Consider the following 72,089-nt stretch of genomic DNA (forward strand, 5'->3'; position numbering starts at 1 on the left):
AGCTAGATGGTGTCAAATCTCCTGACCTGGTATAAGGTAGATTTCTTTGTGCCAAAAAGAGGAAAGAGACCCAAGGGCTACAGTTACTCAGAAACTTATTTATGTATTTTATTTATAACATTTATATACTGCTTTATTGTAAAAAGAACCTCAAAGGGGTTTACAGATGGAACAATAGAATTACTGGCAAAACCAGTTAAAGACAGGTATTTAAAAACATTCAAAATAATGAAACCAACAATGAGTTAAAAACAGATAAAAAACATAATAGCTACTACATGCCTAGGTAGGCTTGCCTAAACAAACATGCTTTTAGCAGGTGCCAAACTGAGTACAATGAAGCGCCAGCCTAATGTAGGTAGGCAGGGAGTTCCAAAGCGTAGGTACTGCCACACTAAAGGATCGATTTCTTATCAGAGCAGAACAAGTACTATGTGGCACCCATAACATGGAAAGCACACCTTGAACTTGGCCAGGTAGCAAATCGGCAATCAGTGCAGATTTCAGAGCAGAGGTATTATGTGCTGACAGCGTCTCACTCATGTCAGCAATCGTGCTGCAGCATTCTGAACTAACTACAGTCCCTGGGTCAGGTTGTGCTGCATGGGGATTTCTGTGACCTTGGCTGACTGGCTGCCAGGATTTTTTTAGTTTTGTTTAGGAATCCTGACTGGTTGTGGGATCCTGAGTTTTCTGTCTTACTCATAGGAATCTTGTTGTGGTTGGTATGGTATTGCATTTAGGAAATCATCACTGTCTTTAGTTTTTGTTTTTCTATTTGCATTTCATTTACCTCTAACATCACTCCCTTAACATCCATAGAAGCAACAACACTGGTTCCATATGGTCAGCTTAACCTCCTTAAACCCACTGATGATACACCTTGCTATTTGCATGATGGTTTGTTTCTTGCCCAATAGTGGTAAAAGAGAATTCACTTACTGGGAAGTATGGCTTCAATTGCTGTTGTTCCCAATCTACTGCCTGTGAAACTAGACCAAACCATGTGTGTTTTCTCTCTGTCAATTATTACTCACTGGAATTGGGTTGGCTGTCAAAGGGAGTTTATAGCAGCTCATAGGGTAGGTAGGAAGAGAAGAGAATCTTCTTAACTCTTACTCGTTTCTCAAACCTCTCTCTGCAGTGAAAGGTCAAGTCTATAAAAGGCAGGCAGGGCATTCCAGGCACGGGGTTGCCCATCCCTGCTTTGATATGGATTTCATTGCAGAGGATTCCTAGTCAAGCCTTACCAACAGCACAATCCTAAAAATATCTGCTAAGAAGTAAGTCCTGTTGAGTTTTATGGGGCTTAGTCCCTTATTAAGTGTGTTTAGAATTGAAGCCTTCAGGGGCATCCACCTTACCCCTGAGTGTTCCCATCTAACATCTCCACAACACTACGGTTTCTTCCTACAATGGCCTTCTGGTGACTGTTCTGACCTGAGGGCACTTAAACCCTTCTTGTCAGGAGCAAGTAGACTAGATTAAATGTTCCTTATCCAGGCTCTCTAAGCAGGTGAGAAGGAATGAACCCATTACTTCAGCTGGACCTGGAAACACCCTCATTCAGCTAAGATTTCTATCTTAATTTCCAACGAGATAATTTTTTTTCTTTGAATGGTATGCTCTAAGCATCTGTGGTTGATGCTTAATGTATCATGCTTAATGACATCACTAGGGCCCAGCCCACAACATCACCAGGCCTGCCCCCTATGATATAAATAGGGTTCACTCCCTAAGACATCACTAGGGCATGCCCCCATAACATCACTAAGGCCCACCCCTGAAATGTCAGGGTTTGGGATGCTTCTGACCTAGCAACTCTACTTCAGACTGGCTTTTTAATATTTCAATTTTACCAAGTAAGAGATAGTGGGAAATAGTGATTGCACAAGGCCACTCAACAGGTTCACAACTCAGCCAGAATATGAATCTATATTTCCAAAAGTCCAGGCTTGATATTGTGTCCAGTGGGTCATATGAAGAGAGGGTGTTTAGTACTTCAGTAAAGCATGTGTTATTTGTAACACTGAGATTCTGAAAGGAGCCATAACATCCCAAGTTAGCATGATTGTCTGGTTTCCAGTAAAAAAAGAGGGGAAGACACAGAAAATACTGTATGTTTTGAAAGACAGCCTTGTCTGTCCATGCATGGCAATTTTCTGCACTCTAAAGTCTGGCATGCATTCAGCTAGCACCAGGACATTCTGACCTCCATTTCACACAAGGGAATTGCAAATGGAATTGCTTAGTCATCACACAGCAGTCAGTAGTTCTGTGGGAGGAGTATATCATAGTCCTCTTGAATGACTGAATGGCAATTCTAGAATTGTTTCTTCTCTCTTTGCTGAAAACAAGTCCCTAATACATTCAATAAATGCCAGTATCTTTCCTGATAACAGTAAGGCAGATGATGTCTCAAAACACTTTTTCTAGACTCTCAGTTCATATATTGCATCAGTTATTGGATTGTCCCTAGAGTGGCCGCTTCCCCATGCATTTGGAGTATAACACAATTTCTGGGGTATATTTGGATCCCAGTGATAGTTTGTTTTCAGAAGGAAATTGGTAAGTGGCTGAAATTTGGGGATGTTGTGTGGGTGACAGTTTGTAACAATGTCCTAGAAGGACAACCCTATAGCTCTACTCATGTGTAAACTACACAATAAACATGCACCTGAGGCAGAAACCTGCCTCCGGGGCTTTTTGCTGGGGTATATCTGGACTCCAGGTGTTTTTTGTTTCCAAAAGAAAAGTAGTAACTGGCTGAAATGTGGGGATATTGGGAAGGTTAAAATTTGCGACATCTCTGACATCTCTGTAAGTATACTTATGTGTAAATTACACAATGAAAAGTTCACTTGAGGTCCAAATGTATCCCAGAAGTCTGCATAAAGAAGCAATTCTTCAGAATCAGGATGGGATTTTGTTAACAGGTTGTTTTCCTGAACTAAAGTTTATCTTAATATAATGCACAGCAATCATATTCTGAAAGACATGATTATGTTCATTTCCACAGTCTAAATTATTTGCAGAAAATCAAGAAATAGTTCCGATTCTATTCCAGAAACAACAGCTACAAGTTAAAGGTTATTTTGCTCAGAAACATTTAAATAAAGGTCTAATTGTCATGATGGTGCTAAAAATGGGACGCTTTACTATCTTTGGGAACTGTAAACTCAACACATTTTTTTAAATTTACCAGTGCTGTCCTTTAGCCAACATTTTCTCCTCCCCCCCTTTTTTGCCTGAGATTGCTATGTCCACATCTTTATCTCCATGCCAGAGAAGCTTTGCCTGCTTAATTTCTGTCTGTCACACAGCTAATAAAGGCACTTTGGTAAAAGAAAAATAAGTTTGCAATACAGTTTTCAAGGTCTCAGGTGGATTTATTCAACAAATGTGGTTCTTGCAAGCCATATGGTCCCTGTGCACACATCAATTACCTGCCTATCTGCATGCCAAACACAGGGAATCATTGGATGAATATTGGTAGCTCAGCAGTTCATATGCAAAATCCATATCACTTTGTTCTTCCTTTTAGCAAGAATCATTTCAAGCCATCTGAGTAGCTGTTGTGCAGATGCCCCCTTAAGGTCATGAGATGGTTACTCCTTCTTTAATAGCACAAGGTTGTATTTGCCATATTTTTTAAAAAAAATCTATAAAAAGACTGTGTGAAATGTGCTTCAGAGGATTGTAACGGGAAGCAAAAAGCAAACTGAAGAAGTTGCTTGCAGTTAAAGAATGTACAAGGTCCCTAGAGTATAGGATGACCTTTAAGTTACGCCAGAAGACTGGTAAGACATATGCTTTCATTTAAAATAAATGTATATCTTGCTCTTTCTTTGTGAAAATACTTGCAAAAAGGTGAAAAATTGTTCAAGAGGCTTGCAACAGTAATATCCAATTTAAACAAGATTGTCATGTGAATATTTGTATCCCTAGCAATGATGATTACATTAAAGTTGTGGATGACTTTTGAGTTTTTATTGTATCTTCAGCATATGTATGTGATATCCAAAAGTAAATGTGTAGTTGTCATAATAATGTGACATCTTAGACATCAGAAAAAGCAATGATCAAAGCATCCTACTGCATGCTATTGATGCTGCAAACAATCTCTTCACATCACAAAGGGACTTTCACCTCTTCACAGTCACATTTTCATGCAACCAATCAGGAGGCCATACCTGTTGTGCCTACCCTGCCTTAGGCACAGGATTGGACTGTGAGTTTTATTTCTCATGGAGCAGGCTACTGAAAAGGGCAAGAAATTCCCATCATAGTGGAGAGAAATACGATATGGAGTTTGTGTTAGGTATAGAGATGACTTCCTATGTTCATCTTCTGAAGCCAATATTGTTAAGTGCTGCTACTGCGTGCAAGGATCTCTTAGCTGATGGTTGTTCGTTGGATTGGGGGAACAGTAAATTTAGCAGAACCCTGAATTCCAAAAGTATGAGAAACAGTGGCTTAGGTGATTTTTGAAAACTAGGGCTGTGAGCACACTAGTCGCCTACAGCTAAGTGTTTCCATTGGCCACACCTAGAGGGGGAACGGGTTGATCTGCCTATCAGTTGTGAAATTTGTTTGAAGCTGGATTTTTTTAAAAAAGAATTTAAGCTGATCCTACCAGGTTTTACAGTAAAAAAGGTTGGGGTTTGACTAGCATTGTGTGCCTCCATTTTCAGAAAAGAGATGGAGACACACTGGAACAGTAAGTGTGTCTCTACTCTAGGTATGGGGATAAAAATTCAATTCAGTTTGCATTTAAATCTGAATCTATAAAATTTACACTTTCCAAAACAATATGAGAACTGAAACACACCCATCCGTTGAAATTTGCACTTATCCAAATTTTGTGATGCCGTTTTCCAACTAAACAATATTACAAACATGCATATAATGGAGAAAGTGGGCACAAAAATGAATATATTAGTGAAAATAATATACAAAATGCATTATATTAGAAGGTGTTGCTTGCAAAAACATGTATATTAGTCAAAACTGCATACAAAAATGTTTTTAGGAGAAATTTCCACTCTAATGCTGAACATTTTCATGATGATTTTTTTTAAAAATAACAAAACTCTGCAGAAATGTGAAGGACTGAATTTAAGATAGGAAAAATTTATAACTGAGAGAGCCAAAATTGACAGATCCTTCCATCCCTATTGAAAATGGAATTGTTAACACAATTGTGCTTCAGTCATACCCATAAACTGTTTATGTTATAGTCCAAAATTACCATTGCTTTGTTTGTGGGTGGGAAGTAAGGAAGTAGATTTTGAATAGTCTGTTTTGTTGCTCCTCTAAAGGTAATCATTTCATGTACAGCTAAGAGCTTTGAAAATAATTAAAATCCTGCAGCAAGTGACATTAGAGGGTGAAAAAATCCTTCAACAACAACAATTATGCTTCACGACCTTCAAACTCCTTTCCACAATTCTTAAAAGCAATTAAAATTAAGATGCAAGTCTGGATTGTTCATCCTTTTCACAGCTGCAAACTGAATGGTACTCATTAAGGTGTAATCTAGTTCGAATTTGCAGCTGTCTGCTTCTTTAGTTCCGTTCATTTTTTAAAGTAGCTATACCATTAAGCAACTATAATAAAGAAAAGCAAGAAACAAAATAGCAATGATTTCCCTTTGGCATTTCCAAGACCCATTCATATGAATTATTATAGCTTTGCTTTTATCCCAGGCTTTATGCAGTAGTATTCTCAACAGGATCCTTAACTATATATAGTCTGTGGGTTCCATCTTCATACTTCACACAAATGATTGGGGTGCTCCTGGATTCATTACTAAAAGTGTAGGTGTCATCGGTGCCCAGGAGGGTCTTTTTAGCAGCTTTGGTTGGAATGCCATCTATGGCCCTCTTTGTGGTTGGACCTGGCTTCAGTTACTCATGCAGTAGTGGCTTCCAAACATGACTACTGTAATGCACTCTGTATGGAACTGCCTTTGAGGGTGACTCAGAAATTTCAGTTGGTGTAGAATGTAACTGCCTGGATGCTCTGGGAAGCCAACCAGAAAGTCTACACTCATAACACTAAGTTTGCAGCAGTTGCACTGGTTAACAGAACATTCCCAGGCAGAATTAAAAGTGTGGTGTTAACCTTTAAATTACTAAATTGGTTTGGACCAGGTTATCTAAAGGAGCATTTCCATTCATGTAATCCTGGCCACATGTTAAGATCTGCTATGAAGGTCCTGCTCATATCCTGCCAGTGAAATGTATGAAAGATAGATCTTCTTGAAATGGGAGACTGACCTAGGCACTGAAATTCAACCCAAGGACTGGAATAAATTATGGGAATGGCACCCTTTTAGATCTGTGTCCAGTTATAAAAGGGAAAGTTCTTTAAAGGTTGTTCATCATTGGTACCGAACACCAGTCCAACATTCTCCAGTGTTTTTTACAGTTTCCCTCTTTGCTGGAGAGGTTGTGGCAAACTGGGGACCTATTTTCATTTATGGTGGGACTGTGATAAATTGAAAGACTTTTTGTGATTGATTTACAATGAGATGTTGCATACATCCCAAGAACAAATGTCATTTTCACCAAAATTGCTCGTTACATATCTTTGACAAGGAACATTCTAAATAATTATCCAAAGTATTGATTGGTTATATGGATTTAGCGGCAAAATTGGTAATTGCCTCAAACTGGAAAACTGCCTGCAACCTCTCCCTGGAACATTGGTTTAATTCCCTTTGGAATATAGCTATAATGGAAAAACTCACACATGAACTGAAGCTTAGACAAGGACAAGGAGACGCTGATTCATTTCATCTGGCTTGGCAGGCATTTATTGATTACACTTCACAGGTCACATTTACAAATCATCCATCTTCAGAGGCATGGCCGATCTGGAAACATTTGTAAAAGCATTATTATCTTTGCAGGATACCAGACCCAATTAAAACTTTGGATTCCATGCCTTTATGTCAAACTTTGTAGCATATGCCTTAAGTTCTATGTTATGGTTTTGTTTTGTATTGACAATAATTCTTTATGATTTCTCCTGGTGTATGACTGATACTTAATGCTGTTTTCTTTTTGTGAGACATCTGTAAGAAAAGAAAGGAAAATGATATCAATAATAAGTGTATACGAAAAAGAAGATAGATCTTCTTGGTGGTGCCTCCATGGTTATAGAACTCCCATCTTATTGAACTATGCATGGCTTCTACAGCCCATGGCCCTTAACAATTAACTGTTCCAGGTTGCCTTTCCTTAAACAGTGCTTTTGTGCTGTTGGTTCTTGAGACTTTGAGGTACCTTACAAGAAAGTATTCTTGTGATTTGACATTTCTAATGTATCTTAATGTTTTGCATCTCATTGTGCACAACTCCTTGTGAGCAGACTATAAATACTTTAAATAATGGTCCTAACCAAATAGTTGACTACCATATATTTTATTATGCATGTATTTACTAAACACATGGTGATAGTTTTATCTGGCTGGTGAGAGGCAGTGTGGTGTAGTGGTTAGAGTGTTGGACTATGACCTGGGAGACCAGGGTTCGAATCCACACACAGCCATGAAGTTCACTGGGTAACATTGGGCCAGTCACTGCCTCTCAGCCTCAGAGAAGGCAATGGTAAACCATCTCTGAATACCGCTTACCATGAAAACCCTATTCATAGGATTGCCATAAGTCAGGATCAACTTGAAGGCAGTCCATTACCCCCCCCAAAGAGTTTTATACAAAAATGTGAAGCAAAGAATCGTAACAATACTTTGCAATCATTTTAATAAATATTCACCTTTCAAAATATTTCCCTTTGATAGCTTTTTCCCTGACTAAGCCAACCTTCTTTCCAGGCTTTGCGATTTTGTGGTTTTTAATCTCTATAATATAAAACACCTGGCTCCCTCTCTAATGACTACTTAAGCCTTTAAAGACGGCATAAGCTGTTTCTGGGATATAGATTGCCCAGTGTTACACATGGAAATTCAAACTACATCTAACTTTCAGAAAGTCAATAGTCCCTTAGCAAAAGTGACCATTGGAAGTGGAGTAAGATGAACTACAGTTCCCAGGATATTCCCAGTACAGACAAGTGAAGGTCAGATCAAATACATGCAGTAAAAACCTAATGCTGAAAAATCCTCACAGGACTGGAGCTTACAGAACCTTTGGATTTCTCTCACCCAACTGCAATTAATGTAAGCAGAAATCTTGGCTGTGCTTCTAAAAACACATGCTTGGAGCAGTCTCACTGGAATCAGAGTAACATGTTCATTGTAATTAATTTCAAGACTTCAGGCTATTATTGCCTAGAGGGGCTTTGACCAAGTATCAGAGAAAGGGGTCTGGCAGACCCCCAAAAATGCTGAGTTTGATTTGTATTCCCCACTCCACTTTCTCACACCTGCATCTGCAAGATTGTCAGTGACTTCAGTGAAACCCAGTCTGATTTCTACTAGGTTCAAGAGTATTGGTTTCTCTGTTTTTACTGGTGGCAGCCCACTTAATTAATGCAAGTTCTGTGCTTGCTTCCTTTGTAGCCATATCACACTGATGGTTCATATGGATGTGATGTCTGACTCCATTAAGTGGGCTGGAATCTGATTAAAAGCCAACGTAGACAAGCCAGCTTTGGGAGAGGAGACTGGACATGGCAATTGCTTTACTCTAATTTGTGTAGTAATTCCCAGCTTGCAGTAAGCCCTTTATGTGCTGTTTTATATGCTGCTGAAATCTACACTAAAGTGGGTTTTCTCTGCCATATAAACAGCCTAGTTCTGCACAGGGCAGGTGCTCCACACAAATGTTTTGCCAAGTTGCATTATGAATAACCTGCTTCATTCCCACTTTCTCTGTATCCGCACTGTTAGAAAAAAGGGGACATTCTACTCTGACAGAGAGTACTGGACTTTCTACTTGCTGGGGGTTTTGCTTCAAATCAGAAAAGCATACATTTGTTTAAGTGTAATATCACAAATGCAAACAAGAAAAGGTTTGTTCGTAGGTTTCAAGCCTGCTCCAGAAAGCTTTGTCAATTTCATTCTCATGGGAAGGAAAGGGAGAAGGGGTGTGTGACAGTTTCTTGCTTTTTTGGAATAGCCAGCATGTGTATCTCCTTAAATATCAATAAAGGCAGAACAGCATACATTCATTTAAGCATAATATCGCAAATACAAACAAGGCAGGCATGAAACCGACCAGCAGCCTTTCCTTCCCAGGCGAGAACTCCTTTACAGCCATATTTATTTATTTATTTATTTATTTTATTTATTATTTCAATTTATATACCGCCCTTAGCGAAATAGCTCTCAGGGCGGTGAACAAACAAAATAAAATACAATATATCATAATAAAAATACAAAAACATATACAAACAAACAACGAAAAGCACAGCAAAAACAAAATAAATACTACAAAAATTAAAATACAGATTAAAAGATTAAAAAAGTTAAGAAGATTAAAATGCCTGGGAGCATAAAAAGGTCTTTACCTGGCGCCGAAAAGATGGAAGTGTAGGCGCCAGGCGTACCTCTTCGGGGAGGCTGTTCCACAACTCAGGGGCCACCACAGAAAAGGCCCTAGATCTCGGAACCACCCTCTGGGCTTCCCGATGGGTTGGTACCCGGAGGAGGGCCTTAGATTCTGAACGAAGTGAACGGGTAGGTTCATAGCGAGAGAGGCGTTCCACAAGGTATTGAGGTCCCACGCCGTGTAAGGCTTTATAGGTCAAAACCAGCACCTTGAATCTCGCCCGGAAGTAAATAGGAAGCCAGTGCAGACGCGCCAGGACAGGTGTTATATGCGAAGACCGACTGGTCCTCGTCAATAATCTGGCAGCTGCGTTCTGCACCAGCTGAAGCTTCCGAACTGTCTTCAAGGGCAGCCCTACGTAGAGCGCATTACAGTAATCCAATCTTGAAGTTACCAGAACGTGGACAACGGAGGCGAGGTTGTCCCTGTCCAGATAGGGGCGTAGTTGGGCTACCAGACGAAGATGGTAAAACGCATTCCGTGCCACCGAGGCCACTTGGGCCTCGAGAGACAAGGAAGAGTCGAGAAGAACCCCCAAACTACGTACCTGTTCTTTCAGGGGGAGTGTAACCCCATCCAGAACAGGGTAAGCATGCACCATCTGAGCAGGGAAGGCGTTCACCAACAATGTCTTGGTCTTGTCTGGATTGAGTCTCAGTTTATTAGCTCTCATCCAGTCCATTATCGCGGTCAGGCAACGGTTCAGCACATCAACAGACTCACCTGAGGAAGATGAAAAGGAGAAATAGAGCTGCGTGTCATCAGCGTACTGATGGCAACGCACTCCAAAACTCCTGATGACCGCACCCAGCGGCTGCATGTAGATGTTGAAAAGCATGGGGGACAAGACCGATCCCTGGGGGACTCTACAATGGAGAGTCCATGGTGTCGAGTGATGTTCCCAAAGCACTACCTTCTGGTGACGATCCGCGAAGTAGGAGCGGAACCACTGCCAAGCAGTGCCCCAGACACCCAACTCCGCGAGTCTCCCCAGAAGGATACCATGGTTGATTGTATCAAACGCCGCTGAGAGATCAAGGAGAATCAACAGAGTCACACTCCCCCTGTCCCTCTCCCGACAAAGGTCATCATACAGGGCGACCAAGGCTGTTTCGGTGCCAACACCGGGCCTGAAACCGGATTGAAACGGATCTAGATAATCGGTTTCATCCAAGAGCGCCTGGAGTTGGCTGGCAACCACCCGCTCCAAAACCTTGCCCAAAAAAGGGACATTCGCCACCGGTCTATAGTTATTCAGATTATCTGGGTCCAAGGAGGGTTTCTTTAAAAGAGGTCTCACTACTGCCTCCTTGAGGCTACCAGGGACTACTCCCTCCCTCAAGGAGGCGTTAACCACTTCCTTGGCCCAACCGGTGGTCCTAGCCCTGCTAGCTTTCACTAGCCAAGATGGGCAAGGATCCAGAACAGACGTGGTTGCCCGAACCATTCCAAGCACCTTGTCCACTTCCTCGAGCTGCACCAACTGAAACTCATCCAATAAAGAAGGACAAGGCCGTGCTCCGGACACTTCAATGGATTCATCTGTCACAACATCAGAGTCAAGGTCCCTGCGGATACATGCGATCTTATGTTGAAAGTGTCCAGCAATTTCGTTGCAGCGGGTCTCAGATGTTTCCATAGTATCGTGGGGGCCAGAGTGTAAGAGCCCTCGCACGACTTTAAAAAGCTCCGCTGGGCGGCATAAAGATGATCTAATAGAGGCAGCAAAATAGAGCTTCTTTGCTGTCCTTACCGCTTTTGTATACAACTTATTGGTGGCACTTACCAAAGCATAGTTGTATCCACTGGGAGTTTTCCTCCATCTGCACTCCAGCCTCCTCCTCTCTTGTTTCATCGCTCTCAGCTCCGGAGTATACCACGGAGCAGTATGAGCTCTACACCGGAGGGGGCACGCGGGAGCGATCATGTCAATAGCCCGGGTCATTTCCGTATTCCACAGTGCGACCAGGGCCTCGACAGGAGCACCGGTCCTATCAGCCGGAAAATCTCCCAGAGCCCTCTGAAAACGTACGGGATCCATCCGGCTCCGGGAGCGGATCAACTTAATAGATCCTCCACCTTTGCAGAGGGAAAGAGCCACTGTGAGTCTAAATCTCAACAAGCGGTGATCTGTCCATGACAATGGGGTAGATGAAAAACACCCCACCACCAGATCACCATCTCCATGTCCAGTGGCGAAGATCAGATCAAGAGTATGTCCCGACACATGCATTGGGCCAGTAGAAAATTGAGACAGCCCCATTGTTGTCATGGAGGCAATGAAGTCCTGAGCTGCGCCAGATAAGACAGCCTCGGCATGGACGTTGAAATCCCCCAGTACCAAAAGTCTAGGGGATCTCAACAGCACCTCCGAGACTATCTCTGTCAGCTCAGCTAAGGAAGCTGTTGGGCAGCAAGGTGGACGGTACACCAACAGTATTCCTAGTCTGTCTCCCTGGCCCAATACAAGGTGGAGACATTCCAGACCAGTTGCCGTCTGGACAGGGTGCTTGGTGAGAGGAAAAGAACTCCTATAGACCACGGCGACCCCCCCTCCCCGGCCCTCAGATCTACCACAGTGCTGAACCAAATACCCGGGTGGACAAAGCTGGGAAAGAGCAACTCCTCCCTGATCAGCCACCCAGGTCTCGGTTATACATGCCAGGTCGGCACCCTCCTCCAGGATTAAATCATGGACAAGTGAGGATTTATTATGTACCGACCTGGCATTCAAAAGCAGCACTTGGAGATCCGAGAGCATTAGTGAATGCAAGTCTTGGACACACACCACTGAAGTGGTTTATGGTTTATGTAGCCCTTTAATACATTCAGGTTTCTGTGAACCCAGTCCTCCATTGTAATGGCATTGTCCTGGATACATCAGTTTGCATAGATACCCTGGCTCTTTTTTATGGTGACAGAGTAGTGGGGGTGTTAGAAGTATGGTGGGTGAGCAAGAAAGAAGGTGGCTGAGCCCCAGATCCTCCATGTGATGCAACAGATTTGTGATTGTGCAAGGTGGCGGTGGATTACTGCTGTATTAATCCCTTGGCCCTTCCATTCCTTGCTTGCTACAAAGTCTTCTGGTTGTCAATGACCAGGTGCAGTATTGACTTTTCCCTACCTCATGCCTGGCCAGCGCAGCATCATGTGAAATTCAGTATCATTATTTTTAAATTCAAACTTTTCTTTGTTTTGACAATTTGTTTTCATTATTTTTTTAGGTCTGCTCAAAGTCAAACTAACACACTGGTGGCAAACAACTGCTTACTCAGAGTTATGGAAAGACTTTTCATTTACATAAACATGTTTTTGATTTGCTGCTACATGATCTTCCCCTTTGACTTTTTCTTGAAAGGAATCTGCAATTTGTGTTGCCTTTCCCATATGCAGAAATTTAGATGAATCAAGTTTCACAGAACCCCTTCCAAACTGGACCATTCCCCCACCCACTCTCCTACTCATCCCACTTTCTTCCAAATCAAACATTTCTAAGAATCAGTGCTTCCTACTGTGGGCAATTTTTAAAAATCAAATTGATACTATAAAGTCTAACCTACACTGTGCTAATATTTATGGTCCGTTATCTGGTTTTTATTTTAACCATATGATCTGTCATCTAGTGGTTGAATGCTACGGCTCCAGCTCTCATAATCCTCCCATATGTGCTTTGCTTTGGAAGGGTAAAGGTCAGTAATTATGAATCATTTCCTCCTTCATCTCCGGAGGGTGGTTTACACAATGAATCCTCAAAAAGCAGTTCATACCTGCAATCTGCTCCAAAGGCAAGCCCCCAAGCCTGAGGCTTAGGTGACATAAACAAAGACACCCTTTAATCTTCTAGTTATCTGAAGTACCCTCCTGCACTATAGGATGCTATATAAGAATGCTAAGGTATCTAAATGAATTGACTTGAACAAAATTCAGCAAATATATACCCCAAAGTGACTGCAACTAATGATGATAGTCGTTATGCAGATCTCTACTTCCATTTTGTCAGCCCCATTGGGACTGGTAGGGCAGAAGGCAGAGAATCCAAGCAGTAGGTGGAGCCAGAGCCAATGACAGGAAGAACCAACTGATTCCAGTTTTGTCCCCTTTCACCTTTCTGCTGGGGTCTACAAAGTCAATACTGAAACTAAGCAGGAGGAAGCTGATAGCCAGTAGCATCCCCTGTCTGGTTCTTAAGTAGGAAGGCAGGCTTGTGGGGGCTGACTGAGAGCCTCCACTGCATTTTGTACACAGCCCAATAGTGTGACTGATTGCTGTACACAACTGACACAATCCTTGCACAGAGGGTTTATAATCTACCACGCAACATACAAGGAAAGATCAAGGTTGAAAAGGATCACTTATTGATCCTGTTCCTGTTTTTCTTGCAAAAACTGGAATATACCAAGTGCTTTGGAATCCAAAGTATGCATTGTATGTTTTTTGGAAAAGCATAAACAATTTTTTAAAAAGTGATAATGCCAGAAAAAGAAAAGAAAAGGAACAGTTATAATGGAGTAAAGGAGAATACTGATACTGATGACATCTTGCCCCAAATCTCCTAATGACTGCTCCCAACGGCTTCTTGTAGATGTTAAATAGCATTGGGAACAGGATAGTACCCTGCGGCACCCCACAGCATAACTGCCAGGGGGATGAGAGATAATCATCCAATGCTGTTCTCTGAAAGCAACTCTGGAGATAGGACTGGAACCACTGTAAAACAGTGACCCCAATAGCCATCTCATAGAGGTGGTTCAGGAGTATGCCATGATCAATTGTATCAAAAGTTACTGAGAGATCAATTAAGAATAACAGGGCTGCCCTCCCACTGTCTTTTAAATAAAGTTATCCATTAGGGTAGCCAAGACTGATTCGGTCCCTTAACCAAGCCTGACCCCAGACTAAAATGGGTCAAGATAATCTGTTTTATCCAAGAATATTTGCAACTGGGGAACAGCCACAGCACTAGGGGGGCTGAAAAAGACCTGCCCTGGGAGTAAGTATGTGAGCATCTGGGTGCTTGCTTCTTGGGGTTGCTGTCTTTTGAGAGAGCTGAAGTCCTTGGTAAGTGCTGCAAAGATTGGGACCCCCTGCCCGACCCTGGCTCCAGAGAGAGGCCGCAGTTAATCACGCAGCCTCTTGCATCTGCTCCTGACTGGGTCAGGAGGCATAAAAGCCCAGCTGCTCTTGGCCAGCAGGGTTGCCACCGAAGGGGAGACACCAAAGGGAGTTGCCCCTTGGGGAGTCCTGAGGACAAGGGTGCTACTCTCTTCTATTTCTTTCTTTTGTTTTTCTAACCAATCTGGAGGAGATTGGGTAGTGGGGAGGGCGTGTGTAGTTCCTGTGCAGGGTGAGAGCCTGTGCAGTGAACTAAATGATAGGAGAAAGTCGCCAGATGCCTTCAGAGTGAGAGTCTGTAACTGGCAGAAGGCTGGCCCTCCCTGGGTGTGAGGGGGGGGAGTAGATGTGCTCTGTGTGAAAGATATTGAGTGGGTCTGATTGTTCCCAATTCCCTCAGAGGCTTAGTGAGATAATTGGCTCAGGTAGGTTTTGTTGGTGGGCTCTTGTTGGGTCCATACCAGGTGTTTAGGAGGAGTCTTATTAAGGAGGGACATGGGTGATGCCACCCAAATTTCAGCGATCATGGGTAGAGGGATGTATAGCCATGGAGAGGTGGTGAATTACCATAGAAAATGAGGGCAAGGCTATCTATGCCTTGTTCCTTGCTGCCACTCCTCTCACAGATGGGTTCCTCGTTGCTCATCTGCTGTGCCCACAGGCCTGTGTGTGTTGTTGTTTAACGCCAAATCGGTACACAATAAGACCACACTCATCCATGATTTGATCATGGATGAAGGTGCCGATTTGGTGTGCATTACCGAGACCTGGGTGGGTGAGCTGGGAGGAGTTGATCTGACCCAGCTTTACTCACCTGGATACTCAGTGCAACACCAGCACAGGCTGCAGGGACGGGGGGGGGGGGAAGAGGAGTTGCTGTGGTCTACAGAACTTCCATCTCTGTCACCAGGAAACCACTCTGACTTGGAGCTGGCTGTGAGGGCTTGCACCTGGTGTCGGACCAAGGAGACAGTATGCTGGGGTTGCTGCTGGTGTACTGTCTACCCTGCTGCCTGGCAGCTTCTCTAACTGAGCTTGCAGAGACCATCTCAGCTGTGGTATTGGAGGAGCCCAGAATGATAGTCCTGGGTGATTTTAATGTCCATGCTGAGGCTGCCTCTAGTGTTCCGGCTTGGGACTTCATGGCCTCCATGACGACCATGGGGCTGTCTCAAGTTGTCACTGGCCCAACACATAGGGCAGGGCACACCCTCAACTTGGTTTTTGCTTCAGATGGAGGAAGGGGTGGTCTGGAGTTGGGGTGGTGGTGGATGTCACCCCATTGTCATGATCAGACCACTTCCTAGTGAAGTTTAGACTTGTGGCTCCAATCCTTCCCTGCAGGGGTAGTGAACAGATTAAGATGGTCCGCCCCCGGAGACTAATGGAATCCACTGGATTCCTGAATGCCCTGGGTGAGTTCCCAGTAGATAGAGCAGGTGACCCTGTTGAAGCCCTTGTCATGCTGTGAACAGTGAGGTGCGTCAGGTTCTTGACATGGTTGCCCCTGAGAGCCCTCTCCGGCATTGTGGAGTCCAGTTTGCACCTTGGTACACCAGTGAGTTAAAGGTAATGGAACAAGCTGGATGATGGCTGGAGCGCACGTGGTGAAAGACGTGCTGTTAGGCTGATCAGGCACGAGTAAAACATCATAGCCGTGCCTACTGTGTGGCAGTGAGGGCAACGAAGCTTCTCTGCCTCCGTCACAGCTTCAAGTAGCAGTTTAGTGGAGCTTTTCCGTACTGTCAGGAGTCTGTTGACATCAACTCCAGGAAATGGAGTTTTAGACCCTTTGGAGGCCCACTGTGAATTGTTTGCAAGGCACTTTGAGCGTAAAGTTGCTCACCTCTTTAGCAGTCTTGATGCCCCATCCATATCTACTATAGTCCTCAATGAGGTGTTCAGTGCAACGTCTGCTGCAACTTCTTGGGAATAGTTTCAGCTGATGTGGCCTGATAACATAGACAAGGTGCTTGCAATGATGCGGCCAGCAACGTGTCCTCTAGACCCTTGCCCTTCTTGGCTTATTAAAGCTTGCCGAGGGGGTTTGACCAAGTGGATCCAGGGTGTGGTCAACAGATCATTGTGGGAGGGAGTGGTTCCAGCCACCCTGAAAGAGGCGGTGATCTGACCGCTCCTGAAAAAGCCTATCCTGGACCCATTGGTCTGCAACAGTTACTGACCAGTCGCAAATACCCCCTTCTTAGGGAAGGTGATTGAGACAGTTGTGGCGCAGCAATTGCAAATATTCTTGGATGAAATAGATTATCTTGACCCATCCCAGTCTGGGTTCAGGCATCATTATGGGACATAAGATCATAAGAAGAGCCTACTGGATCAGGCCAGTGGCCCATCTAGTCCAGCATCCTGTTCTCACAGTGGCCAACCAGGTGCCTGGGGGAAGCCCGCAAGCAGGACCCGAGTGCAAGAACACTCTCCCCTCCTGAGGTTTCCGGCAACTGGTTTTCAGAAGCATGCTGCCTCTGACTAGGGTGGCAGAGCACAGCCATCACGGCTAGTAGCCACTGATAGCCCTGTCCTCCATGAATTTGTCTAATCTTCTTTTAAAGCCATCCAAGCTGGTGGCCATTACTGCATCTTGTGGGAGCAAATTCCATAGTTTAACTATGTGCTGAGTAAAGAAGTACTTCCTTTTGTCTGTCCTGAATCTTCCAACATTCAGCTTCTTTGAATATCCACGAGTTCTAGTATTATGAGAGAGGGAGAAAAACGTTTCTCTATCCACTTTCTCAAAGCCATGCATAATTTTATACACTTCTATCATGTCTCCTCTGACCCGCCTTTTCTCTAAACTAAAAAGCCCCAAATGCTGCAACCTTTCCTCGTAAGGGAGTCGCTCCATCCCCTTGATCATTCTGGTTGCCCTCTTCTGAACCTTTTCCAACTCTATAATATCCTTTTTGAGATGAGGCGACCAGAACTGTACACAGTATTCCAAATGCGGCTGCACCATAGATTTATACAATGGCATTATGATATCGGCTGTTTTCTTTTCAATACCTTTCCTAATTATCGCTAGCATGGAATTTGCCTTTTTCACAGCTGCTGCACACTGGGTTGACATTTTCATCATGCTGTCCACTACAACCCGAGGTCTCTCTCCTGGTCGGTCACCGCCAGTTCAGACCCCATGAGCGTATATGTGAAATTCACATTTTTTGCTCCAATATGCATAATTTTACACTTGTTTATATTGAATTGCATTTGCCATTTTTCCGCCCATTCACTCAGTCTGGAGAGGTCTTTTTGGAGCTCTTCGCAATCCCTTTTTGTTTTAACAACCCTGAACAATTTAGTGTCATCAGCAAACTTGGCCACTTGACTGCTCACTCCTAATTCTAGGTCATTAATGAACAAGTTGAAAAGTACAGGTCCCAATACCGATCCTTGAGGGACTCTACTTTCTACAGCCCTCCATTGGGAGAACCGTCCGTTTATTCCTACTCTCTGCTTTCTGCTTCTTAACCAATTTCTTATCCACAAGAGAACCTCTCCTCTTATTCCATGACTGCTAAGCTTCCTCCGAAGTCTTTGGTGAGGTACCTTGTCAAACGCTTTTTGAAAGTCTAAGTACACTATGTTCACTGGATCACCTCTATCTATATGCTTGTTGAATCGGCCTTGGTCACCCTAATGGACGACCTTATCAGGAGAAGGACAGTGGGAGTGCAACCCTGTTACTCTTACTTGATCTCTCAGCGGCTTTTGATATAATTGACCATGGTATCCTTCTGGGCCAACTTCATGAGATGAGTATTGGAGGCACTGTTTTGGAGTGGTTCCGATCCTATCTCCAGGGTTGTTTTCAGAGAATATCACTGGGTGATTGTTTTTTGGCCCCCTGGCAGTTGTGCTATGGGGTGCCACAGGGTACCATCTTGTCCCCCATGCTGTTTAACATCTACAGTATATGAAGCCCTTGGGAGCGGCCATCAGGAGATTTGGGGTGAGGTGTCAGCAGTACACTGATGATACCCAGCTCTGTTTCTGTGTAACATCTGAATCGGGAGAGGCTGTGCAAGCCCTGGACTCCTGCCTGGACTCGGTGGTGGGCTGGATGAGGGCCAATAAACTGAGTCTGAATCCTAGCAAGATGGAGGTGCTGTGGGTTGGTGGTTCCCAAGTTCGGATAATTGGTCAGTTGCCTGCTTTAGATGGGGTCGTACTCCCTCTGAAAGAGCAGGTCTGTAGTCTAGGGGTGCTCCTGGATCCATCTTTGACGCTAGAGGCCCAGGTGACCTCTGTGGCTAGGAGTGCCTTTTACCAGCTTTGGCTGGTAAGACAGTTGTGGCTGTTTCTGGACCAGGATAGTCTGACCACTGTTGTCCATGCCCTGGTAGCCTCCAAGCTGGATTACTGTAATGTGCTCTGCATGGGCTGCCCTTGAAGTTGGTCCGGAAGCTGCAGCTGGTGCAAAGTGCGGCAGTGAGACTGCTACTGGGGCAGGGTATCACCAACATGTCACCTCACTGCTGAAAGAATTGCACTGGCTGCCCATTTGCTACTTAGCCAAGTTCAAGATTCAAGTCTTGGTGTACAAAGCCCTATGCAGCTTGGGACCAGGATACCTGAAAGACTGTCTTATCCCTTATATACCCAGTCGATCACTGCACTCTACAGGTGAGGGCCTCCTGCAGATATCATCTTATCAGGAGGTCCGTTCTGCACAACATAGGAAACGGACCTTCAGTGTTGCAGCACCTACCCTGTGGAATTCCCTCCCCTTAAATATTAGACAGGTGCCATCTCTGTTATCTTTTCGGTGCCTATTGAAGACCTTCCTCTTTCAGCAAGCCTTTTAGGTTGAGACCTTATTCCAGTCGGCATCTGTGTTGGAATTGCTTTTTAATATGTTTTTAAACTTTTTAAAATAAAAAAACAGCAATGTTTTTAACCTTTTTAAAAAGTTGTCTTGGAAGCTTTTAAAAAAATGTTTTTAAAGATGTTTTGTTTTGATGTATTTTGGAGTCTGTTTTCATGATGTTTTGAAGTGTTTTTGGTGCTTTTGTTTGCCACTCTTGGCTCCACTGGGAGGAAGGGCGGGATATAAATCAAATAATAAATAAATAAAAATAAATAAGAAACTGTTGCACCACAACCCTCTCTATAACCTTCCGCAGAAAAGAGGATATTTGCAACCAGGTGGTAATTATGACAAACAAGTGGGTCCTGGGCGGGCTTTTTCAGAAGTGGTAGAACCACCACTTCTTTCAAGATATCCAGGACTGCTCCTGCTCATAAAGATGTGTTGACCACACAGTGGATTCACCTGGTCATACTCCCTCATATTTACATTTATTTATTTTATTTATTATTTGATTTATATCCCACCCTTCCTCCCAGGAGGAGCCCAGGGCGGCAAACAGAAACACTAAAAACACTTTAAAACATCATAAAAATACTTTAAAATACATTAAAACAAAACATTAAAAACATTTTTAAAAAAAGCTTTAAAAACATCTTTTTAAAAAAGGGTTAAAAACATATTATTAAAGAAAACATATTAAATGCAATTCTAACACAGACACAGACTGGGATAGGTCTCAAAGGCTTGTTGAAAGAGGAAAGTGATTGAAAGGGTTTGTGGCGCAGCAATTGCAAGTACTCTTGGATGAAACAGATTATCTTGACCCATCCCAGTCTGCCTAATATTTAAGGGGAGGGAATTTCACATGTATTTACAAATATACAGGTTAAACCTGGGTGGAGGATCACAGCTTGAAAATCCCACCAAACACCCCAGAAAACTTCCAGAGCTCCAACTCAGCTCTCTGAGCCTCAGTCTGATCTTCTTGCCTTGAAACTAACAAAACTGATTGCATTTTACACAGACCTCTGCATTAGTGCATTGCACAGTGCAGAGATAAACCCTGTTCCAGAATATTCCATCGAAAAGGCCAGGGATGGAAGGCCATCAAGCTTAAACACTAGAATGAAAGGGGATCTGTCAGAATAAACTTGTCCAGTTGGTTTTGGCTTCCTTAAGCAATTTCCTCCTGTTCTAAACCCCACAACTAATCCTGAATCTTTTACAGTCTGTGACTATGCTAGGAAGGATCCCGGAGAGGTCATCTTGACCAACCCACCAACTTATGACAGTAGAACAGGAGAGGCATAAATCCAGAGCCAAAGGATTGTGCAATGTTTCTGCATATACAGTGGTTACAAGTATAGATTTTTTTTCTATAAGCAGACCCACTCACAGACAGACAAGCCATCTTAACACTTGAGAGTTCATCAGAAGTAGCTTCTGAGGGAGCATGAGCACTTCTTGTTGGGGGGGACATGGAGAAATCTTGTTGTTCGATCATTCACACATATAAGAAGCCATCTGGATTGTAGCCATAAAAAAGCAATATAGGAGAAGGCACAGACCCAATTTTCCCATCCTCTAATTCATTTTCTGCATTGTCACTTAACAAGGCAGCATAAAATTTAACCATTCAATTGTAAATACAGCCCATAGAGGCCCGTAAAAATAAATGTTTACAAAGCACACCTTTGTATCTCAAATGTGTCTTGTAATAATTTTATTATTAAAAAGTATGCTGCTATGGTGCAAGCATAGGATTTATTAAAACTGTGAAGGTTTTTAGGAGGTTAAGAAGTATTCTTCAGGTATGGAACTAGTTGCAGCAAAGCTAGTGTAGACAATCGCTATGCCCTTCAACTTTGCAGCATTATTCATCTCTTCATATTTCTTTAATCTGCCTGTGCAATATATTGTTTTCTTGTGGTGGGGAAGCTGCAATGAATTGGGCTGGCAGAACACCTGTTGGGTAGATCTTTGTGGTTCTTTATCATATGTAGTCCTATTGACAGAGACAGCTGTGTCTCATAGTTAAAATGGAGCGCCTGAGGTTTTAGAGGTGAAGTGACAAAAAGAGCTATGAAAACAGTGGGACAGGAAAGTGTCACCAGGAGTTCAAAAATTCTCATATATCTTTGAGAATTAAGGGTTTATGTACAGATACAATCTTTACATACACAAATAAATAAGAGTTCAAAGTTGCTTTGCTCAATGGGACACTGCTTGGGCAGCAACCAGTTCTACCATTAGGCAGAGTGCGGCAGCTGCCTCAGACAAGGGGGGAGGATGGCAGCAAATCGTTGGTGGACAGAGCTATTTATGCCATATGATCTGTCCTGTGCCCACAAAGGTAGCCTGCTGCCCTCAGATGTGGCAGAGAATGTTCTCCCATCAGGAGTATTGAAGCAAGATTCACCTACCAGTCCAGCAAGAGCATGAAACCTTGTGTAGTTTGCCATTTGAATTAAACTTCAGTTACACTGCCTTTCCTCACCAGTAGCAGCACTTATTCTAGCAATGGGCAGACAGTCTTCCTTCTCTCTTCCTGAAGCCTCTTTCAGGCCTTTCCTGTTCCCTCCACACCTGTGCCCTGTGACCCTGCTCTTGGCATTATGGTGTTCCGCTGGTTCCACCCCCAACACCAGTGCATTCAGCAGGCAATCTGAAGAGAGACCCTTATGTGTGTACAGCCCTATGCACTCCATGCAACTGGGAACTTTGCACAATTGGAGTTACCAGTTTGTTTGAAGTGCCACGCAGCTCTATGAGCGTGAAGATACCCCTTTTCAGACATGCTGATGAATGTGTAGATAGCAGGGCACAGAAACAGCAAGGTTGGGAACAGGATAGTCTGCTGTAGGGAACCTTAAGCCCAGAGTCTGAAAGTGGCCCTCCAAGCCTTTCTGTCTGGCCCTTGGGACTTTCCCAAGGCCCTACCTCCTTCCTTTCAGCAACCCTACTGGTCCTACTTTGCACCCCTCCTTGACTGGAACATGTCCTTGAATTCTGATAGTGCTTCTTGCTTCCCTGGATAGAGAGGGGTGTGTCAGTGTGTGTGGAAACTAGCCTACTGTACAAAGGTAAAATTTACATTAATTGCTCTGCCTGCTTTTACCTCTGGCCCTTCCCAGCACTAACATATGGCCCCCAGAAGGAAGTGCAGCCCTCAGGCAGAAAAAATATTCCTCAGCCCTGGTCTATTGCACAGAATAAATGTGTGAACGGAACACCCCAAAAAGGTTTTTGTGTGGTATGTATGGGGATGCTTTCCTTCTACTACAGTTGAAAAGGTCTACACACAAAAAATTAGAATGTTGAAACTCTGATCATTTGGCAACACCATGCTTGAATCTCTTGTATTTACATGCTGAAATGAATAGTTGTTCATTGGATAGTAAGGTAATATATGTTTTGCCTCTCAAAGACAAACTAGGCTGCCTTGTAAGGTTTCCCATGGGATCTCAGATTTCTGAAATGGACAGCTGGCCTGTTCAATCTGGAACATGATAATTAACCTATCTGTTATGTTACAATTTGAGGATATTTAACGAGCTGGGACCATAGAAATTGCAGAGGAATTCTGGCACAATGGACAAGGATTTCCTTGTGCACAGTCAAATCCTTCCCACCTGCTACCCAAGCACGAGACTACTACTGGTCTCAGTAGAATCATTAGCTTGGCAAGCCAACATTAGGCATTCGGCCCCAAATATAAATAAATTTATGGGACTGCATTTATTTTCAAATTTACAATAATTTAACTTCTCTCAATCCCTCTCTCATTGATTTAATTTCATGCATAAAAACTGAGCTCCAGCAAATATGGTGGAAATATGAAGATAATGAAGAAAATATAGAAGATAATGTTGTGCCCTACCCCAATCTCTGAGTGATGTGAGACTTCTGGGGGTTTCTGTGCTTACCCAGGGTTTGGTTTCTTTGGAAATAAGGTCAGCGGAGACTATGGTGTTTTATAGGATATATGGTTTTTATATATACTCATTCCAACCCGAGCTTAAGATGGAGGGGTTCACAGCATTGTCACTCCATCAGATCTTGCTCTCCATTGCCCATAGCTTTGGGGTTACAGAGAGCAAGCAGCCTAGAAATAAAAAACACACACGCCTCTCCAGTAAGGGGGGTCCACCCAGGTGATGGGGAGGAGGGCCTTTCCCCTTAAAAGAGTTCCAATTAGGGTTGCCAGGTTCCTGGTCTGAGACTGATCCTGTATCTTTAGGAGAAGAGAAACTCAGCCAAGTGCAGGTGTTCTTGCAACCCTGTAATGAGAAAAAACACAAAGGGGAATTCTTCCTTCCCCCTGAACAACTTTTAAAGATACAGAAGACCTCTTGGTTGCCAGGCCTGGTCTCCAAGAGGTCTTCTGTATCTTTAAAAGTTGTGCAGGGGGAAGGGAGAATTCCACCTTGTGGTTTTTCTCATTACAGGGTTGCAAGAACACCTTGGCTGCACTTGGCTGACTTTCTCTTCTCCTAAAGATACAGGATCAGTCTCAGGCCAGGAACCTGGCAACCCTAGTTCCAATAGCTCCCTTTGGTTATGTAGATTGATCATTAAATAAGTCCATTAACTCACAGGCTAGCTTAACAAAGGAAATATAGTTCTTGCTTGCATATCCCAACTTCAGATACAAGATTACAGGCTTGAAGGGGACACAAATCTATCTCATCCCACAATCCCATAACAATAATTTTTAATATTATCACTAGAATAAGGTGGGAGAATCTTACCCATCCCAGCCAGTGCTTATGGATGAATGAACATTTGTAAAATTAGACTGATGTTGGTGGCTAACCAAAAATGATTTCTACAACTTTACTTATACATGATTAGGAATGGTAAATCTACATTCCAATCAGATTCATGTCCAACTGGGAAACCTACTGAACTTGGGTCTTATCAGTCCGAGTATGACACTGTAACCATCACAGCACATGCAGCGTTCATGTGGTGTACCCATAAAAAGTTCTTGACAGTCTTTATTCTGTTCATAACAAACCTGTGGGGATGATTGCTAATATTATCTATTAGGACAGAGAGATTTAAGTACAGATTTCTCTGGTCCTGTTGACTAACCCCTGCCAGCTCTATATCATGATGATTGATATCAATGCTGCATTTAATGTAGCTATGAGAAAATGCTTGGGCATATTTCAAGATTATTTGGAATTGGTCCAAATCAGGTACTCTACAGTAATTTGGAACTGATTCTGGAACTGATTGAAAGTACGGCTTATCGTCAACTTGTAGTTAAAATGGGAAACTTATATTGAATTTCCAAACTTGTGAACAACTGAGGGTAGAAATTGTTCAGTATTATAAAAATACCAGAGAGAAATAGGAACTAATTTGGTTGGTCCTATTTCTTAGCAGAGATATAAAAATACAAGCAGCAGAATGAGAATAAACCAGCCCCACCTTTCTCTATATAAACGACACAATCTTTTAGGTAAAAGAAAAGAATGTTTACTTACGACCTCATATGTTAGGAACATAGGCTCTAGCTTAGAAGGAAGAAAATACGAGTTCATTTTAGTTCATTTTAGTGGTTTAGTATTGATGCTCTCAGAGAGAGCATCTGTGCCATGCGGCCTCTCTCAATGGTGGCTAGATCAGCAATGGAGAATATTCAAAAATCCCCCAGGACAAAGCAGGAGGAAGTCAGGTAAGTAACTCCACCCATTAGGAAGTTACATCATGGTAAAACAGGTACATGGGATATTCCCCAAATATCCCTTAAAGGGAACATGCAACATTTGCCTATTTCAACAGAAATGGTGGTGGAGGAGGGATAAGACAGGGTAAGGCTCTGATGGAAAAAGTAACATGCGTGTGTGTGTGTGGATTCAAGCTAAGTTCCCATTCAACCCCCCAAATAGTAGCAGAGCCACAGGAAGCACACACTTTGACCTCTTCAATTTGCTAGGGAACTGATGGCCTCTGGGATGGCAGGCTGTTCCTCTGCCCTTAGGAAGAAAATCACAAGAAGGGGAAGACAGCCTGCTCCCATCCATTGGGCTACAGTAAGAGCAGCTGTAGAGAGCTTGGTTCCCCCCTTCCTATCAGAGAGCATGCTCAGCTCCAACTGCTAGCTGCCCTGGGACTGCAAAAGTGAGGGGAAGCAGACTGTGGTCTCTTGTCACCAGCCAGAGGAACAAGGGCTACTGGGAGTTGTACTTCAACAACATCTGGGGACCTGAGACTGAAGAACTCTGGCAAAACCTATCTCCCTCCTCTATCCCCCCGCTTCCTCTTCCCTTGTATAACTTGTCTACTTAGTTTGTAAGCCTGAAGTGAAGACCTGTTATCTTTTAAAAAATACAGTAATACCTCAGTTAACAAAGTAGATGTGTTCCTGGACATTACTTGTTTGCCAGAAACTTTGGTACCAGAGGTAGGAATAACATGGAAAGAATAGGGATAGGTTCCTACACCAGCTTATAGATGATGGGGGCTGCTTCAACAGAGGCTTTAAAGGGTGCCTAATTGTATTTCTTACTGCTGCTCTGGGTCTGTTTTTATGCTTTTATTCTTAATTAATATTTTTAACAAAGTTACTTCATATTTACTGGTTTGTGATCTTTTAAGTTAAGCCTTGGTAATGAATCCAGCACCTTGCCTAACTTGGCTAACTGCTACTGAGTAACCTGTTAGCTATGACTTCCATTCAGGGCTGGTGCCAGTCTTCAGGGAACCCTATGCCCCCCTGTATACACACACACAGCCAGGACTGTGCTGCATTTTTTTCTGCCTGCTATAGCAGGCACTCACCATTCTCCCAAACTCTTCCCCCCATGAACAGGCCATGCTGCTGCTTTTCAGTATGCTTCCATCTGCTTAATTTACCACTATAGACCTACCCAACCTAAAGATCTATGAAAGCTATGGGGCTTACTCTCAGGGAAGGATGCAATCCTAAATATGTTTATGTGTAAATGAAACAACCACTGATTCAAGTTTGTTCCCATTCCTCAGTTTTCCTTGTGTCAAATTTTAGATTGTTTTCTTTTTGAGGCAGAGACCTTACCTCATATACTCTGTAAAGTGCCATGCATGATGATTGTGCTATAACTCAACAGAGCGTTCTTCTCAATAAACTTGTTTTTGGATTCTTACATGTTTCTTCGTTTTAATAGAACGTACCTCCAAATAAAGCTGTAATCCTATACACACTTTCCTGGTAAGTTCAACAGGACTTATTTTTGGATAAACATGTATAGAATTGCACTGTGTGATTAGGACTGCAGTGTAAGTCCCACTAATTTTAGAACGGTTATTACTACTTTTGGTAGCAAACAAATAGACCTTTTATGATTATCCGTGCTGAGGGATTCAAGTTAATTTCAGAATTGCCCTCTGTAGGAAGTTGGTAATGTACCTTATTATGTTACTGTACACATGGATGGTTATGCATTGTGAATAATTAAGTACTTCATTGAGTTCAGTGTGAATTAAACATCCCTGAAGTTGTTCGTGTGGATTCTAAGTTCTGTATGTACTTTGATACATATGTATAAATGTGTAAGTGTGTATATTAGTCCTATTGAAATTACAGAGAAAACACTGCCAAGTGGGAAAATTTAGCACAAAATTGCTGCACCAATCACCGGTCACTAACTGTGCCCTATCTGGCATAAGCCATTTATCATAGCAAACATACAGAGGTGGCATAAGCAGAGCTTATAAGAAATTTACAATAGTTCCATTCTGTAGGATAAACCTAGTCCAGCCACTGTCCACTAGAGCAGATTGTCCTGATACATGGTCTTTATTTATCTCCAGCATTTTTTAAAATTGTGTATGTGTGCAGGGTTGAGTGTTACCATTGTAACTGCTATGCATCAGATATGAAGTCCAGAATGACAGACATTACTCATTGTATTACCACACTGACTTGAAATAGTATCTTGGGCTTTTTTGAAAACAGTATTACATTCCTTTTCCAGTGCATCATTCTACATTGCTCATGACAATCCATTAAAGCAGTAATTGCTAGTTCCTAGAAATGGTTACACAATATATACATACTTTTTCTTATTGAAAGCACACCCATTTTCAGTATATTAATCTGTTCATACATTAGTGAATATTTTTCAAGCTCCATAGTTGACTAGGTTGACAAGTGAATATGCATCTACTGACAACACTCTATTTGGTTTCTGCTTCACAGAATTTCAAAATATGGCGCAGATTTAGCATCTGTCATATGAAGGTAAGATCCTGGTACTTACCTTTTAAAGGCCTTCGTAGCTTGGAATCTATATGCCTGGGAGACATCTGTTCTCATATGAGCCCCTGGTTACCAAAACTGATTTATGGGGGGGGGGAATTAACTCAGAAAGAAACAGGATATGACGTTGTGTGTACAACATTAAAAACATCCAACACAGAAAGTACACTGAATGTATTTGTACTTCAGCCTGCATGCGTACAAATGAAAGTACATTACCTTTCTTGTGGGAGTGGTTCCCCACCATGGTGACGTTCCAGTGGGTGTGTACCACAGTGGACCATCCCACTTCCTTTCTGTCCCTCAGGATGTCATTTAGCTTCCAACTGTTGATCATCATCATCATCATCAATATTATCTGCCCTTCACCCTGAGATCCCAGGGCAGGTTCCAACAAATTAAAATAAATTCTTCAAAACAATTTAAAAACTTACAATCACAAAAATAGGGTGGATCCTAAAAATAACATCTCTGGTGTCAAAGGCCAGTTTAAGAGATGCATTTTCAGCATTCCTTGAAAACTGTATAGAGAAGTTGTCAGACACACCTCTATGGACATGGAATTCCACAAGTTATAATTTAATTAAGGATTGTATAAAAAAGTATTTCCTTTCGTCTGTTTTATATCTCCTACCATTCCATTTCATTGGGTGACTCTGGGTTCTAGTATGTGAGACAGGTAGGAAAACTCTCTACAGTAGGGCCCCACTCATACGGCAGGTTATGTTCCGGACCCCCGCTGTAAAGCAAAAACGGCTGTAAAGCAGAACTCATTGAATAGAATGGTGTGCGATGCCTGAAAACCACCATAAAAGTGGAACAAGCACCGTATGAGTGGGGCTTTAGTCTAATTGCGTCTAATTGAGACAGCTGTATTAGCAAATCACTGTAAAGCAAAGTGCTGTAAAGCAGGGCCCTACTGTACTCACTGTCTCTACACAGTGCATAATTGTATACGTCTCTATTATATCCTCCACTTGACTTTTTAAAATACAAACTAAAAAGACCCAAATGTTGTAACCTTTCTTCCTAAGGGAATTGATACAGCCCCCTGATCATTTTTCTGCTTCTTTTCCAGCTCTGTAATGCCCTTTTTGAGGTGGGGTGAACAGTACTGTACATAGTATTCCAAGTGTGGTCACACCATTATGATACTGAAAGTTTTGTTTTAGTTCCCTTTCCTAATCCAGCTCCGCTTACCTGTGCGAAGCCTGGGTGAGCGGGGCTCAATTGCGGCTGAAGGCGAAGCCGCAGAGGCCATGTCGAAGAAGGGCAGTGTCGCGCGTCGCGCTGAACTGACGCGAGACATGCTGCACAGAGGGGGTGGAGCGTCAAGGGCTTATTTAAGCCAGTGCCGCCTCCTCCTCCTCCCTCTTGGCTCGCAACGACCACCCCGCCCTCCCTCTTTTATGGTGTGCCTACGGGGTCGCTTTGGGGATGAGTAGGAATTTTCATCCTGTCCACCCCTGTTGTTGGCGGGCAGGTTTTTTGCCTACTCCACACTCTGGAAGATGGAGGGAATTAGGTTAGGGGGTGTCATTGTCATGAACCTGTAATGGTCATGAGTTATTAGAAATCTGATGACAACACTTTGGTTCCAGTAAGGGACTCTGGGAGATGGTTATAGTCAGAAAGGACAGGCCTTGCCAATTTGCAAAGTTAAGTTTCATTTTCCCAGCTGAAGACGGTTAGAAGAAGCCTTAACAAGCTGCACCTGTTTATCTTTGTTGATTAGCCAGTGCCTGGCACCCAAGGTCATCCTTGGCCTATGCAGTTGGAAAACACCGTTGGGAGGGGGGCCTGAAGGCGCGAAAATGTGAGAAACATCGAGAAGAAAGTTACATCAGTCAATTCCTGATTGGTCAATTAATCTTGGACCGTTAGGATCTTTTTCCCTTAAGTATAGGGCTAGGGACCCACAGCCTTTGTTCTCTGTTCTCTGCCTATGCTGACTGGCACCAGAGTTCCAAACCTTTTCTGCCTTATGGTTCCTGGGGTTGCTTATGGGAAGGCAACCTATGTCTGGTTCCATTGCTTTATGCTGAACATCCATCTCTCTTAGGAGAGGTGCCACGCAACCAACTACCTCGTATGTAAGTAGTTAGGCGAGCTAGTTTATTATTTTCTTGTTGTGTGTATGAATTCTCTTGTAAGAACCTAAACCCCTGTTGGGTGAATGGTCTTAAAGGATTACTTGCTGCTATATGATATGTGCACTTATATATTTTAATAAAGCTACTTCTATTTAACCTGGTGTGTTCATTTGAGAGAAGGGGTGGTTCTAAATTCAGTGTTTTGACCCAACCTCAGTCACTCACTACCAAAGAGGGTTAAGAAGTTAAAAGCTTGGATTTTAAGTGTTAAACCAGAGGTGCCTGGCAAGGAGTGTAACTGTGACTCTTGCCTTTTAGGACCTTGGTTTTATATACCTTCTGGGCTCAGAGATCCCCTGGCTCTGAGTGGACCAGTATACAGGGGTGGTGGCAGCCTACCTTCTACCTTGCAGGGTTGTTGTGAGCGTACACAGCCTTGGCAAGGGTGAAGTAATAGCTTTTCGGTTCCAGTCTCATTTCCCTAAGGGTGGGGGTCTGAGCCTGATGCATGTTCCCGGGACCCTGAGGGTCGGGCGGGCATGACATGGCTGGCAGTGGTGAGGATCGAAGCCATTCCTGCTCTTAAGTGAACACGCTGTGTGAGATAAGTGCATTGCAGCAAGTTGTAAATTTTAAAGAGACTTCTGACACAATTGTTTGTTACTTTGGGTAGTAAGGTTAGTGCAGAATGTCGCAAAAGATAAAAACCAGATCTCAAAAGAATGGAGCCGAGGATGTGCTCCTGGCAGACACTGCGTTGCCTAGTCAGCTTGTTCAGCTGGAAGAAGGCGCTGCTGCTCTGTCGTTTATACCTCAGCCTTCTGTGGATGACAAGGAGTTCGTGTCTAAGCAAACTGAGGATAGCGAAGATGAGGAGGAATCAGATTTGGATGAGGAAGAGCTGCCTAGGAGCATGCAGCGCTACCTGGCTAAGCAAATGAAGCTGTTGTCCCTGCAGTTCAAGGCTATGGAGGAAGATCGCCGGAGTAGGGAAAGCTTTGCTCGTGAGATGCAACAACCGCGAGGAGGAAGACCAGACCTCCATAAAAAATCCTTTCCGACTTTTCGTGAGACAGATGACATTTTTACCTTCTTCCAAGTTTTTGCTCACTCTTGTAGAGATCAAGGTGTGCCTAAAAAGTACTGGATGAGTGCTTTACGCATTAATGCTGAAGGCGAGTTGAGAGAACTGTTGAACTCCTTGCCACTGGAGTATGCCGATGATTTTGACTACTTTTATGCTGTAGCCAAGTCTCACTTTGCGCTAACTTCAGAGGATTGTTTTCGGCATTTAGAAACAGACCAGAAGAAGTCTCGGGAAAGCTTCTCAGCCTTTGCTGCACGGATGGGCAGAAATGTGGAACGTTGGGCTGACACAGCCGAGGCTGTAACCCGAGAGGAGGTTTTAGATCTGTTTGCAAAAGAACTGTTTTACAGACGCCTCCCTCGAGATTTGATGGCTCTGGTCAGAGACCAGCAGCCCCGTTCTCTGACTGAAGCAGGCATGCTAGCAGATCGTATGTTTAAAAACAGAGCTGGAGAAAAGTATACTTTGTTTCGGAGACCGGAGTACGTTCCTGTGAAACCGCTGAGGCGAGAGACCGCAGGTATGCAGAAACCAGGGCAACCGGCGAAGGAAGAGAAAGGGGGGCCTGCTGGCTACTTCAAAGTGCCTTCCGCCCGGCCCGAGGCTGCATTGCAAGAGAAGCCCCGTGGAGAAATAATCTGCTTTAAATGTGGGCAAATTGGTCATAAGGCTAATTCCTGTTCTAAAACCTTGTCTAAGCCCAATCCTGCTGGAAGGAAGAACCCAAAGGTTGCTCCAGTTGCACGCGTGAGAGACTTAACGTCCCCTGGAGCGGAACCTCCTGAACTTTCTTCATGGTCGTCAGCCGAGGAGAATGAAGGAGCAGAATCGGATTTTGTATTTTCTGCCCCAAATTCACAAGACCGTCCTGAGACCCCTCGTGGACCAGTTAAAGCCCTGTCGGTGAGTGTTGTACAAAATATATCCGGGGGCCAAGAGGGAGAAGAAAAGGATGGTTTGCTGCAAGGGAGGGACTGTCCAGAACCTCTTTCATCGGAATGCAAGGAATGGGTTCAAACGCAGTTTTCAGAACCCATATATGTTAACTGTATTCAGGTCATGGGACGGGTAGATTCGGGCGCAGAGCTCTCCAGTGTTGCTGAACACTTGGTGAAACCAGAGCAATATGTCCCTGACTTACAAGTGACTGTCACGGCTTATGGACCCAGGGCTGTGCAAGCTCGTGTGGCCGAGCTAGTGCTTTCCTACAAGAATTGGACTGGGCGCCATAGAGTTCTAGTTCATTCAACCAACAGTTTGTGGGACGTTTTGATAGGAACAGACCTGCTCTTCCTGCACCATAAAGAGACTGAACGTAGGGCGGAGAGGGATGCTCTTGCTAAGTCTCAAGTTTTGTTAGACACCTGGAAAGGTAGTGGGAGAGAAGCTAAGGCTTTAAAGGAACGGGCTGTGTGCTTGCCTAAGCCACAGAAAGAAAGTTCGCTTTTGCAGCCCAGGGGAGGGGGGCTGATGGAATGTAAAGTGCCGCCTGTTGGCTCTCAAGGAACTAAGACCGTTCTAAAAAGGAAGGAAAGCCTTCAAGGTTGTAAAAGCAAAACAGAAGTTAACTCGGCTGGTTTATTACCAGCGAAGGAATCTGAGCCTCCTAATAGACATTTAATTATGGCCTGTACCAAGGCGTGTGAATTTGCAGAGGATTCTTTGGATTTGGTTACAGAGAGTCAACAAGCAGGGGGGATAACTGAAATTACCCTGCCCGAAGGTTTGACTCAGGAGCAACGAAGGCAATTAGTTCAAATCCTGATGGACTTTAAACCTATGTTTTCCAGTAAGCCTGGAAGAACTGACTTGGCTATTCATTCCATTAACACCGGGGATCATCCCCCTATGCAAGCTTCTCCGTACAGAGTTATAGGACGAAATGCAGAAGTGGTAGAGAGGGAAATCCAAGCTATGCTGGAAATGGGAGTTATTGAACCCTCTACTAGTCCCTGGTCCTCCCCTATTGTGCTAGTGGCTAAACGGGAAGCTAATGAAGTGCGTTTCTGTGTGGATTACAGGAAGCTGAACCAGATTTCCCAAGTGGATCCGTATCCTTTGCCTAGGATGGACCATTTAATAGAAAGACTGGGAGCAGCAAAATACATCACTACACTGGATTTAACTAAGGGATATTGGCAAGTGCCTCTAGATGGGGACGCTGCTGTGAAATCTGCTTTTGTCACGCATATGGGCTTGTTCCAGTTCAAGGTTCTCCCATTCGGACTTCGAAATGCCCCAGCCACGTTCATGAGGCTTATTAATTCTGTGATTAATGGCCTAGGTGAATTTTCTTGTGCGTATCTGGACGATCTGGCCATCTTTAGCCCTGACTGGAAGTCGCATTTGAACCATTTGAGAATTGTTTTACAGCGACTGCAGGCCGCTGGACTAACCATCAAAGCGCAGAAATGTCAATTTGGTCTGGGAGAAGTTGTGTATTTGGGACACAGGGTGGGGCAGGATTGTGTCAAACCCCTAGAGGCTAAGATCGAAGCTATTCAAAATTGGCCTGTCCCTAAGACCAAGAAACAGGTTCAATCTTTCTTGGGGTTAGCCGGCTATTACAGAAAATTTGCTCCACATTTTAGTAGTGTTGCTACCCCTCTAACTGAACTGTGCAAAAAGACTATGCCAATGCGTGTCATTTGGACTGATAAATGTCAAAGTGCTTTTGATGCTTTAAAGACGATGTTGATAAACTATCCTGTTTTGAAAGCTCCTGATTTTTCAAGCCCTTTTGTAGTTCAGACGGATGCCTCTAACTTTGGGCTTGGAGCTGCTTTGCTCCAGGAAGATGCTGCTGGAGAATTGCACCCTATTGCATACATTAGTAAGAAATTGCTTCCAAGAGAGCGCAATTTGGCTACCATTGAAAAGGAGTGTCTTGCTTTGGTTTGGGCTCTTGATAAGTTACGCCCGTACCTATGGGGACGTCATTTTCAATTGCAGACAGACCATTCTCCTTTGTGTTGGTTGAACAGGATGAAAAACTCCAACCAAAAATTGTTACGTTGGAGTCTGGCCCTCCAAGATTTTGATTTTACAATTCAGTTCATAAAGGGGCGTGATAATATAGTAGCTGATGCTCTATCTCGCCTATCTGTTCCAGTTGATTGATATTTGATTCATGCCTATTCCACTGACTGATTTCCCGGCTCTGATGACCTCTGGACCGTTTTTAGACCTTGTTTTACTCTTTTACGCTTTTAACATGTTTTATGGACTTTTTAAAGATTTTACGGCTTATGACCTTTTTTGAACTTGGACCAGTTTTGGATCACCCCATTTTTTATTCTATTTTTTTTTTTATTATTTTTTTTTTGATAATAAAGTTTTCTTTTTTTTTGGGTGTTTTAGGGGTCCCTTATTTCTTTTTTTTTTTCTCCTTTATTGTTTGTTATGTTGTAACTTTGAACTTAATTAGAAGGCATAAGACAAGAAGTAGCTCACTTGCTTAAAATGTATTAAATTGTTTTTTCTTCTCTTTTTTATATGCTGTATTGTAATGTTGATGGAATTTTTTTTTTCTGATTGTTCCCTTATTCCTGGTTGCTGTGGCGATGACGCAGAACTATTCAGAGTTCTGACATCATCTTCCCAAAAAGGGGCGTGTCATGAACCTGTAATGGTCATGAGTTATTAGAAATCTGATGACAACACTTTGGTTCCAGTAAGGGACTCTGGGAGATGGTTATAGTCAGAAAGGACAGGCCTTGCCAATTTGCAAAGTTAAGTTTCATTTTCCCAGCTGAAGACGGTTAGAAGAAGCCTTAACAAGCTGCACCTGTTTATCTTTGTTGATTAGCCAGTGCCTGGCACCCAAGGTCATCCTTGGCCTATGCAGTTGGAAAACACCGTTGGGAGGGGGGCCTGAAGGCGCGAAAATGTGAGAAACATCGAGAAGAAAGTTACATCAGTCAATTCCTGATTGGTCAATTAATCTTGGACCGTTAGGATCTTTTTCCCTTAAGTATAGGGCTAGGGACCCACAGCCTTTGTTCTCTGTTCTCTGCCTATGCTGACTGGCACCAGAGTTCCAAACCTTTTCTGCCTTATGGTTCCTGGGGTTGCTTATGGGAAGGCAACCTATGTCTGGTTCCATTGCTTTATGCTGAACATCCATCTCTCTTAGGAGAGGTGCCACGCAACCAACTACCTCGTATGTAAGTAGTTAGGCGAGCTAGTTTATTATTTTCTTGTTGTGTGTATGAATTCTCTTGTAAGAACCTAAACCCCTGTTGGGTGAATGGTCTTAAAGGATTACTTGCTGCTATATGATATGTGCACTTATATATTTTAATAAAGCTACTTCTATTTAACCTGGTGTGTTCATTTGAGAGAAGGGGTGGTTCTAAATTCAGTGTTTTGACCCAACCTCAGTCACTCACTACCAAAGAGGGTTAAGAAGTTAAAAGCTTGGATTTTAAGTGTTAAACCAGAGGTGCCTGGCAAGGAGTGTAACTGTGACTCTTGCCTTTTAGGACCTTGGTTTTATATACCTTCTGGGCTCAGAGATCCCCTGGCTCTGAGTGGACCAGTATACAGGGGTGGTGGCAGCCTACCTTCTACCTTGCAGGGTTGTTGTGAGCGTACACAGCCTTGGCAAGGGTGAAGTAATAGCTTTTCGGTTCCAGTCTCATTTCCCTAAGGGTGGGGGTCTGAGCCTGATGCATGTTCCCGGGACCCTGAGGGTCGGGCGGGCATGACAGTCATGATTAATAGGTTAATTTGGCTAATTTGGCTAATTTGGTTTTAAATCGATGCCTACTGGGCAAGTTGGGGACAGGATTCGGAAAGGTGCGGGAAGGGGAATAGGTAAAGACAGCTAGGTGGCCCCCTTAGGCACCTTTGGAGGTGATTGGTGGTTTCGGAGGCCTGTCCTCAGGGTTTTACGGTCCAAGGGCAGGATATGGGCTGCTTTTGGGGCCATTCTTACCTCATCCACCCGAGGGTTCTATGGCCCCGGGGAGTTGGTGACGTGGGAAGGCCCCCCTACTCACCCACAAGGTGTGGCCAGGGCAAGGGGTAAGCAAAAAGAGCTTGCCCTTTGACCCAGCAGGGGCTGGTCGCCCTAAAGCTGTAGGGCAAGCTGCTTGCCTATAGTTAGTTCCCGCACTTAGTTTTCACCTCTGCAGGTCGCTTTAAAGTTTGGTTATAGTTTAATAAAGTGGCCCTTTGTTCAACCATAGCTGCTATTGTCCGCGTATTATTTCGCCCATCGACTGCAGATGATACCTAGCATGAAATCCACCTTTTTGTAGCTATTGCACACTGGGCCAATGTTTTAGTTTTCATTATTTTAGATTTTAGCAATCTAACACATCCAAAATAGCTCTTATTGTTTATCTCAAGATTGTGAAAAAGTTATTCACATTGTACTGTTGTAACTTTTGAGTAATTCTGTTGATTTCATCACTACTCTTACTGAGGTCAGTGGTACTGCCACATTGAGAACACAATAACCACGCCAGTGATGTTGCAATTTTTAAACACAGAAATATATTTATTTCAATTATATTGTTTCAACATTGTCTATTATTTAAGGTACCAATTACTATACTGTCTCATAGTCCATCACCATCTACATTGTATCATTGAGCTGATTCATATATTACCATGTGACTATCACTAAAAAAACTACTTCCATTTGCAGATCTCTGTATCGCAGTTGTATCACTGGCAAGTAGGAACCAAGGGTTGCCTAGATTATGTGGCTAATTCTCACACTAGATGTACCTCCATCTGTAAACATTGGCCCTGGAACCAACCATGCAATATGAATTATTCAATTCGTGCATGCCACACATGAGAAGTGGAGCCCTTTAGAAATACTGTTTTGGCAACTATCACATCACCATAATAATTCTTAGGCCTTAGAAAAGCACCAATTCCTAAATGCTTATTTATATGCTTATCCTCTGATAGAACTTCAGACTAGTGATAAATGAGATGTGGAACTACAGCAAAAGCCAACTAAGTGTCTTCTAAATCCAGTGGCAGGTCCTATAACAAGATAAAGCTGATATTTGTGGGTAATACATGTTTTTGTCAACCACTGACTAAACTGTGGTAGTTGACTGAATCCTTCTAAGTTATTTTAGAAGACATGGCAAAGACAAGGTGCTGGCCTGAAGAATGTATTCATTATGCAATGATATATTAGCAATATATTCAAAAGAATGTGTGGAGCTCAAACTGTATAGGCAAAACATGCTGTCCCTGTGCCAAATGTCCTTGGGGTGTGCGAGCCCCACTTTTCCTCTCTTGACAATCACATATTCAGTGACCTGGCTGCAAGGAAATCCTTATCACATTCAATTGAACACAATTAGAATCCTTCCTTCAGCTGGGGACCCTGATTGCACTGGGTTCCCATGTGCTGGGAGGATTCTAACTGCATTCAGCTGAACAGAATTAGAATCTCCCTCCAGGCCTTCTTGCTGAACACACAAAGGTAGGGAGAGGAAGAATTAGGGTTGGTGCATGTGTACAGCCATGCCTCCCCTACCCAGTTTCTGCCCCTACACATTCTTTTGATCACCTGAAGACAGCTATAGTATATGCAGGTTCTGTTTAGATGTTATAAGATGCATACCAAGATCTAGGGATGGAAAGATCTGTCTGTTTCAGTTCTCTCTGTTTGTCATTTTCCCAGTGTTAAATTCAGTTCTCTACATTTCTGCAGCAATCTGCGTTTTTTTAAAAAAAAATCCTCATGAAAATTCTCCACCATTTTAGTGTGAATTTCTCCAAATAAACACATTTTTGTAGGCAGTTTGGACAAAGGTACACATTTTTGCAAGCCATTTCTCGTCAGTTCATGCCTTTTTGCATGTTATTTTCACTCATGTATTCATTTTTATGCACACCTTCCCCTAATATATGCATTTTTGTAAATGTTGTTTAGTTGGCAAACCGCATCCCAAAATTCTAATAAATGCGAATTTCTAAGGATGGGTGTGTTTTGGGTCTCATATTGTTTCAGAAAGTGCAAATTTGATAAATTCTGCTTAAAATGCGAACTAAATATAAATTCTCACCCATTCCTACCAGGATCACACATGCTTTGATTTAGGGCTTAAATTGTGCTCTGTGGATGTGCAGAAAAATGTAAGCTGGGGTGAAGTTTAGCCTCACAGTTCACAAAAGACTGCCCCAATGGGATGTAACTGTTATAGTTCTGGCTTTGCTGTATTGAAAAGGAGAGCTCCTAAGCAAGCTCATTTGGAACAAATGTAGAGTGCTCCAGATTGAAGAAGTGGGGAAGAGGATGATGACCTCAATGACAATGACCTCAGCTTAGGCTGGCAGCCTAACTAGAACCCAATCTGGACAGGGTTAACTTGGCTACAGTCATCTATGTTCTGGTAACCTCAGTATTGCAATGCATTTTACATGGGGCTGCCTTTGAAAGTGGTTTGGAAGCTTCAATTAGTGCAGAATGTGGCTACTTGACTGTTGACAGATTTGAGGCGAACAGATCATATAACACTAATTCATTGCCTGTACACTTCTGAGCCCAATTCAAAGCGCTGGCTTTGACCTATAAAGCTCTTTACAGCTCAGGACCCCAATATCTTCTGGAATGCCTCTCCCAATATGAATCTACTCAAACCCTTAGATCTTCTTCTGAGGCCCTTCTCCAGGTTTCCCCTCCGAGGGAGGCTCAAACCATGATGACAAAGGGAGATATTATTTTCAGTTGTGGGGTTCTGGTTAGTGGAATGTTTTCCCCAGCGAGGTCCACCTGGCATCTTCAATGTCATATTTTTGGTGCCAGGTAAAGACTTATATTTTCTCCCAGGCATTTGATAGATTGACATGATGTTTTTGTTATTAGTGTGCTTCCAAGCTTCTTGTGGCTGTTATAGAATCATAGAACAGTAGAGTGGGAAGGGGCCTATAAGGCCGTTGAGTCCAATCCTCTGTTCAATGTAGGAATCCAAATCAAAACATTCCTGACAGGTGGCTGCCAGTTGCCTCTTGAATGACTCTAGTATTGGAGAGCCCACCACCTCCCTAGGTAATTGGTTCCATTGTTGTACCACTTTAATAATTAGGAAGTTTTTCCTGATGTTCATTTGAAAGCTGGCTTTCTCTAACTTGAGTCTATTATTCCGTGTCCTGCATTCTGGGATGAATGAGAAGAGATCCTGGCCCTGGGGGTTGTTTCTTCTGTGTTATGGTTTTATGTGTTTATAATGTGCTGTAAGTTGTTTGGAGACCTTTGGGTAACAAGCAACTAACAAGTCTAAATAACAAAAACAAAAACGATAATAATAATATTGGGAAAGAGAGGCATGAAGAATCTGAAGTTGCCTCTCCAACGCCTGTCTTGCGACAGTTTTCAAAGGCCATGGTGAGAGGATCTTAGGAATATAGGAAGCCTGATACTATACTTTACAGACTCTTAATGGAAGCTTCCCCAACAAAAGAAGTGATTGAACAGGATTCAATAACAGTAGTAGTCTAACAGTAGTGGTCTAATGAGTGGCAGTGCACTTACCTTCCAAAATATCACCCCATAATTGAGGGATGAGGAACCTCCAGCCAATGGGCCTAATTTGGCCCACAAGGCCATTTCCCCCAAAGCACAATCACCTGCCCCACTTGTGACATTATATGTGATGTCAGGTGAGAAGCAGGCAAACTGCTTGGAAATGCCCTTCAAGGACAATGTCTCTCAACACCCAACAGCTGATGAGCACGAGAAATAGCACTTCAAAACCAGCTAGATACACACTTCAAACACATTGGCATAAACTGTTTTATTTAGAAGGAGAAAATGTAATTGTGAAAAATTAGGCAGAGAATATTTTATTGGAAGGGAGGAAAAGGACACATTTTTAAAAGCTTAATTTTCTAATGGATACAGTCTACAGTTAACTAGGAACCTTTCATTTTAAATGCATGGGAGCTGCCCATAATATGTTTTGCACATCTTAGTAGGAGATTGCATGCATTTTTCTATTTTCTATTTTCATTTTGTTTTTTCTCCCTTTCCAGTATTGCTATGAGCTCAGGACTGTGAAAAACCGAAGGTCAGGAACAGACAGCCTTTTTGGGTCAGTAGTCAGTGAACTGCCCTTTCTGAACCAAATTCTTGGAGGATGACAAATTGCAAACATACTGCACACAACAAAAATAATTTGTCAAGCTAAATATTGTTGCCAGCATTTTATTGTCTGAGACATTTCAAGGGCATTTCCAGATAACTTCAGTGTTTATCAGACACTTATGTTGCAGCTCTTACAACATCTCTCATGAGTCGTCTGTAATCCAGTTTTTGTTGCCACTAGTGTTTTCTTCCTGAATATCCTTAAATGTTGTGTGAGCTGCTAAAAAAACAAAAAACACCCTCTGGTATTCATTGCAGAAAGCAATATACTATCCTGTCACCATCCAAGGTGCACTTAAGCATCTGGTCCCACTGACCTCACTCTGATGTTGTCATTCTGACTGTACGTATACATTGTTGTTCATGGAAGGCTCAGAGCAGCTGGCTTACATGTGGTTCTCAGTACTTTACCATCCAGCCAGTATTTTACACTCCTTGGAAAAAATTCAGGATATAAATAAATCTGCCTGCTATTTCTTCTGTGATACAAGTCTGGGGTGCTCTGATTTAGCTCTTTGATCTTTTTCTATAGCACTGCGCTGTAAAAGGGAGTCAAAGGTGTACTAAAGAATGATAAGGAGATTGCAGAGAAGCTAAATGAATTTTTTGCATCTGTTTTCACAGTGGAAGATATAGGGCAGATCCCTGAACCTGAACTAACATTTGCAGGAAGGGATTCTGAAGAACTGAGACAAATAGTGGCAATGAGAGAGGACGTCCTAGGCTTAATAGACAATATAAAAACTGACAAATCACTGAGCCCGGATGGCAGCCACCCGAGAGTTCTAAAAGAACTCAAATGTGAAATTGCTGATCTGCTAACTAAAATATGTAACTTGTCCCTCAGGTCCTCCTCCGTGCCTGAGGACTGGAAAGTGGCAAATGTAACGCCAATCTTCAAAAAGGGATCCAGGGGGGATCCTGGAAATTACAGGCCAGTTAGCTTAACTTCTGTCCCTGGAAAACTGGTAGAAAGTATTATTAAAGCTAGATTAACTAAACACATAGAAGAATAAGCCTTGCTGAAGCAGAGCCAGCATGGCTTCTGCAAGGGAAAGTTCTGTCTCAGTAACCTATTAGAATTCTTTGAGAGTGTCAACAAGCATATAGACAGAGGTGATCCAGTGGACATAGTAGACTTTCAAAAAGCTTTTGACAAGGTACCTCACCAAGACTTCGGAGGAAGCTTAGCAGTCATGGAATAAGAGGAGAGGTCCTCTTGTGGATAAGGAATTGGTTAAGAAGCAGAAAGCAGAGAGTAGGAATAAATGGATGGTTCTCCCAATGGAGGGCTGTAGAAAGTGGAGTCCCTCAAGGATCAGTATTGGGACCTGTACTTTTCAATTTGTTCATTAATGACCTAGAATTAGGAGTGAGCAGTGAAGTGGCCAATTTTACTCACGACACTAAATTGTTCAGGGTTGTTAAAACAAAAAGGGATTGCGAAGAGCTCCAAAAAGACCTCTCCAAACTGAGTGAATGGGCGGAAAAATGGCAAATGCAATTCAATATAAACAAGTGTAAAATTATGCATATTGGAGCAAAAAATCTTAATTTCACATATACGCTCATGGGGTCTGAACTGGTGGTGACCGACCAGGAGAGAGACCTCAAGGTTGTAGTGGACAGCATGACGAAAATGTCAACCCAGTGTGCAGCAGCTGTGAAAAAGGCAAATTCCATGCTAGGGATAATTAGGAAAGGTATTGAAAAGAAAACAGCCGATATCATAATGCCGTTGTATAAATCTATGGTGCGGCCACATTTGGAATACTGTGTACAGTTCTGGTCGCCTCATCTCAAAAAGGATATTATAAAGTTGGAAAGATTCAAAAGAGGGCAACCAGAATGATCAAGGGGATGGAGCGACTCGCTTATGAGGAAAGGTTGCAGCATTTGGGGCTTTTTAGTTTAGAGAAAAGGCGGGTCAGAGGAGACATGATAGAAGTGTATAAAATTATGCATGGCATTGAGAAAGTGGATAGAGAAAAGTTCTTCTCCCTCTCTCATAATACTAGAACTCGTGGACATTCAAAGAAGCTGAACGTTGGAAGATTCAGGACAGACAAAAGGAAGTACTTCTTTACTCAGCGCATAGTTAAACTATGGAATTTGCTCCCACAAGATGCAGTAATGGCCACCAGCTTGGATGGCTTTAAAAGAAGATTAGACAAGTTCATGGAGGACAGGGCTATCAATGGCTACTAGCCGTGATGGCTGTGCTCTGCCACCCTAGTCAGAGGCAGCATGCTTCTGAAAACCAGTTGCCGGAAACCTCAGGAGGGGAGAGTGTTCTTGCACTCGGGTCCTGCTTGCGGGCTTCCCCCAGGCACCTGGTTGGCCACTGTGAGAACAGGATGCTGGACTAGATGGGCCACTGGCCTGATCCAGTAGGCTCTTCTTATGTTCTCAAAACTTCATATAAAATGTATATGAACACAAATTATAAATACCCACTTAATTTCTTTAAAAGCCTTTTCAAAATGTTTTATCCAGCCAAACTCAATGTTTCAATTGGGGTTGAGTAATTGTGCTTCATTGCACTGTATTAGGCAGTCCCTCCCCCTCCAGAATTATTAGTATAGAGAAAACCATGCATCTCTTCATTTTCATAGTCTGATCCTATTAAGCTGTTTCAGCATACCTAATAATAAGAGGCAGAGCCAGCTAGCTCTGGTTCTGTCAATAGCTTCACCTTGGTCACTTAAAAAAATATTTAGAAATACGCTCAGTCCAGTCAAGGGAAGAAATGCACTCAGTTCATCATAGGCTTGTTAGCAATCTGTGTTCATATGAAGCATTTGGGCAACATATTACAGATGCACAGTAACCTACATCCTGTCTATCTGGAAGAGTTGTATGAATCAACTGGTAGCCTTTTTCATTTCCTTTTTTTGTTATTTGTTTGAACTATAAGAATTCTCTCTTTATTTGAGGCCAACACCCTCCACTGGAGGTGAGTTTATACACTGACCACCCATCTAATTCCGTTTACAAAGTTACCATCTGGTGTGCCAGGGTAAGGACTCTGCAGAGGACCCCAAGGACATTACAATATTTCCCAAAGCCCTGTACAACTCTAGCCATTTTGTGATACTGATGACGTATGGGATAAGAATGGGTCATAATCCTGTAGGAAGCCTACATGAGCAAATGCATTCAGCTAAGTGAGGGTTATTCCCAAGTAGATAGGTGTAGAAATTGTCTGTACATAGGGCTGTGTCTGTGTTTGCTTTGATGTGCTCTCATAAAACCTCACTTCCTCTCTCTACAGTTCCTCTCTGTCTACCTGGTGTTTAGTTTTTTGAAATGGGAATTCTGTGCCTTGCTTAGACCATAATTACTTGTTAACATCATTTTAACAATGTCTTCAAAATTGACGGTAAAGAAATACTGGTGATGAAGGAAATTCCTATTAGACTTCTACGTAAGAGAAAAGAATATGCTTTCTTCACAGAAAAACTCAAACAATGTAAAATTCAATTTAGATGGGATGTTCCAGAGGGAGTGATCTTTACATTTAGACAACAGAAGTATCGACTGAATACTGTTCAAAAAGCAAGGGATTTCTTGAGAAAAGCCTCAAAAGACATGGAAGAAGACAAATTTTCAAAGACATGGATATAATTCCTGGGAAACAAAGTCAACAGAAACAGGTAGAGGAAGAAAAGGATGATGATGAATTAAAGGGAGCAACAGGTACAGATTTTTCTAAAATATATGCCTAAAAATGGATTACAAATTTCTAACTTGGAATATAAATGGAGCTAATATGTCGCAGAAGAGAAAGAAAGTATTTCATTATTTGAAAAAATTAAAATTGGATATAATTTGTTTACAAGAAACTCATATTAAGAAGAAAGATTCTAAATATTTGATCTGTAAAAATTTGGGTGAAGAATTTATTTCGGCAGGATCTAAAAAAAAAAATGGTGTTGTTCTTTATATTAACTCACAGTTGTCTCCTAAACTGATATTATTGGATGATAGTGGCAGATTTGTGGGAGTCGAAATCACCATACAGGGTACAAAAATTTTGATAGTGGGCATTTATGCCCCTAATGAAGATAAAACAAGGTTTTATACAGGACTCATGGAAAAATTATCAGAGTTTGCATATGATCATTGGTGTGTCATGGGTGATTGGAATGGGGTAATTTCACCAAAAATGGATAGACTTTCTGAGAAAAATATTAAAGAGACACAGGGCAAACTGCCGAAGATCTGCTTTGAATTGATGGAAAATTTAGAATTGGTGGATGCTTGGAGATATATAAATGACAATGCAAAGGAATTTACTTACTTTTCAGAAAGATATAAAACATTTTCGAGGATTGATATGATTTGGATGTCTAAAAATTTAGTGAAAGACATTTCCAAGATGGATGCATTACCAAAAACTTTTTCGGATCATAACCCTGTGATATTGATTTTTTTTTAAAAAAATCTTGGATTTAGATGGAGACTAAATGAATCTTTATTACAGAATGATAAAGTAGTGCAAGAATGTAAGAAGAAATTAAAAGAGTTTTTTGAACACAATTTATACAAAGGAACAGATGAAAATATTGTTTGGGATACAAGTAAAGCATTTGAGGGGATATTTTATTAAATGTAATTCTGAACTAAAAAAGAAGAAACAACAGAAAATGCAATTAATTTTGGAAGAAATAAAACAGAAAGAGGAAGAATTGAAAGAGAATCCAATTAAAGTTTTCATTATAAATCAAATTAAAATGTTACAGAAACAAGTGTCAATGTTGACAGTTAGAGAAATTGAAAGGAATTTAAATTTTGCTAAACAAAGGACTTTTGAATTTGCAAATAAACCGGGGAAATGGTTGGCATATAAATTAAGAAAAGAACGACAAAAAAATCTCATTTTAAAGATACAAGAAGGAGAAGAGATGTTGACAGACAATGTAAAAATCCAAAAAGCTTTTCATCAATATTATTCAATGTTGTACAAATGTCAGGAAATTCCTTCTGAAAAAATAGAAGAGTATATATCTAAGCAGAATTTGCCTAAAATCACAGATTTCCAGAGACAAGCTATTAATGGTCCTATTACGTTAAGAGAAATATCTGATGCAATAAGTAAAATTAAACTAGGAAAGGCACCAGGACCGGATGGATTATCGGCAGCGTATTATAAATGTTTGGAGGAGGAACTCTTGTTACCTTTACAATGTACAATGAATTCAATTTTGCAAGAGGGAAAGATACCGGATAGTTGGAAAAATGCTAATATAACATTAATACCGAAAGAGGAGCAGGACCTAACTAAAACAAAAAATTATCGGCCAATATCTTTATTGAATAATGATTACAAAATTTTTACAATGATTTTGGCAGAAAGAATGAAAATAATATTGCAACAATTTATTCAGGAAGATCAAGCGGGGTTTTTACCTAAAAGACAACTACGTGATAACGTCAGGAATGTTTTGAATGTGTTGGAATATTTAGAACAACGAAATGACATACAAGCAGCTTTGATTTTCTTGGATGCTGAGAAAGCATTTGATAATTTGAATTGGAAATTTATGTTTAAGGTTCTAGAGCAAATGGATTTTGGAGATAATTTTATAAAATGGATCAGATCGATTTATACATCACAGAAGGCACAGATAATTGTCAATGGGGATTTATCGGACTCATGTGAAATACAAAAGGGTACAAGACAGGGATGTCCACTGTCCCCTCTTTTATTTATTTTGGTTCTAGAAGTGCTGCTTAGAGACATAAGGCAAGACAAAAGGATTTTGGGAATAAAGATAAAAAAAGAGGAATATAAACTGAGAGCATTCGCTGACGACTTGATAATTGTATTAGAAAATCCCTTGGAATGAATTAAAGTATTGATGGATAAATTAAAAGAATTTGGACCATTAGCAGGATTTAAGATCAATAACCAAAAAACAAAGATGTTGGTGAAGAATTTATCTTTAAGGGATCAAAAAGAGTTAATGGAGAAGACAGATTTTAAAATAGAAGAAAAGGTGAAATATTTAGGTATTATTATGACAAATAAAAATTCAAAGTTGTTTCATAATAATTATGAAAAATTATGGACAGAGATTAAGAAAGATTTGTTAAGATGGGATAAATTACAGTTGTCATTAATGGGTAGAATATCTGTAATAAAAATGAATGTATTGCCGAGAATGATGTTTCTATTTCAAACAATACCTGTCATATCCTCTGATTTACCTTTTAAACAATGGCAAAAAGATATTTCTACATTTGTTTGGCAGGGGAAAAAACCAAGAGTTAAATTTAAATTATTACAAGACGCCAAAGAAAGAGGAGGACTGGGATTACCAAATTTGAGACTTTATTTTGCTGCTTGTTGCTTAGTCTGGATAAAGGAATGGATTGTATTGAGGAACAAAAGATTATTGGATTTGGAGGGTCACAACCTGAAGTGGGGATGGCATGGATATCTATGGTATGATAAAGTAAAAGTTAATGTGGATTTTAATAATCATTTTATAAGACGTCCTTTGTTGAAAATATGGAATAAATACAAAACAAGGTTTTTTTTGAAAATACCATTATGTGTTTCAAGTCAAGAAGCATTTTATAGAAGAGAAATGGCTGGAAAAGAGAAATGGTTAACTTACCAAGAACTATTAGAAAATGTGCATGGAGAATATATAATGAAAGAGAGAGAACAACTAATAAAGGAAGGATATAGTTCTCAATGGTTTGCCTATTTACAATTGTTAGAAAGATACAAATTGGATAAGAAAATGTATGGGTTTGAAATAAATAAATCTGAATTTGAAATAGGTTTGTGTACAAATGATGAATGTATAATTGCAAAAATGTATAAATTTTTATTGAAAATGGACATGGAAGAAGAACAAGTAAAAGAATGTATGGTCAAGTGGGCAAAAAAATTTGGTTATAATATACAAATGGATCAATGGGAAAATATGTGGAAAAAAGGTTTGAAATTTACATTATGCTATAATCTTAAAGAAAATTTTTATAAAATGATGTATCGTTGGTACATGACTCCAGAAAAGTTGTCAAAAATGTATAGTAATGTTTCTAATGTGTGTTGGAAATGTAAACAACAAGAAGGATCTTTTTATCATATGTGGTGGTCGTGTAAACAGGCAAAATTATTTTGGGCACTGATAGGTAGGATGATGCAAAAAATCTTAAAGATAAATATTCAGTCAAAGCCAGAATTTTTTTTATTGGGTTTTATGGATAAATAAAAGGAAAAGAAATATGGAAGAATAATATTATATATGATTACGGCAGCAAGATTATTATATGCACAAAAGTGGAAAATGGAATCAATACCAACAATGGAAGAATGGCTATTGAAATTAATGGACTTAGTTGAGATGGACAAATTGATATGCCTTCTCAGAGAAAAAACGACAGATACATTTCTTAAGGAATGGAAGCCTCTTTTGGACTTTTTGTTGAAAGAAAAAAATGAAAAGATGATAATGGGATTTGACGATTAATTAAGATAGACTATGGAAAAAAGTGAATTTCGTATGTTTTAGGGGACAGGTTTGATATATATTATATACTTATAGCTGATCTGTAACAAATCGGAAGTCAAGTTCTTCTTTTTATTTTTGCTGTATTGTTTTTGTTGTTTGATTTTGTTTGTGTTTGTTTTATGAAAATTTGAATAATAAAAATTATTACCAAAAAAAAAAATTACTTGTTAATGAGGATGCGAGCAGTTAGTGGAAATGCACTCACTAGCCACATCCCTCCCTTACTGACATAACTGTTGTCCATGTCCCCAGGTGTCCCCAGGTTCAGTGTTTGGGGAAAAGGGAACCTATGCAAGTACAGGTGACTGCACATAAGAGTGCCTTCCTTTGACTAGGAACCTTGGCAGATCAGGGATCCTAGTTGGATGGAGGAGCCCTATGCTCACACAGCTGTATTTTTGTAGGATCCTTTTCTCCGTATTGCTGAATATGCTGCTGCTGGAAGGTATGGCCAGCAGTCACATATGGAAAGGTCATGACTGGTGCATATGTTTCTGCCATCCCCTCATGCATTGATTGGATATATGAGGGCATTTGTGCGAACACTACTTAGCCATGTCTTAACAGAGCCTGACATGATAAAATCAGGAATGGTTAAGATAACCCAACAGTGATATGACTTCTGACTCCATATGGATATCCACACAGTGATCATACTAGTTTGCCTTGAGGATGCTATGGTTTAGTTGCTGATGAGCATCTGATTACACTTGACCCATTATAGAATGGGGCAGTTGATTCAGAAAGCAATCATTCAAAAATAGGAACAGTTGAGAAGGAGCAAATTGTATTAGCTGATTAACAACACCTGAACAGATTTTTTTCAGAGAGAATGAATCCAAAGCTTACTCAGTTTTGTTGCAGCATATCTATGCATAACAGAATTATATATAGCAAGGCATTTGAATCCAACAAGCCTCTATGTTCTTGTTAATCCTCATATTTCCTGACTTACTTTTAAGCATTCTGTACCATAACATAATAAATAGACTGTTAGTATGCATTTGCTAGAACATATTATAGGTGTTCACAGAAGATGTGTAATATTAATTACTGAAGTCAAACATAAGCCTTCAGAGCATAACAAATCATTTTAATAAAGTAAATAATCAACCTCTTCAGCTGATGAAGATAAGCCTTGCCTTTAGTGGGAACTCAGACACATTTAACATAAGGTAAATATGGTCAAGTCAGCAAGTATAAAATGGTTTCTCAGAGACAGTTGTTTTGATAAAGTTTGTCTGCTGTATTCTGCTTTGTTACAGTAATTTGAATGATGCTAAAAGAACATGAATCCCCCAACACACCAATTTTGAGCTCAGGTTGGATTCCCTTAGTCTTTCTATGGCTACTTCATATTTTTACGAGTAAATTACAATACGCTTTTAAGTTGGGAGATAATTTCTACAGGTTATCTTGAGTGTGTGGTTTCTGAGGCAAAAGTCTTTCCATTTCCAGATACTGAGGAGTTCTCATAATTCTGACTGCCTGTGCTCACCAAGGCCTCATAGTTCACAGCGTGGTGCCTGTGCTCACCAAGGCCTTCTCTGGCATTTGTGAGAGGACATGAACTCATTGAAACAAAGAAGGCTTACCCCCATCCCATAGCTCTCCATATTCCATAGTCAGAGCTCTTTCTCCTTGCTCTGGTCTCTTTGCAAAGTTTGAACATGCCCCCTACTCCACTGGTTAGACACCAGCCCTTCCCTTTTCAGTGCTAGCCAGAGGAAAGGAGACAATGAGCTGTGGCAGATGAATGTGCTTGTGAGGAACAGTAGAAGGTAGAAGCTGGGTGCAAAAGAAGAGGCAACATGGGCAGGAGGCCTTTTTTTGGATGCTATGGGGGGACAGTCAAAAAATGGATCCAGAGCATGAATCCTTGTGATTTTTACAGGCATGCTCCCCAAACCATCAGAATAAAACTGTCAGTGATTTCTATGGATTGCATTGAACAAACCACCTATCCAGTACTTGCCAGACCCACCATGACACATGAATTCATTCCAAGGATCCATATTTTGTGCCAGGGTGGCACTGACAAGTGCTGGATAGGTGGTTTTTACAGGTCAGTCCATGGAAACAAATGCGATCTGCAATTAGATGGTGTCTTAGGGGGGAAATCCCATGTAAAAATCATGCAAATACAAGATGATCCATTTTTTATCTGATTTTTATGTACTTTCTTTTCCATGCCCTGAGGTAGCCAATTCCATATGTACTCATAGGCTCAAAAATATTGGGGACCCCTGCCATAAATGCTTTCTTGGCTCAACCTCCTCTGTAAATCAGGTTGTTATTGGGTTAGATAGCATAATAATACTGAAGTTCATCTGAGTTGCTGAGACTGCAAATAAGGCTGAATTATACTCTGGGCCCTCAAATCTTTCTGGCTAGTCAGTCAATTTTTCTTTGTCTGCAGCAGGTCATGTACTTGCACAGAGGGAAGCAGTTTTCCTCTGCTCTGCAAATTCTTAATCCAAAATATAACAAGTGTGATCATTTTGCTCCTTATGCTTGTCAGGTTAACACTATTGCTTCAAAGTTTCCCATAGGCATCTAAGAACATGGCTGCTGCTCCCTTATGTCATGTGATGAATGAATAGCTGCCACATTCTGAACAAGGAATTTGGAAGTAGTCCAGCACAGAGAGAGCAAGATAAACAACTATCAACAAAGAAGCACATTTAGATAATTGTCCTATAGCTGAGATCCTCACTATGGCTAATGCACTTCAGTGCAATCTTATATACATGTTTATTCAAAAGTAACCCCTGTTGGGTTCAATAGGACTTATTCCTTCATACGTATATATGTTTGTGACCTTCATCTTTCCAAACAACTGTAGTCTGTATTTAACTTTAGTGGTAATAAATACATCCTATCACTACAGCTGTTTTGTTTGTCTACAGAATCCAAAGAGAAGTAGTAGGTACCCCATATCCTCTTCTGTTGACTGAGATACCATGTGCAGTTTCAAAAGGACACTAATTTACTGTCTTTAATGTTATTGGAGACCTTGCCTTTTATGCTTTTTTAAAAAAAATACGGAGTTTTAATTGTTGGGTCTAGAATCACAGGGGTAAACCTTGCAGATTATTTATTCCATGCTCTGCTCAATTCAGGAAACCCAGGGCTATAGCATTCCCAACAGATTTATTCATTTATTAAATTTATTCCCTCCCTTCCACCCAGTAGGAGCCCAAGGCGGTAAACAAAAACACCAAAAACACTCTAAAACATCATAAAAACAGACTTTAAAATATATTAAAACAAAACATTTTTAAAAACATCTTTTAAAAACTGCTTTAAAAACATCTTGAAAAGCAATTCCAACACAGATGCAGACTAGGATAAGGTCTCTACTTCTTGAAACAGGACGCTCTTCATTAGGCAACAAAAAGATTACAGAGATGGTGCCTGTCTAATATTTAAGGGGACGAAATTCCAAAGGGTAGGTGCCCCAACACTAAAGGCCTGCTTCCCATATTGTGTGGAACGGACCTTCTGATAAGACCTTCTGGTAAGGAGGCCCTCACCGGCAGACTGCAGTGATCGACTGGGTATATAAAGGGTAAGACGATCTTTCAGGTATCCTGGTCCCAAGCTATATAGGGCTTTGTACATCAAAAACAGAACCTTGAACTTAGCCTGGTAGCTAATAGGAAGCCAGTGCAATTCTTTCAGTGGCATGTTGGTGATACCCTGCCCCAGTGAGCAGTCTTGCTGCCACATTTTGCACCAGCTACAGCTTCAGGACCAATCTCAAGGACAGCCCCACATAGAGTGCATTACAGTAATCTGGAGGTTACCAGTGCATGGACAACAGTGGTCAGGCTATCCTGGTCCAGAAATGGCCACAGCTGTCTTACCAGCCAAAACTGGTAAAAGGCACTCCTAGCCACTGAGGTCACCTGGTCCTCTAGCGACAAAGATGAATCCAGGAGCACACCTCTGCTCTTTCAGAGGGAGTATGACCCCATCCAAAGCAGGCAACGGACCCATTATCCGAACTTGGGAACCCCCAACCCACAGCACCTCCATCTTGCTAGGATTCAGACTCAGTTTATTGGCCCTCATCCAAGGTAGGCACTCTACTTTTTATTTTAAGTAACAAGTGTAATTGTAGTGATTACTTTTGAGTAATGGTGAAGTAATGAATTCCTTTCAGAACAATTGTAATGGTAATTTAATCCTTTCTGGGGCCATGTAACAGTAATTGTAATTTATTCCTTTCTTATTCCAAGCTCTAGTTAAGGATTCTGGAGTGCAGCCCTGTGAGGGGTAAGGTACAGTTCCCAGGATTCTTGGCGTGGGGGGAATGTGCTTCTGATGTGCTTTAAATGTATGGTGTGTAGTGCACGCAGTCTTAACAGTTGAACATGACAAGAACACAGATGGATAGAATATAGAACACGTAGAAGGGCTCCAAGCCATACAATTGCAAAGACAGGGAAACATCAAGAATTTGCCTGTGACAGGGAAAATTAGCATTTGGAATGCACTTTAGAGAAGAGAATTGTTTACTACTATTGACAATACTGAGGAAAATGATCCAATTATCCAGCTCAATACAAGACATCTTCTGATGTTGTGCAAGAAAGCAAGACACTTCTAGCATCTAATTGGGGTAGGGGGGATAATTTTCATATGTGGCAGTAAAAAATGCATTTGTGCTTGTTTGTGCTATTTGTGCAGCATGTGAGTGTTGTTGATGTGTGACAGAATGGGGAAGAGATTTTGACTCTAAACAATGTAAATTTTATGTCTGTATTATAGGCTGATTTAAACCAATTTTAGCCTCATGTAGAAAAATGGCCAAAGTATTTGCAGAAAAGGCATCAAAACTGTATTTCTCCTGATTTCTGATCCAAATGGGAAAGCACTGTAGCATGTTGAACTTACTTTACAAGCCCATTATACATCATCCCTTGCATTAGTTTAGAAAAAAGCCTTGTTTAATCATGAGCATGTGAAAAAGGAAAGTGGATGGGTTCAACATTTGAAACTTTCAAGGATTTTAAGAAAAAGCAGGTGGAAGCTAATGCTGTTAATGCCCTCAAGAGTTCTGGAAGCCCAACAGAGCCAAGCCTGCTTTCCATCGAAGAGATTTGTGTGCATGTTTTCTTTTGAATGTGTTTTGTTCAAAGGAATGGCTTTGTCAAGACAAACTGACAAGGTAATCTTAAATATGGGGTTTGGGTTTCATTTTTTTAAAGTGCTCTATCTGGTTCTAGTAAATAAAATTGTGCAGAGGGTAGAATTTCTGATTTACACACAAATCAATATTCTTTTTTGATTGAAGATGCTGCAATTGCATTCTTGGCTTAACAGCCAGAGCAAACGGCTGGGTTTTGTGCAGGTGTGAGACAGGAAGTAATTATCAACAGCAGCCGCCATGCAGAGATAAAAAGAAAAGAAAAATAAAGATTCCATCTATGTATCATAGGACTGTTAACCTATTCTGAATCAAATTGCTTCCCTTCTGATACTGCAGCTGACTCACAATGTCAGGAAGTTAAAACAAAATACTGACCCTACTGCAGATGCAGACAATTCAGCTCCTTTGCTTTCAGTTACAGTTGGAGACAACCGGCAACTGCCAGTTTGCATTTATTATCATTTATTTATAAATATATTGGTATATTACTATTTCATTTTTTAAAAAACATCAAAGCGGTTTACAACAAATAAAACAACTGTGCAGTACAAACCATTAAAAACACAATACAAAGGTCAACTATTTTTAGTGCATCTCCCAAAACACACACACACTGAAGATAATTCTTGAAGAAATAATTGACACAATCTTTGTCAACCTTTGCCAACCTGGTGCCCTCCAGATGTTTTGAACTACAACTCCCATCAGCCCATGGCCATGCTGGCTGACATAGTCCATGATGGAGATCTCCTGATGCCAGGGAGCCATGTCTCTTAAGATTAAATTAACTAATAGCATTATTTGATCAAACATCAGTCATACTGGTGTTATAGTGACATGAAAGTACAAAGCAAGGATAGAGTCCTCCTATGTCACCTCTTCACTGTTGGGGCTATTGAGCTTGGTGCAAGTCTGTGCTGGGCCAGGATCAATTCAGATAGTTGTTACAAGAAGTATGGAACTGCTGCTTCTCCTCCTTCATGTTTTTTTCTTCTCTTTCATTTACCATTAAACATGCTCATGCTGTGAGTTTCCCCACCCCTATCTCACATCATTAGCTGTTGGCGAAGGTGGGGCAATCTAGCCTCAAAGCAGGTTGAAATCTAGGTTGAGGAACTTTGGCAGAATCCCTAGGAGTGCAATGAAGTACTTCTCTGGTTAATTTCCCATGTACCATGACCTAGGTCTTAATTTGTCAGTGTGGCTAGACATCTATCCCATATAATATTTCCAGATAGGAAGTCTCTTATTTCACTTTTTAGCCCGTGAGGGGTTTGAAGACAGGCTGCATAGTAGGAAGCTCTCTACCTCTTTCTCTTTTGCTAGGTTTGGCATTACAGTGATGAAAGCAACTACTGCAGATAAAAGATTTGGCTGCAGGTCTAATGTTTATACCAGTCCTTTTTTGCAGTGAATAAAGTGAGCTTGCAACTTTACACTACCTGCTGTAAAAGAGCACATTAGCCCACTTCAGACGCATATATCTGTGAGATGAAATATGTCTGGGCCTTGTGCACATGTGCTCTCTCTTCCAGCTGCTTCGTCCCTCCTTTTTTTTGGCACCCTATGATTAATCCAGAAGTCTTCAGTTAACCATCATTTCCTTGATGGATTGAAAATGGTTTAAAACCCTGGCTTGATCCAGTCCTGGCCACCACAGTTTCTAGACATAATGGGAAACTATAGTCAGTTGAAGACTTCCTGGTTTAATTGTAGCACACCGTGATAGGAAAAAGAAAGGGACAGCGTAAAATTACCCAAAGTGCTATGTCGTGCAGGGACTCTTAAGGCTACAGTTCTATACATACTTAACCAGGAAGTATGGATGGGATCTGTTGGCTGGCACTGCTTCAAAAGCATTCCGTCAACCTAACAGGCCAGTATCGATTTGAGTTCTTTCTTTGTCTGCTATCCACTGCTTTTACCCATCTTTTTCCTCCAAAAAATATTGATAATATCAATATTTTTAAAGAAAACATCAATATTTTAAAAAGGAAATATTGATAAATTATTGTTCTTAATTTAAGAGGCTGTTTTTTAAAAACAAGAATCTGTTTTTGAAAATAGCAGTGGAAAATCGCTACATAAACAATACAACTCAATGATAGAAAATAAGCAAATTAATGGAAAATTCTGCACCGAATCCGAATTGGGTGGAATTCTAACTCATCCCTACCTGGAAGTAAGCCCACTGAACTCAGTGGGGCTTACTTCTGAATAGACATGCACAGGATTGTGCTGTAAGTGAGGAGAAGGGATGTAATTGATCTAGTTTCTTGCAGATTCCTAAATTTTGATATGCTGAGATCCTAGAACTAGTTCCTAGATTCTGATCTAATTTAAATTGCATAGCTAGTGGTCCAGTTTGGTCCTGTTTAGGTAAAGTGTGTAGGAAAGCATCATCAATACCAATCACTCTGAAATCCTTCTGTGTCACATTGAGTTCATTGTCCTTATGAGCCATCTCTTTTTTACAAAAGATTCTTTTTGAAATGACATTGTAACACATACCATTGGATCATCTGACACGTTATATCTTGTTCGGTTCTATTTCTGGGCTTCCCCTTGCTTCATGCTGTGGGAATGTTTACTTTATTTGTAGGCAATAGCTTACTTCATGGGATGCCTAAACTGGGGTTATACATACCCATCTATATATATTGACCATTTTCTTAAACCATGTTATTAACATGATCACCTGATTCAATGATTTCTTATGGATACATTGGCATTTATGCATGTGTGGAGCTCTCTCCTCTGTAAGGCTTTTCTGTTTATTTCAGTGGAGGAACGATATGTAAAATTTATAGGAGGGAGTGCAATGAAAACAATTTCACAATGTTGTATACTGTGGCAAAACATTTATTCCTAAAACTCAAGTACAAAGTCCATACCACATGAGTGGAGTATATGTATGGTTTTGAAACATAGTGAACTTAGTTCTGCAACAGGTTTTTTGATTAACAAAAAGACTATCTAAAGTTACATAAAATAAAAATAAAATACATTTTGAGCTAGATAATATACTAGCAAGCAGGAGCATCAAACCACAGTAACTGGCTTAGCACTACATCCAAATGGAGAATTGTGGGTTGTTTCACTCAAATAAACCATGATCGGTAGGCCAAGGACAAACCTTGTATTCAAATCATGGTTTGTTTGAAGCAAAACAAACCATGATTCTCCATTTGGATGTAATTCTAAGCCATTTATTGTCTTTTGTTGCTGCCAAAACCAGTGAGGAGAAGCAAACCATTAACCAGGACTTACTGAGACTAGGCCAGCCGTATCATTAGAAAGAATGAAGCAGCTACCTCAGATGGCAGATGTGGAGAAAGGGAATGGTGGAAAAACATTGAAGGAGCTTTGTGTGCCACACAACCTATCCTGCATTTATCATATTTGCTTGGTGCTCTCAGGTATGGTGGAGACAGACAATGTTGAAAAAGATTCATCTGCCAATGTGGTCTGCTTTTGTACATGGAATTGCATTGAGTGCCATCTTGTCTGCCTCAGGCAGCAAAATGTCTTTGGCTGGCCCTGACCATGATGCAACCTCTATGTCAAATCCCCTCTCATAATTTGTTCATTTGCTTGGGGACTTGAAAATAAGACACCATGATGCATTTATTCTACGACTGGCCAGTTTTTCTCTCAGGAGATAAACATCAGACACCTTCCATGAACAGTGCATCGGTTTTATAAATAATTAGAGACTATGTTTGTTCAAGAAACAATGAGGAAGGCACTTGAAAAATGATGCATGCCATGTCTAGTATGCCTGAAAATGTCAAGGGACTCTTTTGGACTGGAAAGCCAGGAGAAATGCATGAAACAGAAAACAAGAGAAGGCTGAGTAGGCATATATGTTAGCAGCATGCACTGTTGAAGGGAATGAATATTTTCAAACAGCTACATTCTTGCCAGCAAAGTTCAATACAGAGGTAACTATGGCTCATATTAAGTTTAAATATATGTGGTTTGTTTGAAACAGGCTTTATTATTTTGATTCAACATCATTTTTTATTCACTAATGAAATGCCAGGAATAATGACATCATCTGAAAGTTTGAAAAGACTCCAAAATGGTGTTCTTTTCTACAGGATACCACTTGCCAATCTGGGAAGAGCTTCAGGTTTCCTGATTTTAAGCATTTATAGTATATAGACTGTGAGTACTTCCCAATGGGAACAGGTCATTCAGATATCTCAGGTTGTTGGCAACAGTTGTATCAGCTTTTCTGGTAAGGTAAAGCCGGATTAAATAGGAGAGAAATATGGGCTGGCATTTTGGTGCTGATGACACACCATCATATATACCCTGTGAACATTTTGGATGTACAAGCAGCACTGATCCCACAATAAAAGCGTATCTGGAAGTACACTGACAATGAAAAACAGACAGGCAGAAGCACAGTGCTGTCACCTGCATGGAGTACTAACGAAGAATCATTTTTTAAAAAACAGCAAAAACAAAACATGTATCTGTGGTACCCCTCCTGAAGCAATTAGTTCCTGCCTTTTGTCATTCATTATAATCTTTTGCTTCCCTTTCTTATATAAATACTATTATCACTGTTTTGAGAAATCCTTCCGATATATTTACATGTGGCTGAGTAATTTCCCCAAGCAGATCTGGAGACGCCAGGCCCAAAAGGAAGATGCCCTCACCATTTCTGCTAGTGGAAAGTGACCTTGATGTAGTAGATGAAATATCATTAAAAATGTTCTGAAAACTCCAGCTAGGAAGCAACTGCACTCAGGAATTGCATCTTTCTTTTTTATGTATAGTTTATTAGAGTTTTCACATAATCTTCATGAAGCTGCAGTTATTTGTGGATAAATCAGACAGAACGGAGGTCTGACTAATGTTTTTCCTCAGAATTTTTTATTTATTTTTAAATGTTTACTATCCAAAGCTTTGTTGCTGCAATCAGTTCTGCACCGACTTCATGTCTGTGTAGGGCTTCACCCATGGAAAAGTAACTTGATATGCTAGTTATATGGATTTCATTACGGATCTTCAGGTGGGATATAAATGTTTTGATTACAGTATGATTTATAACACTGATTGCAAGAGAGGGGTGGTGTTCACACACCTACCTTTTCAATAAACAGCATTTGTTTATCCTCACATTAATTCCAGCAGTAAAGCCCTTCTGTGTTCTTTGCATAGTTAAACATGGAAGAGGGTAGGATATGGCTCTCTCATGTTCCCACAGAGGTGCATCTAGCATCTTCATGACACAGCTTCCTTTGTAAGCTGAAGATAAACTTGGCCAGTGACTGTAAAGGTACTGTTTTCGTGCTGTGCTGCTTTTGCTTGGAATTGTTTTACTTGTTTTTATAATTGTACATAAACTATTTTTTCATTAAGCTTTTAATTGTGTGTATGTATATCTGTAACCTGCCCTGAGACCTTTTGGTGAAGGGCAGGTAAGTAATTGTATAAATGAATGAATAAATAAGTATTATTCCTGTGCATTAAATAAGCGAGAATGGAAGATGTAGTCTTTGGAAAAGATACTCCATTCAGTTGTTTCTGCTCAAAAGGATACATCCAGGGTCAAATGAGATGTGATGTGGGCATTCTCTGATAAGAACTTCCTTGTTCTATTACAAGAAGCTATTGCAAGGAGAGGGCAATTTGGGTTTGAACTATGGTGTAGGGGAGTAGCCAGTGGCAGGGCTAAGAGGTCTACTCCTTTGTCCACATGCTGTGGCCCTGATTCTCATCCTCTTCTGAAACTGTGGTTAGCCATGGAAAGGAAAGCTTAGCTTAGGCCCATGAATTAGGATTCCTTTTAAATGATAATACTCAGAATTTGAGTAATGGGATTCTAAGGGTGACAAACTCATGAATTTATATCACTTGCAAAAATAAATGTTTACTTTACTCCACAACCTAAAATATCTGGAGCAGGGGTTGGCACTGTGGCACCTTCCAGATGTTGTGGACTCCCAACTCCCATCATTCCTGAACATTGGCCATGCTGGCTAGCCTGGGACTGATGGGAGTTGGAGTCCATTGGGAGGGCACTATGATGGCCAATGGACTCCAACTCCCATCAATCCCAGGCCAGCTGATCATAATCTTTTAGACTAATTCTCTGAGTCTTCTGATCTCAGTTTAGAATAAGTACCAAAATAAGTTTTAAAATGCACATTTGAGAGAAAATACTTTTTAAAAAACCTAGCATTTACGAGCATATTTAAATGTGAGTTTTATGCATATTTTTTTAAACAACAGAAAAATATCACAGATGATTGCAGAAATGACTTTATGGGTAAACTCATGTGAAAGTGGCATGAATCAGAAATAGCCTAATTTGCTTCATCTCTATGTAGAAGGCTGGTAATAAATTTTATTGATAGCAATTAAGAGAAGCTTCAAAACTCAAACTGGCAATTTTTCAAAAATATACATGGTAAAGTCCATGCAAAATTGTGCATTTGAGGGTTAATGAGGCATCTGCCTCCTTGGGGTGTCTGGGAAACAGAAACAGCTGGAGTGCTGAAAGACAGCTGGGCTGTAGGCAAGATGCATACTTGTAACTATAGAAACTTTGCTCTCCTTCTTACTGAGTCTTTCCCTGAGACACTAGAGGACATCCCTACAAACATGTTGCAACAATATAGAAGAGAATCAAAGAAAGTACATCCTCAGTAGGGATGGATGAGAATTTCAATTCAGTTTGTACTTCAAGCCAAATCTGTCAATTTTGCACATTCTGAAAAAATATGAGAACTCAAACACAGTCAACCTTTGAAATTCATACTTATTCAAATTTTGTGATGTATTTTGCCAAACCATGTTTACAATAATGCATATATTAGGAGGAAAGTGTGCATAAAAATGAATATATGAGTGAAAATAACATGAAAAATGCATTATATGAGGGAAATGGTTTGCAAAAATGTATACATTAGTCAAAATCTGTCTACAAAATCAAGGTTCAACTTCTTGATTGAAATTATTGACTCTATAATTATACAGCCACTATAGCCAGCATGGATTTTTCGCATTCTGCCATGTTAAATTGAAAATATTTCCCATGCCATTCTGCTGCTTCCCATAAGCTCATTTCAAAACAAAATCTTACAAAATTTATAATCCTCAACTCAGAAACACTTAACAACCCTCGTGAGTTTTCATGGGCATACACAAAACACTCAGAGATAATCCAGAGTTCAAAGTCTAAAACAAGAGTATAATAATTCAGACCCCTGTTGGACTTTTTTCTGTTAGTGGTCTCATAATTTGTCAAAATTAATTAAAAATTACCCATGTTTACAAAGTACCTGTAATCCTATTATTGACCTTGCCCCATACTCTGACCTTCATCTTCTGCAGTTTAAAAGTTAAAAAATGCATGGCTAACTTTTAATTAATTTAAGAAAATTAACATTGGACTCTATATATCACAGGCGTGCTCAGTAAGAACCAACTGTCAAGTGTTCTAAAAGCCAGACTAACAGCTGTTGGTCTTGGCTAATCAGGGGGCCATACCCACACCAGACATTTATTCCACTTTAAACAGTAATGGCTTACCCCAAAGAATCCTGGGAAGTGTAGTTTCTGAAGGGTGCTGAAAGTCATTCGGAGACTCCAGTGGCCAGAGTGGTTTAACCCTCAGCTCCTCTTCCCAGAGAATTATGGCTATTCTGTGAGGGGAATAGGGTGTCTCCTAACCACTCTCATCCCTTCACAAACTACACTTCCCAATATTCTTTGGGGTAAGCCATGATTGTCTAAAGTGGAATACATGTCTGGTGTGGATGTGGCCAGGAACAGCTTTGGTTTAAATTTGGGTGGGAGACTACATGTGTCAGCTATAGAATAAAAAAGGTGTGGGAAACCCTGAAAAATAATGATGCTGTTAACAATGTTTTCCTTTTGGAAAGGAAAAGGGCTTGCCCTATGCCCAGTGCCCGCCCACCCAATCTCCTCCCCTCCTCCTTCCTCCCTACTCTCCTATCCTTCCTCCCCTCCCCCAAGTCAGTTTCACCTAAGCATGATTGCACAGGAGTAGATTCCAATGAAATCATTAAGCATGCAAATGATCAAACCTGCCCTCCCCTCCCCCTCTGCTCCTCCCTTCCCACTTTCTTCCCCCCTTCCCCCCCTCAGCTCTCCTTTCCTCCTCCCTCTCTCCTGTCCCTCATTCCCCCTTTCTCCTCCCTCTCTCCTGTCCTCTCCCTCCCCTCCCCTCCCCATGCCAGCTCTCCCACCCTCCCCCCTTAGTCAGTTTCACCTATCCTAAGTATGATTGCATGGGAGGAAATCTCATTGAACTCAATACGTATGCAAATGAGCAAATCTGTCCTCCTCCTCCCCTCACACTCCTGCCTGCTCAGTTACCAAATTCTTCCAAGCTATACAGGAAGTGGATTGGACTGTGAAAGACCAAACTTAATTGTGTTTGCATTTTGCTAAATTTGTAGGGCAGTACAGTATCTCAGAGAGGGGGTCAGATCTCCTGCTCCGCTGCTTCCCTGGTGCATTCACTATAGCTGCCCAGTTTTCCTGCTTTTTAAAGTTTAAAGTCCCAGGTAAGAAGCTGAAACCTACACATAGTCACACCATGACCAAACCATTGTTTGATTTTACATCTGAGCCTATGTTCATCTTGCAAACTATAGTTTAGATCAGATCCAATGGTCGCTTCCAGATGAACTGTTTATTGAGCATTCACCCTGATTTGGTTGCCCATCTTTGCAGGGAAGGAAGACAATGACAGTTATTTATTGAGCATTCATTCTGATTTGTTTGCAGGGAGATTACACAATGTTTGCCCTATCTGCACTATACAGTTAAAGTAGTATCATACAACTTTAAACAGTCATGGCTTTCCTCAAAGAATCCTGGGAAGTGTGGTTTGCTAAGGGAGCTGAGAGTTGTTAAGAAACCCCTATTCCCCTCACAGAGTTACAATTTGCAGAGTTCACTTAGAAGAGAGTTTGATTATTCAACTCTCTGAGAAATGTAGCTCTGTGAGGAGAATGTCTCCTAATAATTCTCAGCACCCTTAAAAAACTACAGTTCCCAGGATTCTTTGGGAGAAGCCATGACTGTTTAAAGTGGTATAAGAGTGCTTTGAATGTATAGTGTGTATGGGGCCTTTGCATCAAACAAGTGTTATCCCACACTTTCCGGTGCATTTTCCTGCAAAACGTCTGGATTTTTTGGAGGGGAAACAGGGTTGTTTCACAAGAGCCCCTATTCAACTGCAATTGGGCAACACAAATTTGCTGCTGGTAAATGATTGAATCTCACCCGAAAACGGCAACAGTCTGGAAACACCCTATGTTCATGCTCACAAACCACTGTTTACATCTAAGGCTGAAATCTTAACTCCCCTGGGAGAAAACCCACTGAATTCAGTAGGACTTACTTCTGAGTAGACTTTTCACTTATTTATTACATTTATATCCCATCTTTTCCCTAAAGAGCTCAAGTTGCTGTACATGGTTTATCATCACAACAACCCTGTGAGGTAGGTTAGGCTGAGAGGCTGTGACTGGTCCAAGATTACCCAGTGAGCTTCATGACTGAGTGGGGATTTGAATCCTGGTCTTCCAGGTTCTAGTCCGACACTCAAATCTCTATGACACACTGGCTCTCAGTCCTAAAATGGTTAGAATTGCACTGTATGCCTGTGTTCATGCTCATAAATCCATGGTTTATGATGGGCTGACAAACCAAGGATATCCAGTTATGGTTTGAAGTTGGTTTGTAAACTGCATTTTTTGCTAACTGTAGTTTGCTATTATGTCTGAATTCACCAACAATTGACAAACCACCATTATGGCCATTGCTTGGACACAAGATGCTGCTGCACCCTGGAGATGTGAATGAACAAGAACTTATGAAGGTTAATGCTGAGCAGATGAAAAACAAGACCAGGCAAGCAGCTATGATTTGTTGGAAGCTCATAACACAATATGGATTCTTAACTATGGTTAGAATAAATCATGGTTTGGTTGTGATGCCTTAATTGATCCTATGTCTTGCATCTAAAATAAAATAGTATTTTTAAATCGTGCATAGCATTTTTGCTTTTTAGATATGAGCTGAAAGCTTCAGTGGTTCACTTGATCAACCTGGTGGCAGTAATTAGAGCAGATGCAGGGATACTGACTGCCTAATCAATAGGTGAGAAGTCCTCCTTGCTGGGTAATTTTTCCTTGTGATGAACTGTCACTATACTACACTAAGACACGTTGTGCCAAAGATAAACCTTGGGAGATTGAAACATGCTGTTTTGTCTTGCAGATATAACACAGACCATCACTATGTTACTATTTGCGAATGTGTATGCCCATTTTGCTCTTAGCAGAGAAGGAAAAGTTTAGTGGGCTGTAATAACCAAAGGCAATGTAGTATGGGACAAATGCAAAAGCACACCATGCCATAAATTGGAGGTCATTAATCTGGCAGTCACAGATGCCTTCACTGGTGCCCCTAGGCAGAGGCCCCAGATGGTGAGCTTTCTTTAAGATAAAAAGACTCTAGCCCTCCTAGAAAGAAAGTTATGAAGGAAAACTGTGGAGATCCCCTTCTAAGCAATTTCTGTGAAATGAGCCACCCTGGCTGCTCTAGCCTATCAGTGATTCTAGCCAATGAGTGATGTTAGAGTTGTGATTGGTAAGTGACTTGACTGGACATCAGGCAGTGGGAATCCCTGGGGTCCTAAAGAGCTTCTGTTTTTCCCTTTACTGCACTTTTCCTACTTTTCTAGTAGTCCTTGGAATCTCTGTAGTTTGTCCTTGCTTTTTTCCTAAAAAACAGAATGCATCTTTCCTGTGTTTGATTTGTATGAGATCAGGTGGATTTGTCTGAGAACTCCCTAGAAGTTATTTTCTGCAAATATTACTACACAATAAGTGCAGGTGTGCATTAAAGAAATCCCTTCCCAAATGGCAAATGCAAAATGTAAACTTTTTGCAAAACTTTGGCACATCTCCTTCAGAGATGGAGATGATGTCCAGGCAGGCACTCATTAACTGTTTTAAACTTACAGTGCAATGGTATACATGTCTACTTCAGAAGGAAGTCTCTTCATGTTAAACAGGATGGCAGCCTACACTTTGGTTAAGGATTGGCATTGAAGAAAACAGGGTTCTTATGCCTTTAACAGCTGTATGTCCACAATCAGGACCAGAAGGACACAGGTAACTTTCCATGGTAAACATGAAGTTGGCAGGGGGGGGCAGGGGGAGAGAGAAACAAACAGCAAATACTGTATTCTCTCTCATTTTGTGTCATGCCATGCTCCTCATGGCAGCCATGTTGTGTTATGTCAAGACTGTTATGGCAACCATTTTATGACTGGCACCCTCAGTACTCTCCCAAAATTCAAAATGTAACCACTGGTCCAGAAAGGTTGGTGATCCCTGCCATAACTATGTAGAATCAGACTGCAGTTTTGTTCCATGACAAATCTTATTGCAGTATCCTGAGATTTCAGGGGCGGGCGCTAGTGATGTCATTAAGCATGATATATTAAGCATCAACCACAGTTGCATGGAGCATATCACTCAAAGAAAAAAATTCTCTGATTGGAAATTAAGATAGAAATCTTTGCTAAATTAGGGTGTTTCCAGGTCCAGCTGCAGAGATGGGATCATTCCTTCTCACCTGCTTAGACAGCCTCGATAAAGAACATTTAATCTAGTCTACTTGCTTCTAGCAAGAAGGGTTTAAGTCCCCTCAGGCCAGCCCAGTCACCAGAAGGGCATTGTAGGAAGAAAGCTTAGTGTTGTGGAGATGTTAGATGGGAGCACTCAGGAGTAAAGATGGATGCCCCTGAAGGCTGCAATTTTAAACACACTTAATAAGGGACTAAGCCCCATAGAACACAACAGGACTTACTTTTGCTATGGTTAGGATTGTGCTGTTGGTAAGGCTTGACTAGGGATCCTCTGCAATGATGTCCATATCAAAGCAGGGTTGGCAACCCCCTGCCTGGAATGCCCTGCCTGCCTTTTAACGTAGCTGCTCCAAACTTCCTTGCAGACTTGACTCTTTACTGCAGAGAGAGATTTGAGAAATGAGTAACTTGAGAAGATTCTTTACTCTTTCCTGCCTATCCTGTGGGCTGCTATAAATTCCCTTTGACAGCCAACCCAATTCCAATGAGTTATAATTGACAGAGAGAAAACACACAGTGTTTGGTCTACCTTCACAGGCAGTAGATTGGGAAGAACAGCAATTAAAGCTACACTTCTCAGTATCTGAATTCTCTTTTACCACTACTGGGCAAGAAACAAACCATCATGCAAATAACAAGGTGCAGCATCAGTGGGTTTAAGGGGGTTGGGCTGACCACATGGAACCACTGTTAGTGCTTCTATGGATGTAAGGGAGGGAGGTCAGAGGTACATGAAATGCAAATAGAAAAAGAAAATGATGATTTCCTAAATTCAATACCATACAACCACAACAAGATTCCTATGAGTAAGACAGAAAACTCAGCACTCCACAACCAGTCAGGGTTCCTAACGAAAACTAAAAAAATCCTGGCAGCCAGTTAGCCAAGGTCACAGAAATCCCCATGCAGCACAACCTGACCCAGGAACTGCAGTTAGTGCAGAATGCTACAGCACAATTGCTGACATGAGTGAGAGACCAAGTGAGACCATCAGCAGATAATACCTCTGCTCTGAAATCTGCACTGGTTGCCGATTTCCTACAAGACCAAGTTCAAGGTGTGCTTTTCACGTTACGGGTTCCACATAGTACTTGTTCTGCTCTTATAAGAAATCGATCCTTTAGTGTGGCAGTACCTACGCTTTGGAACTCCCTGCCTATTTACATTAGGCAGGCGCCTTCATTGTACTCATTTTGGCACCTGCTAAAAACATTTTTGTTTAGGCAAGCCTACCCAGGCATGTAGAAACTACTATGTTTTTAATCTGTTTTTAACTCATTGTTGGTTTTATTATTTTGAATGTTTTAAAACAACTGTATTTAACTGTTTTGCCAATAATTTTATTAATTCCATCTATAAACTGCTTTGAGATTTTTTTTACAATAAAGGGGTATATAAATGTTGTAAATAAAATACATAAATAATTTTTGGAGTCACTGTGCCCCTTGGGTCTCTTTCCTCTTTTAGGAACAAAGGAATCTGCCTTATACTGACTCAGGCCATTTCATATCATCTAGCTGAGTACCGATGACATGGACTAGCATTGGCCCTCCAGGATTCCAGGCAATAATCTCTTCCAGAAATTGAATTTTGGATGTTTGCATGCAAAGCAGGTGCCCTACCACTGAGTGCAGCCCTGTTTAAAAAAGTATCATTTAAAATTGTTCTTTTCAATTCACTAATGAATTCATAGCACACTAGGGAAGATCCACACCATGCATTTAAAGCACATTCAACATACATTTGAAGCACATAAATCCCATCACAGAATCCTACTACAATTCCTGTAGTAATATCAGAGCAACAAAAGCAGTTTAAACAAGAAATGATGATGAAATGAAATAGGTCTGGTCAATTAAACAGCACTTGAAAGAAGTTAGCACCAAAATCTCAGTAATTCAAGAACCACTGATATGGCTATGGAACTGAGGTTGGCACATCAAAGTATAATTACCAAACAGATTTCCAGTTACAACTGGAGGATTTGGAGTACCTATGAATCTTTGCAACCTCTGGGTTCACAGGGCTTCTGAGGAAAAAGGAAGTATAACCACTTTTATAACATTTTTTTCCTGTAAATTGTTCCTGACTGTCAGCAACGAAGATCACACAGCTAACAGGTCCCTATCTCCTGTCTCCTTTATGTTGCACAGGCATGTTATTGTTGTTAACAACTCAAAGAAAAAATAATATTTACAACTAATATATATATATATCAGAGGTTCAGATCCCTACTTTCACCTAAAACGAGAGATATGAAAAACTATATTTCAGTGTATTTTTCCCAAGACCTTGAGAAGGAAGAGAGCACTTAGGCTGCTTCCAGACATAGGGCTTATTGTGTTAATTTAATTGATTGAAATGGTAGCACTTCTGTTCTTATTTCTAAAATTTCTTTCACATTGCAGTACCTGTTGCGTTAAGGAACAGTAGCTTTTTCAGCCGATATACTGGCATTTTGCGCAAATGTCTTTCACATGGCTGCCGTGAACAATATCTTGTTTTAGTCCCTCATGTGTTATGTGCACTGTAGTTCCCCACTGTGTAAGAGGTCTAAGATCTCATCCTGTCACCATGCAACCCCTCTCCTTTTACATATATATGCCGGAATACCAGTACATTTTTTTTCCAACCAAAAAAAAAAGGGGCACCTAAAGGGCGGGAAAGCACTGCATGCTGGGATGTCTGTCACGTGAGCAGCTACAGCTAGCGAAAAACTCTAGTGATTTTCCAGGTTCCCAAGCTTACAAATAGATTATTTCTGGTTTCATTTATCCCTAAAATTAGCACTAAACTTGCATTATATTCCACTAGAATTCCAGAACTAGCCTGTACAAGATCAAATATAATATGCAAATTACCAGGTAAGAAATCATCAGAATAATGGAATAAAGTGCAATCCTATACATATTTACCAGGGAGACATTAGGTTCTTTCAATAGTCCTGATTCTGGAAATGTTAACTGAGTTTGCGCTGAGTAAATTTTGTGGTAACCTGAATGTTGTTGTTAATGCAAAATTATATCAGAGGCAAGTCTCCCCGTTTACATCTTCACCCCTTGCTGAACACATGGTCCAATAAATTGTACAAACACCTAGAGGATCATAATGTTAATGATTACACAGGTATGCCTGCTTTGATTAATGTCTTGTGCTATTGGGGAGCCTTGGTCATGTGGAGGGTTCTACTCATGTTCAAGCCCTGTGCGGACCTTCCCCACTCAGCACAGGGAAGGGAATGGACTGGGTGGGTAGAACCAAGAGCATTGGGATGCTGGGGGCGGCACTTAGGTGCACCCACAGATTCAACTCCCTGTGTTCAGGCTAATGCTTGAAAATCCTAATGCTTATATTGGCTCCTAAACTCTGTTAGATACTCCTGCATTAAATACTCGTGTATTCTATAACCTACAATCAATACTTGTAGAGTGAACAACGTATAATTGATGAAACAAGTTGTCTCAGGCTTGGTTAAAAGAGAAACAGAGTTCTGCTTTAAGAGAAATGCCGCACCAGGCTTATCTACTACAGCTATGAAAGCTGTGATTGGGAAAGCGCTCATTAAGGAAGCTGCCACACAGAAGATATGTTTGAGGGGGAGAGGAACTCCTTGTTTCGGGAAGCAGAAAAAGTTGAGACTGCCTGCAAGTTTTTAAGTAGCAGAAGAACTTACAGAAAATTACAAGCTTGCAGAGGAAAAAAAATTGGAAACAGATGTAAACAAAGTTCAACAAGGATATGGCATATCTAAAGCAAATGCACTATAAACATAAGGAAAACCCCTTGACACTACTATCTAGAAGACTAAAAAATCATAAAAGAGGATGAAAGAAATAAGATATAATACACATATCAATGTGGTATCAAATAAAGTAATATCCAATCTGATGAATTTTACCAATAGCTATATTAATTGGAACATCCTAATTTGGCCCACAACTGCATTTACCAGGGCGAGGACCTGTGCTTACTTTGGAAGATCAACAACACTAGAAAATAAAAAAAAATTGAGCAGACAAAATTAAATAGGTGACAGCATTGAAAAACCATAAATCTTAGATTTAGAAGGCAATCCTAAATACATTTTCTCATATGTAAGTCATGCACTGTTAAATGTGCTTTCTTTGTAGCAATTATGTTTAGGATTTCAGACTTACACTGCAATCTAGAACACATAGAACACATCTTTGAACTCAGCAGGACCAATTCTGAATTAAACATGTTTAGGATTGCATCCAGTGTGGTGTAGTGTTTAAGGTGTTGGGTTACGACCTGGGAGATGAGGGTTTGAATCCCCACATAGCCATGAAGCTCACTGGGTGACCTTGGGCCATTTACTGCCTCTCGGCCTCATGAAAACCCTATTCATAGGGTCGCCATAAGTTGGAATCTACTTGAGGGCAGTACATCTATCTACATCTAGGATTGCATTGAAAATGGAGAATTCTACAACATTTTAAGAATTCTTTATTCTCCTAATTGGAGATATTGTTTTATAGTATATGAGATGGATGGTTTTTTCCTGATTTTTGCAAAGAAGCACACATTATTGTAATCCCCAAATTTCAAAAGGATTTAAGTCAGGCAATTTATTTTGCTGTATGGCATTTCTGAATCAGAATACAGAAATGTTTGTGGTAATCCTGGCTGCCAGATTAAACCAATTACTTTGATACGTTTGATACTGTGAAGACCAAACTGATAAATCTTAGATTTTACTTTTTGCTCTTTTTTAAACATTGCTCAAAGAGGCAACAAAACGGAACAGTCTCCTATAATAATGGCCCTTGAAGCTCTTGAGGCTTTCCATCACTTCAAATGGTCTTCCTTTCGTTATAATCTAAATGTAGAAATCTCTACATTTCTAAAGCTAAAAATTATAACGGTAGAACTGTCCTATGCCAATAAAGGCATCTGTTCATGCAAATGCTCTACAAACACCCTTTATTTCTCTTTGCAAAAGAACCAAACAAGGATGTTTCCTGTTTCCCTCTTTTGCTTACCATTTCCATAGAATTTCTTGCTCAAGCAATTTCAACCAATTATTAATAATTAAGGGTGTGGCAATAAGCTGTGAAGGAGACCCAAACGGAAACTACATCTACAGTTCCCTTCCCCAACCCTCCTCCTGCTTTTGTTGTTTTTTAAAATAAGGACAAATTTTGTCAAATTTCCAGCTTGAAACAGGTGGGCCTTACGCATATAGGAAATTTGTAATGATTCCAAGATCAGTTGGAAAATTGTTTCAAGGGCATCCATTACAATAATTTAATCATTAACTCTGACACCCTAATTCAAACAACCCACTCTTTCTCTTCTTTTGGGATATACATATTAATCTGTTTCCAAGGAAGCAGTATCTAAATTTTATAAGAGATGTGAAACAGACATTAGCTTTGTGTTAGACAGTTAGAAACAAATATTGGTCAAAATGTTGGGCAAGAGAATATGTGCTAAAGCAGGCTACATTTAAAGTGCTCTGTGGATGGTACTTCACATAAATCAGAATTCACTATATATAGAAACTGTCTGATAGATTCTGGGGAGCCCATTTTATTCTAGGTTAATTGGATTATATGTGATGGACATGCAATGTTGCTGCTTCATTTTGGCATCTGATTTTCATCAGGAAATAGCTAGGATTACAAACCAAACCACTGCAGTTGATCTCAGAATGATTCTTTTGAATGTTTTCTTAGATTATCTTCAAGATGCATTTCATAAGGCTTCTGAGGATATCCCTCCTGTTGCCTGTCAAAGGTAGCCCTCAACTGATGCAACCACCTTATATATATGCTCTGGATAGTTCTTTTGATATATCATAGCAGGATATATAACTATTTGTGGAGTGATCACAGTTCCTAATCTGTTGCAGGGAGAACCTCATAAAAGAGGGACTTCCTGGTCAGAGATCAACTCTAAACACTGCTTAATATCATGGTGATGTGTGTCCCTTCTTTAGCACTACAATGTCAGTATTCATAACTTTGGCAATATCATCTTCCTTTTATATTATTTTTATATTTTTGTACCTTTAAAGAAAAGAAAATGTACTTCATAAAACCTTTTTTCAAAAAGGGTGTGTGGTCTGCCATATCACAGATTCTGAGACAAAGGATCTGGCTGGAGGATATATTTATAAAATAATTACAACCGTTGTAGGCATTGGACAATATCAGTCATGTTACAAGCCCAGGTGACCTCAGTGGCTAGGAGTGCCTTTTACCAGTTTCGGCTGGTAAGGCAGCTGCGGCCATTTCTGGACCCGGATAGCCTGACCAGTGTTGTCCATGCACTGGTAACCTCCAGGCTAGATTACTGTAATGCAGTCTATGTGGGGTTGCCCTTGAGGTTGGTCCGGAAGCTGTAGCTTATGTAAGATGTGATGGCACGACTGCTCACTGGGGCAGAGTATCACCAACATGCCACTCTGCTGCTGAAATAATTGCACTGGCTGTCCATTAGCTACTTGGCTGAGTTCAAGGTTCTGGTTTTGCTGTACAAAGCCCTATATATACAGCTTGGGACCAGGATATCTGAAAGATTGTGTTATGCCTTATATACCCAGTTGATCACTGCACTCTGCAGGTGAGGGCCTCCTTACCAGAAGGTCTTATCAGAATGTCCATTCTGCACAATATGGGAGCAGGCCTTTAGTGTCATGGCACCCATCCTTTGGAATTCCCTCCCCTTAAACATTAAACAGGTGCCATCTCTGTAATCTTTTTGGTGCCTACTGAAGACCTTCCTCTTTCAAGAAGCCTTTTAAGTAGAGACCTTATCCCAGTCTGCGTCTGTGTTGGAATTGCTTTTAAATATGTTTTTATATCTTTTAAAAACAGATGTTTTGTTTTAATATATTTTAAAGTCTGTCTTTATGATGTTTTAAAGTTTTTTCAGTGTTTTTGTTTGCCACCCTGGGCTCCTGCTGGGAGGAAGGGCGGGATATAAATTTAATAAATAAACTCTCACACAATTCTTGCAATGGAAAAATGGATTGTACTTCAGAGATGTTATGTTACTACAAGTGAAGTAATCGGCCGCAGATTCAGCATATATTGTTCAGGCTAACTTTGCTATCAGCTGACTCATAAAGAATTATGTGTCTGACATCAGCTGTTTAATAAGCCCAGTATGACAAGTATGCAACAGAAGAGGAGTGGACAGAGATGAAGGTGAGAGAAAGCACAAGGGAAAAGCAGATAAAGAGCTGTTTTTCTTGGAACAGAGATTGCCTAATCGTTCGCCTAAAGAGAACTAAATCCACTGTATGATCTCATTTCCTTGTTGATACCACTTAACAAAATACAGGTCTGCAGTATGCCAGTACAGGGAAGGCCATCTTTGGAAATGGAGTGTGTCACATATTTCTCTGCTTGAGAGATAAAATGATGGCCTAAAGGCCAGTACCACAGAAAGTCAAAGCAATGAAATTATGAAGCTTTGTAAAATGAGATAATGATGCTGGTGGCTTGTACCATTATCCAGGATATGTGATTTCCTTAAAAGCATTCTCCATTATTTTTTATTAACAAAAATGCCAGTCATGATCATGAGCAATACATTTACTGTGTTCCTTGGAACAAAATGGGATTTCCTGAGAACCAAGGCAGCTCCACCTGCCTACTCAACTTATCAACATAGATTCTTCATCAGCGTAGCTCCATTTTTTATTTGTATAGTTCCATCCTGGCCTGGGATCCATTTCCTGGCTACACAAGAGTGTGATGGTAGCC

General features: G+C 41.0%; 1 long non-coding RNA gene across 1 annotated transcript; it reads left to right on the forward strand.

The window, feature by feature from the left end:
- Positions 1–3,709: 3,709 nt before the first annotated feature.
- LOC133390661 (uncharacterized) lies at positions 3,710–40,460 on the forward strand. Its single transcript, XR_009764444.1, has 3 exons — positions 3,710–3,800; positions 27,650–27,691; positions 39,899–40,460. It is a non-coding gene; the product is annotated as an uncharacterized LOC133390661 (long non-coding RNA).
- The last annotated feature ends 31,629 nt before the right edge of the window (positions 40,461–72,089 follow it).

This window comes from Rhineura floridana, chromosome 8 (assembly GCF_030035675.1).
Source record: "Rhineura floridana isolate rRhiFlo1 chromosome 8, rRhiFlo1.hap2, whole genome shotgun sequence".
In the NCBI taxonomy this organism is placed as follows: Eukaryota; Metazoa; Chordata; class Lepidosauria; order Squamata; family Rhineuridae; genus Rhineura; species Rhineura floridana.